General features: G+C 38.8%; 1 protein-coding gene across 1 annotated transcript; it reads left to right on the forward strand.

Annotated features, from left to right (window-relative positions):
- Positions 1 to 36,371: 36,371 nt before the first annotated feature.
- LOC145166015 (callose synthase 7-like) lies at positions 36,372 to 47,119 on the forward strand. The gene is made up of 41 exons (XM_079084941.1): positions 36,372 to 37,046; positions 37,910 to 38,010; positions 38,115 to 38,227; positions 38,322 to 38,409; positions 38,497 to 38,607; positions 38,711 to 38,833; positions 38,927 to 39,016; positions 39,109 to 39,200; positions 39,276 to 39,408; positions 39,504 to 39,638; positions 39,715 to 39,791; positions 39,872 to 39,959; positions 40,033 to 40,155; positions 40,248 to 40,365; positions 40,440 to 40,771; positions 40,856 to 40,908; positions 40,997 to 41,057; positions 41,132 to 41,213; positions 41,305 to 41,354; positions 41,440 to 41,526; positions 41,615 to 41,814; positions 41,883 to 41,964; positions 42,058 to 42,221; positions 42,318 to 42,441; positions 42,538 to 42,641; positions 42,710 to 42,812; positions 42,887 to 43,038; positions 43,126 to 43,235; positions 43,327 to 43,428; positions 43,513 to 43,581; positions 43,681 to 43,867; positions 43,941 to 44,052; positions 44,150 to 44,272; positions 44,347 to 44,465; positions 44,588 to 44,671; positions 44,742 to 44,854; positions 44,925 to 45,154; positions 45,231 to 46,028; positions 46,110 to 46,160; positions 46,260 to 46,445; positions 46,646 to 47,119. Exons 1-41 carry the CDS (start codon positions 36,845 to 36,847, stop codon positions 46,880 to 46,882), a joined length of 5,709 nt encoding a protein of 1,902 aa, XP_078941067.1. The 5' UTR covers positions 36,372 to 36,844; the 3' UTR covers positions 46,883 to 47,119.
- The last annotated feature ends 24,970 nt before the right edge of the window (positions 47,120 to 72,089 follow it).

Raw genomic sequence — 72,089 nt, forward strand, 5'->3', positions numbered from 1 at the left:
TTCGATCCTCGGAAGTGGGTAACGGTTCTTCACCGTTATCTTGTTCAGTTCTCGATAATCGATACACATCTTGTGCGACCCATTCTTCTTCTTCACAAAAAAACCGGTGCTCCCCAAGAGGAACTGCTCAGATGGATTAAACCCTTGTCTAGCACCTCCTACAGCTACGTAGACAGCTCCTGCATCTCAGGCGATGTTAGGCGATACGACGCCTTGGCTATCGGAGCCAAACCAGGCATCAAATCAATTTGAAACTCAACCTGCCTCTCGAGAGGCACTCCCGGTAACTCCTCGGGAAAAACATCGGGAAAATCCCGCATAATGGGTAACCTGCTCAGCTCTGTCACAGCCTCAACCCGTGTATCTGAAACATAAGCCAAAATCCCAGAACAACCCTGTTGTAGAAACCTCCTAGCCCTCGCAGCTGAACAGAGAAATGGTCAAGGCGAAGCTCTTTCACCAGGAATGACCAGTTCTCCCCCACTTGGGGTTCGAACACTCACCAAATGTTGCTCACAATCAATCACTACCCCATTGTACCCTAACCAGTCCATCCCGATGATCACCTTCAATCCCCTCAAGGGAATCGTACAAAATCAATAGGAAACCTCTCACTGAACATGTTCATAACACACCCTCGGAAAACCCTCGCAACACTCACAGTACAATCATCTGCGATCTACACCTCCATAGGGGAGTCCAAAGTCCCCAGAGCATCTCGAAACTTCTTATTGAGAGCAAGATATACAAAGGATCGGGTAGCCCCTGAATCAAACAAAACATGAGCAGACAACCCATTGACAAAAAAGGTCCCTATACAAGATCATTGCAAATATAAGAATAACAAGAAAGCATTAAAAGATAGAGTTAAGTCACATACCAGTAACTACATCCGAAACTGCATGGGCCTCATCGGTGGTCAACTGAAAAGCCATGCTCTTTACCGCAGGAGCCTCCGCCTTGCCTTGGCGGCCATCAGTAATCGTCAAGGTGGCGGGTGCAGACGCCACCACCGCTCCTGTAACGACCCAAAAATCAAGGGTAAAAATTTCATTTTTAATATAGTCAGAACATAGATATCATTTATTCCAAACATCCAAAACATAATTAATTTAAACATTTATCAGAGTTCATCCCAAAATCATTCAATGCGGAAAACATGGGTGTGTGCACTGCGATCAATCCGAGCCCTTTTATTCCAAATCGATGATACCTGAAACCAATAAACAAAACTGTAAGCACGAAGCTTAGTGAGTTCCCCAGAGCATACCCCACACAATCCAAATAACCACATAATCCATATAAGCTATAACAACTGCATAAACCGTAACAATCGCATAAGCAAGCATATACACATATAAAGATGTTGGATTAGATGTCTAAGCCCATAACTATTATTGGTATGTATTCGACCCGACTTGGCATGGTCCATTTGGGTTGCATGGCATCGTAACGATTTGGATAGAATTTTGTGAGAAAATGATATATATGGTTTATTAATATATTATAAGTTCTAATATATTAATATGAAATCATATTATTTAATTAGTATTGTTCAAGAATTAATTTGGAATTAATTCTGTGATCAAAAGACACTAATTAAATATATGGGGATTGATTGTGTAAATCATTCATTCTTATATATGTGGGCTTATGATCCATAGTTATTCATGTTGGGCTAAACCCATAGAGTAACCCATGGATACTCCATGGAGGTTTTAACCCATGGAGCTTGAAGAATATGGAAAGACATGAGTTACATAGTGTAACCCTAATAGCCACAATATATAAGGACCCCATGGCTCAAGAAATCGGCACTAAGGTTTCATATGAGAGGGCTAGCCGATTTGAGCATAAGGACTTTTCTCTCAAGTTATTCCAAGTTGTTGTTGGTGTTGTGTGAACCATTTGAGGTGTCACACTTGAGGCACTCGGCTCTTAAGCTCCATGGAATCAAGCTACAACACAAAAGGTATGTTACTCTAACTAGTCTCTTATTTGGTAATATGAAATTGCATGCTAGTTATAGGTTTAATGCCTTGGAAACCATTTGCATGTATAATTAGTGAAAACATAGATCCAAGGCATTTAGGGTTGTATGTGCACCGTAGGATGTTGTAGTATACTAAACCCCATCAGTGGTATCAGAGACATGGGTTGTTTTCAATTATACTTGATGCTATTTGCAAGAAAAATCGTTTTTTTTGGAATCTGCCAGTTCACCACGAGGTGGTAAAATTTACCACGAGGTGGTGACTATTCAGAGAAAAAAAATTAGTTTTTTGGCCTGTTTTGGATTAGAATCATTACCACAAAGTGTTTTTGTTCATAAAATTTGATTTTGATGTTATGGTAATGTTTATTCTCATCCAAATAAAGGATAATTGTCAAAGTTTCAAGACTTGTTTTAGTTTATGTGATTAGCTAAGTTCTTGAAAATTGTTGATATGAATTATCTTCACTTATGAGTTGGATCTTGTTCATAGAAAAATTACTTGATTATTGTGTTAATTGGTAATTTGATCTTAATGGTTTTTATGAACTCCATAACTTGTCCTCAAGTTATGGAAAATGAAGAGTTTTTTCTTTTAAAGTGTCATTAAAAGTCATAGGTTATGAAAATGGAAGAGTCTCTAACTTTAATGTCATCATAAAATGTTTTTTATGTCTTCCATAACTTGTCCTCAAGTTATGGAACTTGAAAAGTTTTTCATAAAAACCATATTAAACTCATAAGTTATGGAAACCAAGAGTTTTTGAATTGTTCAAAACTTGCTTTCAAGTTTTGGAATTTGCAAAGTTTCCCCATGAATACTTTAATTCCAAGTTAAGCCCTTAGAGTTTTAAAAGTTAAAATTCAACCCTTATACTATTATAATATTAATAGTTAATAGTTATATATATGTATAAGAACAAAGTCAGTCTTACCGTTAGTAGGCCCCATTCACGAAGCCGGTCTATAAGGGGGGTATAAGGTTACTGCCTATAAAATGGCAGTTTAATGGGTGTCTACTCTCACCCACCGCTTCCTTGACTGGTGGAGGGTCGTTAGCCGAACGGGTTTGACATGACTCTAATTCTCCCTTCATTAAAAGTATAATGATAAATACTAAGTAACTAAACACTTATAAATTCCCAATCTTAGTTACTTAGGAAAATGTGAATTTGGTGCTAACCCATGAAATTACACTTTGCACTTTGCTTAAGTCGTTAGTGGAGCGTGTGTGGTTAACCGGCACACTAACTTGGATTTAACAAGGTTGGCAAAGGGTGGCTTAAGGCTTATCATAGATCGGTGGAGCGCGTGTGGTTAACCGGCACATCGATTAGGTGATAAAAATTAAGAGTACCAAGTATATTTGCATGGTTATTCACACCTTGTTTTGTGATCCTCGGCATCCCAGTCACAAAACTTGAGAGGGCACACTCGAGATTTAAACATGCCATTGAATAGTTCAATGAATCTCAAAAGATCTAGGAGTTTCAAACCAATTAAAACCTAATACTTATTTTGTTTTTCATGGTGGAAATTGGTGAATCGTCATTCGCCTACCTTCAAATATTTTATAGCTTGGATTACGGCATCCCTCTTCCAAGTTATAAAAGTATTGTGTTGGGTCCTAGCCTTAATATTTCATATTGGGTGTTATATTAAGGACTTAAATCAACTAACTTGAATATCTCCCATTCTAGATGTCTGGTTCAGACAACTATGATCTTCCCAAATCCCTAGGAACAAGCTTTCCTAATGAAGATGATGTCCCGTGATTGGTTCATGGAAATCATACTTCTCTTCCTTCACCTCCTCCAATTATTCTCCCTAACCCACAAGTTCTTGAAAAGTTCAAGGTCACTCAAGCTCTATTGGCAAGCAAAGTCTATGTTTGCTCACATCTTGGAGATAAAGTCACATATTGACAAGCCGGGAGAGTTGGGTGTCAAGGTCTTGAGGAATTTGGTTGTTGACTAGGTTCTTCAATCACTTTCTAAGTCACACAGTGAGTTCCTTTAGGACTACTACATGACAGACCATCACTTGACCCTTAATGATCTTACCTATTTGCTTGGTGCTGCTGAATCAGCAATGATTTGGAGCACTGGTAAAGCAAATTTTATTGGAAGATCGACTTCCCAAACTTCCATGGACATTGACAATGGTAACATTGAAAATCCGAAAAAGCTTTCTCTTCCCAATGGAAAGGGATCGACCATAGTCAACTCGGTTGACCAAATGGTAAAGAGAAAGGCTAAGTCTGAGATAGTCTCGTGTACCATTCCTAAAGAGTCCATATGCTTATATTGCCAAAGGAAGGGGCATTGGTTGCGAAGCAGCCCTATTTACCTGAAAGATCATAAGGTTGGTCAAGTCAAAAAGTTTGACTCTACTTTAGGTAATTCCACTATCTAACTCTGTTAAGTTCCTATTTGGAGATTCTTATTACATGATGTGACTGGGTCACATGTTCAAGTTTTAAGAATCAAAGAAAAGAGAGGAAGCTTAGAGAAGAGTAAGTTGATTCTGACCGCGAAGATGGATTTCGATCGCATGGTTCGGTGATCAGAATTTTTGAGCTGCTGCTTAAGATTTGTGATAGATTGCTTAGGAATAGATAACAACATGTTTTTCATATGCATTTGCATTGTAAGGATAAGTTTTTCCACAAGTTTTAAATAAAAGAAAAGTTTCGTTTATTTATTTATTTATTTTAAATATCCTTACAGTGGCATTTGTGAAAAATTGTTGTTTTATGATTCCATTGATAGCAACATTGGAAAATGGATTTGATTCTTTCGTTTGTGGTAGTGCCATAATTTACCAAATAAGGAAAGATTCTCATCACCCAAGTTCCAGTTGGATAGAAACTTGGAATCATGCAAGTTGTATTGTATGATGAATGAGAATTTTCATCTTTGGAAAAATTAATACTAATTCCTTGTTCACATGTATATGTGAGTCAAGTGAAGGACTAAGGGATCGAGTACACATTCTTGTGCACTGGTCAAGTCCCCCACAAAGATCGATAAGATTATTCGTCATGATTTACTAAAGCTTAGTAAATATGGTTATACTTACAAGTTTAAGTATAATTCTGAAACATTGGAAAAGTTTCAATGTATGGCAGAACGAATGAGAAGAATCAAATTAGGCAGAAAGATAAAAGTTTCTCAAATCTGAAAAGATGCGAGAGTACTTTAGTATCGTGTTTTGTGATTATCTTAGTGATTAAGATACTATATCACAATTGATTCTCTAAGGACATCTTAGTGCATTTGTTTGATTAAGAAGAGGAACCGTGAATTGTTGAATTGGTTAAATCAAAAGATGAATCATACTTCGTTCCAAAATTGAGTCTTAGAGTAATACTCCAAGATTGTAACTTGAGTGACATAATCTTAAGAAGGTTTATAACACTTGTCAAATGTAAGAGTAAAATGTGTTCTACTCTTGTACCTTTGAAATTGGTAAGTTGTGATGTTTTGGATAAAACAGAGACCAACTAAGGCCAATTGTGTGAAGTGTTTATCTTGATAAGAATCTGCACTAACTCTTCAATATTTTCTTTGTTAAGGAATGGTTCTTGACAAGAGAATTTTATATGTCAAGAGGTCAGTGGGAGTCTTAAAGATCTTGAAAAAGTTTCAAGAACTAATCAAGAATAAAACCTGTAGTTTATCACTAGCGCACGACTTGAGGTTTTGTAACCTATCATGTTGACATACTCTTATTTCTGTGCCCATTCCAATTAAAGTTGACTATACATCTGAGTTCTACAAGTTCTCATTGTTGGGACAACTACTTGGAAGCAATGGCAGGCCCTTGTGCTGCCAGGTGGCAAAAAGTTAAGATTGCACAAGTTCGGTCCATATGAGTTTGGATTTGTCACTAACCTCCCCTTGTGGTTATGACAAATTCACATGGATAGGAATACATACACCATACAACCTAAGTGTCATAAGGTTTCTCTCCGATTCATGAAAATGATGGTGAGGAAACGCTTTCACTAAGTAGATTTTAAATAGATAGCAATTGTGATATTTGCATTCTCAAAGTCGTTAGTGGAGCATGTGTGGTTAACCGGCACACTAACATGGACTTGTGAGAAATGGCAAAGGTCTAAACAATTGAGACTATGATTACGACATTCCTTTTCATAGTTCTGGAAATTGTTTAGACATACATGTGAGCTATCTAAGGAAAGATGTATGATTTTGATAAAGTTTTATCAAAGCATCTCGTATCAGAAATCTGAACTTTGGTAAGAAAGTCAATAAAGTATTGATTTCTAGAAGTCCAGCTGATTTCTGAGTACATGTCAAAGCTAGTGGGAGCATAAGTGTTATGCTAATAATCATCATGATAGTGGGAGCATGACAATTATGATAAGTGTTGCAATATTGGCAATGTTAATTATAGAAAACAAAAGTTTCAATTGGGAAAAGTTGTTTTGCTATAATTAAGGGAGAGGAAATTATACTTCATTTCAATTCTAAAAGCTTAGATTGAGATTTTAATCATCTTTAGTCAAGGATATATATATATGAATTTTATGTTGGAATGGTTCAACATAAGGAAATTCTATATATATATTGCGTTCTCAAATTCGATTATGATTACGGCATCCCTCTTCATAGTCGAATTATGAAAACATGGCAAAAAAATATTGTAGCAAAAGACTGATCTAGGTTCATGTCTTTATGTGACACGTCATGAATCGTGTCCCATATGCTTCGGGTATAGGATCGATTTCATGTGCTATAATATTTATCCGTTCTAAATTTTCCAAATGCCTAGGGCATTAAGAGGGGAAAAGGGCTAGAATTAGATATGACTAAAATGATTAAGCAATTGTCGAGGACAATCTGAGGTTTACCAAAGATTGGTTGCTCATGGACAGTTGGAAGTATGCTGTCAATTTTTGGAAAGGACCATATTGACATATTCTGGAAAGAGGCAACTCTTGTTCAGAAGTGATAGTCAAAATGGGAATATGGAAATGTTTCCATAGGTGGAAGTTATTCTTTAAATCTGTGTAAGATTAGAAAACTTAATGTAAGAAGGATGTTCAAAGCAATGTACTTTGAATTTGAGACTTCGTTTCCATGGAATTGCTCTCCATTGGAATACTCTATAATGTCTGTTGGCAAGTGTTTGTGACTTTGTGCATAGTCATTACAAGAGGATCAATGCATATAAGTTTAGAATCTAATAGATTTCGGTAAATGGTAGGAATTTGGAATTCTTACATTTACGGTAAGGATTAGGGATTGTGAAATGAGAATCATTGGAATCATGTTCGATTGGTCTATTTCACAAAGTAAGGATCATACACAAACATAGTGTGCATACTTGGAGTATGACATAACTGTTGTTTGGACAAAACATAGTGTGCATGCTTGGAGCATGGCATGACTATTGTTTTGATTCAAGTATAAAGTTGATTATTTGAAACATTATACAATGAATAATGAGTAATCAATATGGTGTTTAAATAAAAGGTGTTTTATTTACTCTCAAAGGTGCTTGGGACCACAGAGGATTAGTATTATTCTTGTGTTTCACTTTGCATGTTTTGACTTCCAGAATAGCTAGGTTATTCTTTCCGAATGACTAAGTTATTTAAATTCTCCACAGTCGGTCATATGTTGGAAGTAGATATGAATCAAGACTGTCATGAAGTTGGCTTGTAGATGTCTAAGGTGTTGGACATAGCAAGAGTTGCTATAAGAATCATGAGTGCTCATAAGTTCTGAGTATTGGATTAAACCCACGCTCATTTGAATCACTTCATGGATTTTATCACGAGTGATCATGAGACGATAATATCTTATATTCTTCAAACCTAGAGATATGAGTTGTTGACTATGAGTTGGTTATACATTGATTGTACGAAAACGCATTGGTAACTCGATGTTATAAAACGTGCCTTTGTGTATGATTCAACGAGTAGTAGAACAAGCATATGAGTCGAAGTTTATCCATTACTTTTACCCTTGGAGGGATAAAAGCGATATCTGTGGGCCCCCTCGATGATTTAGTGATGACAAACATAAGTGCTTGGCCGGGCCTGGACTGATTTGATTTGTTCAATTAGTCAGTCGTCATAAATCGGAAATCAGGAAACAACAGATGGACAGAGAGAATGATTATAATCCATGTATCAGTCCATATGATATCTAGAATGGAGGAATATATGATCTCTTATCTAATGGACGCGTCATTGATTTGTTCAGAGTTCGACATCAGCTTTTAAGAGCTACGATTGCTAGTCGGGTTTTGGAGTCATATACAATAATAGTTTTAGACTTATCCAAGTGGGATACTGTTGGATTAGATGTCTAAGCCCATAACTATTATTGGTATGTATTCGACCCGACTTGGCATGGTCCATTTGGGTTGCATGGCATCGGAACGATTTGGATAGACTTTTGTGAGAAAAGGATATATATGGTTTATTAATATATTATAAGTTCTAATATATTAATATGAAATCATATTATTTAACTAGTATTGTTCAAGAATTAATTTGGAATTAATTATGTGATCAAAAGACACTAATTAAATATATGGGGATTGATTGTGTAAATCATTCATTCTTATATATGTGGGCTTATGATCCAAAGTTCTTCATGTTGGGCTAAACCCATAGAGTAACCCATGGATACTCCATGGAGGTTTTAACCCATGGAGCTTGAAGAATATGGAAAGACATGAGTTACATAGTGTAACCCTAATAGCCACAATATATAAGGACCCCATGGCTCAAGAAATCGGCATTAAGGTTTCATATGAGAGGGCTAGCCGATTTGAGCATAAGGACTTTTCTCTCAAGTTATTCCAAGTTGTTGTTGGTGTTGTGTGAACCATTTGAGGTGTCACACTTGAGGCACTCGACTCTTAAGCTCCATGGAATCAAGCTACAACACAAAAGGTATGTTACTCTAACTAGTCTCTTATTTGGTAATATGAAATTGCATGCTAGTTATAGGTTTAATGCCTTGGAAACCATTTGCATGTATAATTAGTGAAAACATAGATCCAAGGCATTTAGGGTTGTATGTGCACCGTAGGATGTTGTAGTATACTAAAACCCATCAAAAGATGCCATGGAAACCCTCCAAGGTCTTATTCACATACTCACGTAAATCATATCAACTACACCAGCTATGCATATAAACATATAGGGAAGCCCTGGAAACCCTCCAGGGTCTTACACCGGGTGCCATGGGAATCCCCACATGGTTTTAGCCCAATGCCTCGGGAACCCCCCGAGGTCTTTGCCCTAGGATGCCAAGGAAACCCTCCAAGGTCTTACACCTAAGTGCCACGGGAACCCCCGAGGTCTTCCATGCAAGTATCACAAAGACCACTAGCATATTACGTACCACAAAATCAATTAGCATACTACATAATCACTAGCATACTCCCTATCATATAGCCAGCTAACATGCAACATAATACAACTTCAACTAGTGTATCACATATCATAAAATGGGTCGGCATTGGTGCCTTAGACCCATTGGTATGGTGAGGAGACTCACCTGACACTGCTGAAGTCCCGCGAGTAAAACTCCAGCTGCTGGTTGACAGATTCCCGAACTGTCAATATCAAGCAATACCCAATTAATAATTGGGTACCAAGCCCAAGGTCCAAATCATACTCCAAAGGCCCAAAAGCCGAGTAATGGGCCAAATCCCAACATATGGCCCAATTTTCCAAATTGGGCCCAAACCTTTACATGGTCTTACCATAAGGCCCAACCATTTAGTCCAGTCCAATATTCAACATTCTAATGGGTCAATATCACATAATCACAAAGGCCCAAACTATGGCCCATCTATGGCCCAATTTTCCAAATTGGGCCCAAACCCTCATATGGGCCTTACCCTAAGCCCTATCAACGTATTCTAGTCCATATGATTATTCTTGGATAGCCTATTAATAATCCAATCATCAAGGCCCAATAGAAAAGCCCAACAATAAACCCAAGTGAAATTAGGGTTTCACATAAAATGACAATTAGGGTTAAGTGTTTCTCACTTAACCCATTAAGGACTTAATCCATTAAGTCCATCACTCTTCTAAATAAATCATATGGTGTGATTGGGCTCAATACACAATTCCATTCTAATGGCCCAAATGTGGGTCCCGATAAGTCCAAGCCCATAAATCCAATATTAGGGTTTTCTAAACCCTAATTAGGGTTTCCAACCCCATCTTAGCCCAATATGCCCAATAGCTAGGTCCTTAAGCCCATTAGGGTTTAGGTCAATTAGGGTCCATTAGACCCATTAGGGTTTCCACTAGGCCCATCAGTCTCATGTTTGGGCTTTTAGGTCCAATAGGGCTTCATTGGGCCCATTAGGGTTTCACTGGGCCCATTAGGGTTTCAAGCACCCCAAGCGATTCAAACTCAACAAGGCAAGCACACCGCCACCCGACACGACGGCCGGTGGCGGCAGCCACCACCCTACGGTGGTGGTTTGATTTTCCTTTCATTATTCCAATTTTTACAATTTACAATGAACTCACGAAATAAACACACACACTATACTAAATAAACACACACCCGCAACCACCCTTGTGGTGGCCAGCGGTGGCAGCCACCACCTCACGGTGGTGGCAGTGGCGGTCCTCGGCTTTCCGGCTTGACAAACACACGCAGCACACATTTTGAAGAGTAGTTCACACACCACCCACCCACCTGGTGGCTCACGGCGGCGGCAACAGCGAATCTGAGATGGCAGCCACCACCGTGAGGTGGTAGTGGCGGTGATTTCTGTTGGTTCCTAGACAAGCAGCAACAAAGGCGACGGTCGACGGCGGTATGCAAGGTAACCATGGAAGAGAGCGGTGAAGGCAACCAGGGTGCGTGAAACAGTTACTCGACGGCGGCAGGGGCATCGAGCAACGCCTCTTCATCCCCATCAGACCTGTCGTCCCTACACCAGTCACCCACAGCCATGGTGGCGTCTAACAGAAGAAGGGAAGAAGAATGGTGGCAGTGGGTTTCGACCACCGACAAGGGCTCCTGCAGTGGCGGCGACACCGGTTTGCGAAGTGGGTGGTTCTCGTTGTCGCCGGCAGCAAGAAAGAGAAGAGGGGTGGCGATCGGAGGTGAAGAAGCGGGAGTGGCGGCGTCCATCGGTTTCCGGCGAGGCTAGGGGCGGCGGCTGAAGAGTGGAGGGTGGTGATGGCTGGAGGCTCCATGATGGCTAGAGAGAAACGAATTAGGTTTAGGGTTCAGATGACATATATACCCGATGCCATACAACTTATAGCCATAATGGCATAAATGGTCCCTCCCCAGAAATATCCTTTCATATCAAGTCTATAATTTGCCCTTTTAACCCATTCATGTAAATCCTTTACAATTTAAGTCCAGATTTTACTAAAACAACCCCTCCTCTACAAATTCTTTTCAAATGAAGTCCCAATAATTTACCAAGTAATCCCTGCCCTCATAATTCTTTACGGAACCCATCCGAAACTTACACTTTTAACCCCCAACTTTTAAAATTTTGACAATTAGCTCTTTGAGACCATCCTTTTATATATAATTATTTATTTTAGGGCTACTATTCGTTCATTAATTTATTTATTTATCTAATAAATAAACAGGGTGTTACAACTCTCCCCCACTTAAATTAGATTTCGTCCTCGAAATCATTCCTTACCATTTCTCATGCACCAAACCACTCAAGTAACATGGTCACCATCATGGGCACACCCTAGCCTTCCCAGGGTAACCGTGACCAGTCTTCGCAAAGCCCTAACATCCGCAGGTGAACGAACTCCTCGCAACAAGATCACATCTACTTCGTTTGAATCTGCTGTCTTGAGATTGTTTGATTCCCCGACAGACCACTCATACATAATCATTATCGTTGAATTCAGTCCGTTTACCCCACAACTGACTTGAGATGTGGACTGGCAAAGTACCCAAACTAGACCACATTAAGATTTGGGGTTGCGAGGCTTTCGTGAGACGCGAGACTCATGATAAGCTCGAACCTCGAAGTGAGAGGTGTATTTTCATCGGCTACCCACAGAAATCCTTTAGTTACCTCTTCTACAAACCTAGTGAGAATGTGGTCTTTGTAGCTAGGAGGGCTTTCTTTCGAGAGAGAGAGTTCATAAGCCAAGGAGACAGTGGGAGGCAAGTTGACCTTGAAGAAATTCAAGAGTCAAGTGGTGAAGGAACTTCAAACCCTAGCACTCAACATGAGGAGGAAACTCCTGTTGAGCCAATTGACAAGTCTGTACCTTTGAGGCGTTCCACAAGGGTTAGGAATGCACCTGAGCATTACTATGGATTCCATATTACTGTGGAAGGTGATACACTTATCAGTGATGAGACATTGATAGGTCTGGATGAACCTAACAGTTACGCGGAAGCCAGGGCAGGCCCTGAGTCAGCCAAGTGGAAAGAGGCAATGGACAACGAGATACAGTCCATGTATGACAATCAAGTTTGGAACTTGGTTGAGAATGTACCAGGTCGTAAGACTATAGGGTGCAAATGGATCTTCAAGAAGAAGACCGACATGGATGGTAATGTACACACTTATAAGGCACGACTGGTTGCAAAGGGTTTCTCACAAACTCCGGGAGTTGATTATGATGAGACCTTTTCTCCAGTGGCCAAGATTAAGTCTATTAGGGTTCTGTTAGCCATAGCTGCATTTCATGACTATGAAATATGGCAAATGGATGTCAAAACCGCTTTCCTTAATGGAAAGTTGGCTGAGGATGTTTACATGAGTCAGCCAGAGGGTTTTGTCAATACAGAGTACCCTAATAAAGTGTGTAAGCTTGAGAAATCCATTTATGAGTTAAAGCAAGCACCTCGCAGATGGAATCTTTGCTTTGATGAGAAAGTCAAAGAATTTGGCTTTTCTAGGAGTGAAGATGAATCTTGTGTATATGTCAAGGCTAGTGGGAGAATAATTAGCTTTTTGGTATTGTATGTGGATGACATACTACTCATAGGAAATGACATCCCAACTCTGCAGGAAGTGAAGTCCTGGCTTGGGAAGTGTTTCTCTATGAAGGACCTAGGAGAAGCTGCCTATATTCTAGGGATAAGGATCTTGAGAGACCAGAGTAAAAGACTAATTGGACTTAGTCAGAGTACTTAATTGGATAAGGTGTTGAAGAGATTCGGCATGCAGGACTCCAAGAAAGGAGAGTTACCCATCCAGAGTAATGCCAGATTGAGTAAGACACAAAGCCCTAGTACTGAGGCTGAGATAGCAGAAATGAGTCGAATACCTTATGCTTCGGCTGTAGGATCGATCATGTATGCTATGACGTGTACTCGACCTGATGGTTAGCAGGTATCAGGGGAACCCTGGCAAGGCACACTGGACTGCGGTAAAGAATATCCTCAAGTACCTACAGAGGACTAAGGACTGGGTCCTTACCCTCGGTGGGAGTGAAGACTTGAGAGTTGTAGGGTATAGTGATGCTAGCTTTCAGACTGATAGGGATAATTTCCGCTCTCAGTCAGGCTGGGTCTTTACCTTAAATGGAGGAGCAATTTCTTGGAAGAGTTCCAAGCAAGAGACAGTGGATGATTCAACTTGCGAATCAGAGTATATAGCAGCTAGCGAGGCAGCAAAGGAGGCGATATGGCTGAAGAACTTCATTGGAGACCTTGGAGTTGTACCAGCTATTAAAGAGCCAATGGAAATTTTCTGTGATAGTGAAAGTGCAGTTGCCTTAGCCAAGGAACCAAGGGATCACGGGAGATCCAGACACATCGACAGAAAATACCATTTCATCAGACATCGAATAGAAGAAGGACTCCTCGTGGCAAAGAGGGTATCATCGGATGAGAATCCAACAGATCCCCTCACGAAGGGACTGACTCGGGTTAAGCATATCCAGCATGCTCGGAGCATAGGGCTGAAGGATGATATTAGATTTAGTAGTTAGATAACCTTGAAATTTGTGAAGTGTAATTGACATTAGATGATGAATAAAAGGTGTTTTATTTATGAGTAAAGTGTTGCTATCTCTTGTCGATCGTTTACTATATTTCTTTTGCATGTTTTGACTTCCAGAATAATTATGTTTGGTATATCATATTATTCGAACCTCCACAGTCGGTCATATGTCGGAAGTAGGTATGAATCAAGACTGTCATGATTGGTTGCAGAGGTCTAAGTTGTTGGACATGGCTACAACACTCATGAGTGCTCATAAGTTCTGAGCATTGGACTCAACCCACGCTCACTGGAATCACTTCATGGAATTTATCTCGAGGGATCGTGAGACGGTAATATCATATAAGTCTTCAAACCTAGAGATATGATTTGTTACTTATGAGTTGGTTATGCATTGATTGTACGTTAACGCATTGGTAACTCGATGTTATAAAACGTGCTTTTGTGTATAATTCAATGAGTGGTAGAACAAACATATGAGTCGAAGTTTATCTATTCCTTCTTGGATTAGAAGCTGATATCTGGGCCCCTCGATGATTTTGTTTTGACATATGTACCGGGCCCGGTCAGAACTAAGTTGATGTGTTCAATTAAGTTCTTTGTCAAACAAATCGGAAATCGGGAAACAAACTGCTGGACAATAAGTAAGACATTGTTCCATGTATTTGTCCGGCTGATATCTAGAACAGAGGATTATATGATCACTTATCTTAAATGGCGTATCATCATCTTCTCAGTTCCGAGAGACCTTGAAAGAGCTACGATTGCCGATCGGTTCCTGAAGTATTGCAGTTATAGTTATTAGACTTATCCAAGTGGGAGACTGTTGGATAAGGTGTCTAAGTCCATAACTATTTCTGGTATGTACTTGACCCGACCCGGCATGGTCCATTTGGGTTGCATGACACCATGCAATTGGATAAACTAAAATGAGAGAAATAACACTTATGGTTTATTAATATATTATAAGTTCTAATATATTAATAATATTATTTAATTAGTTTGATCAAGAATTAATTTAGAATTAATTAAGTGATCAAAAAATAACTAATTAAATATATGGGTAGATTATGTAAATCTTCCATATCTTATATAGTGGGCTAAGAGGCTCCATGGATTATCAAGTTGGGTTCCACCCATAGGATGCTCCATGGATGCTCCATGGGAGTTACAAACCCATGGGTCATGGAAATGAAGAGTCATGACACATTAGGGTTTACATGGTGTAACCCTAGATGTGTCAACACTATATAAGAAACCCATTCTCCACCAAAATAGGCTACACTAAGAAACAAGAGGGCTAGAGCCGATTTTGCAAGTGTAAGATTCTCTCAAAGTTTACTCCTTTGCATTTGGTGTTGTGTGAAGCATTTGAGGCATCACACTTGGGGTGCTAGGCTCACAAGGTTTCAAGGATCATAATCAACAACAAGGTAAGTTATTCTATCTTTCATTCAAGTTAAAAATGTTCCCCATGTATGCTAGATAGGAATATAACCTTGGAATTCAACTTTCCATGATTATTAGACAAACATAGATCCAAGGTTATTAGGGTTGCATGTACACTTAGGAAGTGTTAGAATGCTCAAAACCCTTCAGGACTCCCCACTTAGTCGCCTTACACGACTTCTGAACGGAATCCTTCTCTGGAACTAGTTGCCACTAGTTATCATGCCATTGTGACCCTAACAACTTTCTGATCTAACCGATCGGTTCCATGCGTCGAATCCTGACGTCATCAAGTTTGAGCGTACTGCACCCTGAGAAGCTCACTGGCCTTCTCAATCATATCATTCAGGGACTTGCACCCTGAAAAGCTCACGAACTCCCTGATATCATCCCTCAACATAACATGATATCTCGTCTTCCTCATCTCCTCATCCGTAGCGTACTGCGGAACCAACAATGCCCTCTCCCTGAATTTGGCGATGATCTCCACCACAGTCTCTGTAGTCTGGTGAAGGTCCTGGAATTCCCTCACGAGCTGCTGCACCTCAATGGCCGGTGAAAACTCCTGATAGAACCTCTGCACAAAATCCTCCCAAGTCATCACTATAATAACCGTCGTCCCAACCACTCGGGTGACCTCCTCCCACCAGTCCTGCGCCCCGTCCTTCAGCAAGCAGGACGTGAATCCCACTTTTGACGCCTCGGGGAAAAAGCTCGTGTGCTGAGCATTCTCCATGTCAGTGATCCAGCGGCGGCTAGCGATGGGTTCTTAACCCCAACGAACTCAGGCACTCTGCACGCCTTGAACTCCCAGAATGAGGGAGTTCGAGCCCCAATCTGACCTGCGACAATCTCGGCTCGAAATGATCGGAGCCGCTCCTCCATGATCTCCATAATCCCCTCCTAGACGGTACCAAAAATCATCGGGGTAGCGTCAAGGATTCCGCGAGTAACCTCGGCTGCGATAAGCTCACGTAACCTCTCATCAATCAGCTCAGCGCCTGAACCTGAACCCGAACCACAACTCGATCCTGAACCTGAACCTCCTCACGTAGTCATCATCATACTCAAATTGAAAATACAACATAGAAAACAATCGATAAAGAGGTTCAAGGGGGCTTCTCCTCACAGGTCTCCTTGTATTTTTCAGGTCTGTATTCGTCTCGGGTATAGGTCCTGTGCTTCTAGTAGTACGGGCCCAATACTACCTTTCACAACTACATGTATCTTTCTCAAGGTCAGACCTGATTCCTCCAATTCATCATACTATAACTCATACAACACATCACACATACCCTAGACTCTTCTAGGATTTCTCAACCCTCAACAGAACTAGAAACCTCTATCAACACCGCTGGTTTCCTTATGCATGCAAGTTATACACAAATAGAATCACATAGACCGTGAAATAAAGTTTCTACCCTAAGTCCACAATCAAACAAGGAACAGGAAATGAAGCAGAATCCATCATTCTAGGGCTATGCAATCCTAATCATATATAACTTTGAAATCATACACTTAGCAATTAACAGAGTCAACATCGATTCCAAGCAATACATAGAATCCAATTTTCCTAGGCTATAAGGCACCACACAAATTAGACAATTCTATCACATAATTCCTGAAGGTATCATGAGCCCTACTCTAGCATGCCATTCACATATAAATCACTAATCATAATACATAAGCATGGGTAATTTGGGGAACACTTACTTGAGCTCGGCCGATCGCACACATTTCACTCTCCCTTTTTACTTAAGAAAACCTTTTTCAGAAAAATTTAATTCTTTTTCTTTTGAAAAGATTATCATTTCCTCGGTTTGAGTTCTGACACACCCGAGAGTGTGTCCGAATCCCTCAAACCAAGGCTCTGGTACCAATTTGTAACAACCCAAAAACCCGAATAAAACTTTTCATTTTCATTTTTCTAAAATAAACAAGTACCATAGATATAAAGTTTATCCAAAACCATCACAATGTGAAATTGTTGTGTCATCAAAGTACAATATAAAAAATGCAGAAATAACGGGAGAGAATGTTGTGTCATCATGCCGAGCCCTTCCCCTTAGTATCGGAAGTACCTAATACCATAAACACAAACGGTAAGCAAATGCTTAGTGAGTTTTCCCAAAGTACTACATACCAACAAACAGTTAATGCTATAGGCCAAATCATAGTCTTACAATTATTACCGGGGGCCAAATCCCGGTCTTACATACAGGTGCCAGGGGCCGGATCCTGGTCTTTCATACTATTGCCAGGGGCCATATCCTGGTCTTCCATACAATTTCCAGGGGCCACATCCTGGTCTTTCATACACATATCACACGAATAATCTGTTGGATTTGGTGTCTAAGCCCATAACTATATCTGGTATGTACTTGACCCGATTGTAGCATGGTCCTTTTGGGGTTGCCTTCACCAGTGCAATTTGATAAGATGGACTTTTGAGAATAAGATTATTGGTGATTTATTAATATATTATAAGTATAATATATTAATTAAGAAATCATATTATTTAATTAGTGTTGGTCAAGAATTAATTTGGAATTAATTTTGTGATCAAAAGTGACTAATTAAATCTAGGGGGTTGATTATGTAAATCATCCATTCTTATAGTGTGGGCCAAAGATCCATTAGGGTGGGCTAATTGGTTCATGGATAGTCCATGGAGCTTTAACCCATGGAGCCTAAGGGATATGGAAGGTCATGGTGCATTATGGTTTCATGGATGAAACCCTAGCCTTGAGAAACACTATAAAAACCTCCCCTTAGTGACAAAATCCGCCAACCCTACATACAAGAGTGTGTGAACCGATTTTGCAAGCTAACTTATTCTCTAAAGAGCCTCCTTTGCATATTGGTGTTTGTGACACATTAGAGGCACAACATTTGAGGTTCTCAAGCTTCCAAGGTCAAGAACTACACAAGAGGTAAGATATCTAACTAGTTGTTACTTTTAATTGTATGCTAGTTAACTTATATGCTTTGGAAATTTGAAAATGCATGTATAATTAGAGAAAACATAGTTCCAAAGCATTTAGGGTTGCATGTGCACCATAGGAGTGTTATAGTGCTATAAACCTAACAGTGCTATCAGAGCCTAGGATTGCTTTCTATTATACTTGATGCTCACTTATTTTCAAAGCTGAAAAATCGACTTTTCTGCACTCTGACAGATGAACTCGCCGAGTCCCATGAACAGACTCGCCGAGTACTCGGCGAGTTGATGCTCCTGTGTGCAGAAAATTCGAGTTCTTGGCTAAAATGGATAAAGTCATTACCACAAACTGTTTTGTAATCATAAAAATTGTATTTTTTTGAATTGGTAATGATTGTATTCATCCATTTAAAAGGCAGTTGTCAAATGTTTAGATAATAAAGTAATTATATGTAGTATTTGATATGAATTGTCTTGTTATGAGTTTGTTTAGATCAATAGGAAAAATTATATGATTATTGTGTTTGATCTAAAATTTTGATCTAATTGTTCATGAAATGTGTTATTGTAACTTGTCCTCAAGTTATATGAAAAGTCACATTCATGGATATTAAAACTCATAATGATTCATAGGTTATGATTATGAAAGGTCTTGAAAAGTTTCAAAACTTGCCCTCAGGTTTTGGAATTTGTAAAGTTACGTTAATAAGACATTTAATTCCAAAACCCTAGAGTTTTAATAGATTAAAAACCCTTATACTATTATAATATTAAATGTTAATATTTATATATATATATATATATATATATATATATATATGTATAAGAAAAAAAAGGTCAGTCTTACCGTTAGTAGGCCTCATTCACGAAGCTGGTCTATAAGGAGGGTATAAGGTTATTACCTATAAAATGACAGTTTAATGGGTGTCCATTCTCACCCACCGCTTCCTTGACTGGTGGAGGGTCGTTAGCCGCACGGGTAGGACAAGACATTAATTCTTGTTAAAAGTATAATGAAATTATAAAGTAACTAAACCTATCATTAAATTCCCAATCTTAGTTACTTTAGAAAAATGTGAATAAGCACTAATCCATGAAATTACACTTTGCACTTGATTGAGTCGTTAGTGGAGCGTGTTTGGTTAACCGACACACTAATTTGGGACTAATAAAGAGTGGCAAAGGGTAGCTTAATGTTAATCATAGATCGATGGAGCGTGTGTGGTTAACCGACACATTGGTTAGGTGATTTGTAACATTAAGAGTACCAAGTATACTTGCATGGTTATTCACACCTTGTTTGTGATCCTCGACATCCTAGTCACAAACTTGAGAGGGCACAATCGAGATTTAAACATGTCATTGAAAGTTCAATGAATCTCAAAAGAATCTAGGAATTTCAAATCCAATTAAAACTTAATTAGTAATTTCGTTTTTCATGGTGGAAATTGGTAAATCGTCATTTACCTACCTTCAAATATTTTACAATTGGATTACGACATCCCTCTTCGCAATTGTAGAATATTGTGTTGGATCCTAGCCTTGATATTTCATTTGGGTGATTTATTAAGGATTTTCATCTAATCTAAACTTTGTTCCTTTTTCTTTTATAGATGTCTATCCCAAATAATGCTTCCAACCCAATCTCTTCAGGCTCTTTCTCCCTCATGAACTTGTGTGGGAGGATCATCTTCAATGGATTGAATTTCAATGACTGGATTCGGAACATAAGGATGGCTATTGGTTATGAGGACAAAGAATATGTCCTAGATAAATAGCTCAAAGATATTGATGTCACTACTGCTACTCCTGGACAAATTGTTGAACACACTACTCATGAAAGTGATGCGACAAAGGTGTTGTGTCTAATGATTGCAACCATGACTGCTGAGCTGCAGAAGTCGTATGAGGACTACTACCGCTATGAAATGTATCATGATTTGATGGAAATATACCATCAATCAGCTCGGTAGGAGAGGTATGAGATCATAGCCTCCATGATCACTACTAAAATGAAGGAAGGAGAGTCCATCACGGGCCACTTGCAGAAAATGCAAAGATATGTAGACCGTTTGCTAAAAATAAATGTCAACTTTGATGAAGAATTAGCTATTGATATTATTCTTCATTCCCTACCTCCTTGTTATGATCAGTTTCGTATGACATATCATATGAACAAGGAGGAGGTCACTCTTAGCAAGCTTCAGGGTCTCCTCAGAACTGCTGAAAGCAACATGGAAGGCAAATCTGTTGCTGCTACTCCTACTCCTACTGCTACCCCTATCCTGGAAATTGGACATGGTAAGGGTAAGAAGAGGAAGGCTCCTTCCAAGGGCAAGTCCCAGGATGGATCTTCTTCTAGCGGAGCCAAAGTTGGTTCTGTTGTGCCATCTACCAATCCGAAGGAAACAGAGTTCTTCCATTGCGCAAAGGGGCAGTGGAAGCGAAGCTGCCCAAAGTACTTGCAGTATATTAAGGATGGGAAAATCAAGCCCTCCTTTGCAGGGACTAAAAAGAAGTAGGGATGTGGAGCACGGGAAGATAAACTTAATCATGGGAAATAGGAAAGTGTCGCCTGTGACCAAGATTGGAGTTTATTCTTTATTGCTTAGTAACGGTTTAAATTTAGATTTGAATAATTGTTGTTTCTCGACCGATATGGCAAGAAATATTATTTCCTTTCACAGTTTGTATAAACAAGGTTTTACCTTTGCTTTTAATAATAATAATGGTGGTATTTATGCTTATTATAATGGTGTCTTTTATTTTGAAGCTTTACCTTGCAATGGTGTGTATGAAACTGTGAATGTTGTAGATAACCTAGGAAATAATGTGTTACATATTGATTCATCCAATGATTTGGATAAAGCATGCTTATGGCATTGTCGTCTTGGACATGTCAACAAGAAGCGCATAGGCCAACTCTAAAAGGCTGGAGTCTTGGAATCATTCGACTTGAAATCGGATGATACTTGCGAATATTGTTTACTTGGAAAGATGACTAAGTCACCCTTTACTGGTTCTTGTGAAAGGGGCGAGGGTTTGTTGGATCTCATACACACTGATGTGTGTGGGCCCTTCAGATCTGTCATAAGGGATGCTAGCCGCTTCTATGTGACTTTTATTGATGATTATAGTAGGTATGGCTATATCTACTTAATCAAGCATAAGTCAGAAACCTTTGAAAAGTTTAAAGAGTTTAAGTCAGAAGTAGAAAATCAATTGGGCAGGAAGATAAAGGTACTTCGATCCGATCGAGGAGGAGAGTATCTTAGTATCGAGTTCCACGACTATCTTAAGGAATGTGGAATTGTTTCAGAATTGACACCTCCTAGGACACCACATCTGAATGGTGTGGCTGAGAGGCGCAATCGAACCTTGTTGGACATGGTTCGTTCCATGATGAGTCGAGCTTCGTTACCGATCTCATTTTGGGGGTATGCCTTAGAGACTGCCGCCCATATTCTTAATCTTGTCCCTACCAAAAAGGTTACCAAAACACCTCACGAGATGTGGACTGGGAAGGATCCCACTTTAGACCACATCAAAGTTTGGGGTTGCGAGGCTTTTGTGAGGCGCGAGACTCACGACAAGCTCGAACCTCGGAGTGAGCAATGTATTTTCATCGGCTACCCACCGAAATCCTTTGGATATCTCTTCTATCGACCAAGTGGCAATGTTGTCTTCGTCGCGAGAAGAGGGGTCTTTCGTGAGAGAGAGATTATATGCCAAGCGGACAGTGGGAGGCAAATTGACCTTGAAGAACTTCAAGAGTCAAGCGGTGAAGAAACCTCAAACACTAGCAACCAACCCGCGGAGGAAACTCCTGTTGAACCTATTGACGAATCTGTACCTCTAAGGCGTTCCACCAGAGTTAGGACTGCACCTGAGTTTTATTATGGTTTCCATATTACTACAGAAGGTGATACATTTATCAGTAATAGTACATTGGTAAATTTGGATGAGCCTAGCAACCACAAGGAAGCCATGGCAGGCCCTGAGTCTGCTAAATGGAAAGAGGCTATGGATAGCGAGATTCAGTCCATGTATAACAATCAAGTTTGGAACTTGGTTGACAACGAACTGGGTCGAAAGCCAGTTGGGTGCAAATGGATCTTCAAGAAGAAGACCGACATGGATGGAAAAGTACACACATATAAGGCGCGACTGGTTGCAAAGGGCTTTACTCAAACTCAGGGAGTTGACTATGATGAGACTTTTTCACCAGTAGAGAAGATTAAATCTATAATGGTTATGTTGGCCATAGCTGCAATTCATGTTATGAAATATGGCAGATGGATGTCAAAACTGCTTTCCTGAATGGAAAGTTGGCTGAAGATGTTTACATGAGTCAGCCAGAGGGTTTTGTCAATGAAAGATACCCTAATAGAGTGTGTAAGCTTGAAAAATCCATATATGGATTGAAACAAGCATCTCGCAGTTGGAATCTTTGTTTCAATGAGAAAGTCAAAAAGTTTGGATTTTCGAGAAGCGAGAATGAGTCCTGTGTGTATGTCAAGGCTAGTGGGAGTATAGTTAGTTTTTTTGGTATTGTATGTGGATGACATACGACTCATAGGAAATGACATCCCGACCTTGCAGGAGGTTAAGTCCTGGCTTGGGAAGTATTTTGCTATGAAGGACCTTGGAGAAGCTACCTATATCCTAGGGATAAGGATTTTGAGAGACAAGAGTAAGAGACTAATAGGACTTAGTCAAAGTACCTACGTGGATAAGGTGCTGAAGCGTTTCAGCATGGAGAACTCCAAGAAAGGTGACTTGCCTATCCAGTGCAATACCAAACTGAGTAAGACTCAGAGTCCGAGTACAGAAGCTGAGATAGCAGAGATGAGCCGGATACCATATGCTTCTGCAGTTGGCTCAATCATGTATGCTATGACTTGTACTCGCCCTGATGTGGCATTTGCTTTGAGCATGGTCAGTAGATATCAAGGGAATCCTAGTAGAGCTCACTGGACCGCAGTTAAGAACATTTTTAAGTACTTGCAGAGGACTAAGGGTTGGATCCTTACCCTTGGTGGGAGTGATGACTTGAGAATATTAGGGTATTGTGACGCCGGGTTTCAGACTGACAGAGACAATGTGCGTTCTCAGTCAGGCTGGGTGTTTACTCTGAATGGAGGAGCAATACCATGGAAAGATTCCAAGTAGGAGACTGTGGTTGATTCAACGTGCGAATAAGAGTACATTGCAGCAAGCGAAGCATCAAAAGAGGCGATATGGTTGATTGTTAAAGAACTTCATCAGAGAACTTGGAGTTATGCCATCCATAAAGGAGCCCATAGAAGTTTTCTGCGATAATGAAGCGGCGGTTGCCTTAACCAAGGAACCGAGAGATCATGGTAGATCAAGGCATATCGACAGAAAGTACCACTTCATAAGACATCAGGTAGAAGAAGGACACCTCATGGTGAAGAGGATATCGTCACAAGACAACCCATCATATCCTCTTACAAAGGGACTGGATAGGGTTAAGCACTTGCAGCATGCAAGAGGCATTGAGCTAAAAGATGATATTAGTTTTAGTAATTAGATAAATTAGAAACTTGTAATAGCTAAATTGTAATTGACATTTTGATGATTGAATAAAAGGAGTTTTATTTATAGGTAAAGTTACTGTCTTGTGTCAATTATTTACTATTGTTTCATTTTGCATGTTTTGACTTCCTGAATGATATAATTATTCAAACTATCCACAGTCGATCATACATTGGAAGTAGGTAGGAGGCTAGACTATCATGAGTTGGATGTATATGTCTAAGGAGTTAGACATAGCAAGAGTCTGTTGCACCATTCATGAGTGCTTGTGAAATAAGAATTTAAGCATTGGATCAACCCGCACTCATCAGAATCACTTCATGGAATTTATCACGAGTGATTGTGAGATGATAATATCATATAATCTTCAAACCAAGATACATGAGTTGTTGACTACAAATTGGTTGTGCATTGATAATACGTAAACGCATCAGTAACTTGATGTTATAAAACGTATTGTTGTGCGTGATTTAACGAGTAGTTAGTACAAGCATATAGAGTCGAAGTTTATCTGTTCCTTTTATCCTAAGAAGGATCAAAAGCGATATCTGGGCCCCTCGATGATTTGTTTTGACCTATGTACCGGGCACGGTCAGAACGAAATTGATGTGCTCAATTATGTTCTATGTCAAACTAATCGGAAATCGGGAAACTAATTGCACGACAATAAGTATGACTATGTTCCATGTATTTGTCCGCTGATATCTTGTAGAACAGAGGAGTATGTGATCACTTATCTAAGGACAGTCACTGACTGGGTCAGGGTTCGACATGGGCTTTTGGAAGCTACGATTGCTAATCGGATCTTGAAGTTACATTTGCAGTTATAGTTATTAGACTTATCCAAGTGGGAGACTGTTGGATTTGGTGTCTAAGCCCATAACTATATCTATTATGTACTTGACCCGATTGTAGCATGGTCCTTTTGGGGTTGCCTTCACCAATGCAATTTGATAGGATGGACTTTTGAGAATAAGATTATTGGTGATTTATCAATATATTATAAGTATAATATATTAATTGAGAAATCATGTTATTTAATTAGTGTTGGTCATGAATTAATTTGGAATTTTGTGATCAAAAGTGACTAATTAAATCTAGGGGGTTGATTATGTAAATCATCCATTCTTATAGTGTGGGCCAAAGATCCATTAGGGTGGGCTAAGTGGTTCACGGATAGTCCATGGAGCTTTAACCCATGGAGCCTAAGGGATATGGAAGGTCATGGTGCATTAGGGTTTCATGGATGAAACCCTAGCCTTGAGAAAAACTATAAAAACCTCCTCTTAGTGACAAAATCGGCTAACCCTACATACAAGAGTGTGTGAAGCGATTTTGAAAGCTAACTTATTCTCTAAAGAGCCTCCTTTGCATATTGGTGTTTGTGACACATTAGAGGCACAACATTTGAGGTGCTCAAGCTTCCAATGTCAAGAACTACACAAGAGGTAAGATACCTAACTAGTTGTTACTTTGAATTGTATGCTAGTTAACTTATATGCTTTGGAAATTTGAAAATGCATGTATAATTAGAGAAAACATAGTTCCAAAGCATTTAGGGTTGCATGTGCACCATAGGAGTGTTATAGTACTTAAAACCCAACATAATCTGCATTCTATAACGCAAAAAATGGGCCGAATTTGGTGCCTTCGACCCATTGATATAGTGATAAACTCACCTCAGTCTGTTGGAAACAACAAGGTGCTCGGCTGCTAAACAGGAAGGTGCCTCACTAACACAAACAAATAGTCCAAATCAGAATTAGGTCACAATCCCAAATCATGGGCCTAAGCCCAAAGTCTAAACTCCTAAAATAAGGGCTCAATTGCTTTCCAATAATGGGCCTAACCATTCATGGCCAAAACACAATAACGGGCTCCAAGGCCCAAAACACCCAACTATGCCGCCTAAGGCCCATTATCAAAATTCAACGGCTCACCTACTCTAAACAGATCAAGGCCCAAAACCAACTAAGGCCCAAATGCTCAAAAAGTCCAACGATTGACCAAAGGGCCAATGGGCGTACGCACGACGTAATATCAGTATTCCTGACATACATCGACCACAAGCAGTACGCACTGCGTACACCTGGTACGCTCAACGTACTGGGCTGTTCAACACCTTGCTTAATCAATACAACCACTTAATCCAACTTCCACTTAATCCAACTTCCTATCATTTATCGAAATCTGTTTAGATTTTAAACTTATATGCACTGACCCTCCTGTAATGAATATGTACAAAGTCACAAAGACTTGTCAACAGTCATTATAAGGTATTCCAATGGAGATCAACTCCATGGAAACTAAGTCTCATATTCAAAGTGCATTGCTTTGGACATGCTTCTTGCATTAAGTTTTCTAATCTTACACATATAACTTCCACCTATGGAGACAACTCCATATTCTCATTTTGACTATCACTTCTGAATAAGAGATGCCTCTTTTCAGAATATGTCAATATGGTCCTTCCAAAATTAGCACTATACTTCCAACTGTACCTGAGCAACCAATCTTTGGTAAACCTCAGATTGTCCTCGACAATTGCTTAATCATTTTAGTCATATCCAATTCTAGACCTTTTCCCTTCTTAATACCTTTGGGCATTTGGAAAAATTTAGAAATGACAAATATTATAGCACATGCAATCGATCCTGTACCCAAAGCAAATGGTACACGATTCATGATGTCTCACATAAAGACATGATTCTAGACCAGTCTTTTGCTACAATATTTTTTATTTGCCATGTTTTCAAAATTTGACTATGAAGAGGGATGCCGTAATCATAATCGAATTTTGAGAACGCAATATATAGAATTTCCTTAAGTTGAACCAATCCAACATGAAATTCATATATATATATATATATATATATATTCTTGACTAAGGATGATTAAGGTCTCAATCTAAGCCTTTAGAACTGAAATGAAGTATATCCTCTCCCTTAATTATAGCAAAACAACTTTTTCAATCCCTGCAGCCTCACGAATTGAAACTTTTGTTTTCTATAATTAACATTGCTAACTTGCAACACTAACAATAATTATCATGCTCCAACTAACATGATGATTATTAGCATAACACTTATGCTCCCACTAGCTTTGACATATACTCAGAAATCAGCTGGACTTCTAGAAATCAATACTTTATTGACTTTCTTACCAAAGTTCAGATTTCTGATACGAGATGATTTGATATAACTTTATCAAAATCATACACCTTTCCTTAGATAGCATGCATGTGTGTCTAAACAATTTCAGAACTATGAAAAGGGATGCCGTAATCATAGTCTCAATTGTTTAGACCTTTTGCCATCTGCTTCAAATCTACTTGGTGGAAGTGTTTCCTCACCATCATTTTCATGAATCGGAGAGAAACATAATGACCCTTAGATTTTATGGTGTATGTGTTCTTATCCATGTGAATCGTCAAAACAATAGTCACAAGACAAGGATAATGACAAATCCAAACTCATATGGACTGAACTTATGCAATCTTAACTTCTTGTCACCTGGCAGTACAGGGCCTGCCATTGCTTCCAAGTTGTTATGCAACCAATGGAGAACTTTCAGAACTCCTATGCAAAGCCAACTTAAACTGGAATGGGCACAAAATATGTCAACATGATAGGCTATAAACCTCAAGTCGTGTGCTAGTGAAGAACCTCAGGTTTTATTCTTGATTAGTTCTTGAAATTCTTTTTAGGATCTTTAAGACTCCCACTATCCTCTTGACATATAAGACTATCTTGCCAAATATTCAAGAGATAGTGCGGATTTTTTATCAAGACAAACACTTCACACAATTGGCCTTAGTTGGTATTTGTTTTATCCAAAACATCACAACTTACCAATTTCAAATGTACAAGAGTAGGACACTCTTACTCTTACATTTGACAAGTGTTTTAAACCTTTCTTTAAGATATTTCACTCAAGTTACAATCTTGGAGTATGACTCTAAGAATTGTTTTGGAATGAAGTATGACTCATCTTCCTGATCTAACCATTTCAACAATTTATGAATCCTCTTCTTAGTCATAAGAATGCACTAAGATGACCTTTAGAGGACTAATTGTGATATGATTTCTAAATCATTAAGATGATCACAAACATGATACTAAAGTACTCTCCCATCTTTTCAGATTTGATAAACTTTTATCTTTCTGCCTAATTTGATTCTTCCCATTCGTTCTGCCATACATTGAGACTTTTCCAATGTTTCAGAATTATACTTAAACTTGTAAGTATAACCATATTTACTAAACTTTAGTAAATCAAATAGTCTTAACGAGCTTTGTGGTGGACATGACCAGTGCACAAGAATGTGTACTCGATCCCTTTAGTCCTTCACTTGACTCACACATCCATGTGAACAAGTTATTAGTCTTGATTTTCCAATGCTTGAAATTTCTCATTCATCATACTATTCAACTTGCATGATTCCAAGTTTCGGTCCAATTGAAACTTGGGCGATGAGGAACTTTCCTTATTTGGTAAATTTAGACACTACCACAAATGAAAGAATCAAATCCATTTTCCAATATTGTTGTCAGTGGAATCATATAAGCAACAATTTTCCACAAATGCCATTGTAAGGATACTTCAAATAAATAAAATTAAACAATTTTCTTTTATTTTAAAACTTTGCGGAAAAACTTATCCTTACAATCCACATGGAAAATTGTTGTTATCTATTCCTTAGCAATATATCATAACTTCTTAAGCAACTGCTCAAAATTCTGATGCGATCGAAATCCACCTTTGCGATCAGAATCAGCATATACTTCCTTTAAGATTTCTCTCTATTCTTTGATTCTTAAAACATCAACATGTGACCCAGTCACATCATGTAATGAGGATCTCAGAATAGAACTTAACAGAGTTAGATAATGGGCTCTACCTGATGTAGAGTCAAACTTATTGACTTTAACATCCTTAGGTAAATTTGGCAGCTTTGCAATCAACGCCCCTTCCTTTGGCAAAATAAACATATGGACCCTTTGGTAATGGGACTATCTCAGACTTAGCCTTTCTCTTTACCATTTGGTCAACCGGGTTGACTATGGCCAATCCCTTTCCATTGGGAAGAGAATGCTTTTTCTGGATTTCCAGTGTCACCATTGTCACTGTCCATAAAGTTTTTGGGAAGTTGATCTTCTAATCAAATTTGCTTTACTATCGTTCCAAATCATTGCTGATTCAGCAGCACCAAGCAAATAGATATGATCATTAAGGTTCATGTCATAGTCTGTTTCATAGTAGTCCCAAAGGAACTCACTATGTGACTTAGAAAGTGATTGAACATTCAACTTTCTCAAGACTTTGACACCCAACTCTCCCGGCTTGTCAATATGTGACTTCATCTCTAAGATGTGATCACACATAGACCTTGCTTGCCATTAGGGCTTGAGTGACCTTGAACTTGTGGGTTAGGGAGAATAATTGGAGGAGGTGGAGGAAGAGAAGTATGACTTCCATGAGCCAAACTCGGGAAGTCATATTCATTAGGAAAGCTTGGTTTGGGAAGATCATTGTTGTCTAAACCAGACATCAACAATGGGAGAAATTCACGTAAAGTTGATTTAAGTCCTTAATATAACACCCAATATGATATATTAAGGCTAGGACCCAACAAACTATTTTATAACTTGGAAGAGGGATGCCGTAATCCAAGCTATAAAATATTTGAAGGTAGGTGAATGACGATTCACCAATTTCCACCAAGATAAACGAAATGTATTATTAGGTTTTAGTTGGTTTTGAAACTCCTAGATTCTTTTGAGATTCATTGAACTTTTCAATGGCATGTTTCAATCTCGAGTGTGCCCTTTAGGTTTTGTGACTGGGATGCCGAGGATCACAAAACAAGGTGTGAAGTAACCATGCAAATATACTTGGTACCCTTAATATTTACCCCTCAATCGATGTGCCGGTTAACCACACACGCTCCAACGATACTATGATAAACATTAAGTTACCCTTTGCCTACCTTGTTAAGTCCAGGTTAGTGTTCCGGTTAACCACACACGCTCCACTAACAGCTTAAACAAAGTGCAAAGTGTAATTTCATGGATTAGCACCTTATTCACATTTTCCTAAGTAACTAAGATTGAGAATTTATAAGTGTTTAGTTACTTAGTATTTATCATTATACTTATAATGAAGGGAGAATTATAGTCCTTGTCCTACCTGTTCGGCTAACGACCCTCCACCGGTCAAGGAAGCGGTGAGTGAGAGTGGACACCCATTAAACTGCCATTTTATAAGCAGTAACCTTATACCCCCTTATAGACCGACTTCGTGAATGAGGCCTACTAATTGTAAGACTTATACATATAATATATAATTAAAATTATAATAATAGTATAAGGGTTGAATTTTAAACTTTTAAAATTCTAAGGTCTAGTTTGGAATTAAAGTATACATGGGGGGTAACTTTACAAATTCCAAAACTTGAGGACAAGTTTTGAAACCTTTCAAAACTCTTGGATTTTTCATAACTTATGAGTTTAATTAAGGTTTAATGAAAAAAAAAATTCAAGTTCCATGACTTGAGGACAAGTTATGGAAGACATTAAATCATTTAATGATGACATTAAAAATAGTGACTCTTCTATTTTCATAACCTATGAGACTTAATGACACTTTAAAAAGAAAAACTCTTCACTTTCCATAACTCGAGGACAAGTTATGGAGTTCATAAAAACCATTAAGATCAAATATTCCAATTAACACAATAATCAAATAATTTTTCTATGATCTAGATTAAACTCATAAGTAAAGATAATTCACATCAACAATTTTCAAGAAATTAGATAATCATATAAGCTAATACAAATCTTGAAACTTTGACAATTATCCTTTGAAGACTCTTGGAATTCATAACCTAAAGAGTTAATAAATGAGACATTTCACATCCATAACTTATGGAAGTTCCAAAACCCTTAAGATCATAACTTAAAAAAAAAACTTTTGAGTTCCAAAATTTTATGACAAAATTTGTAACCCCTTAAAACCATTTAGATCAAACTTTTAAAACAAATAAAATAATCATATCATTCTATCTTTTAATAAATTGACCTAATTCAACTCTTGTAGTAAAGTGACTCAAATTTTATAAATAATTAGTTTTTCATAAAATCAAGTAATTATCATAAAATTTGACAAACTTCATGTTTTTTTTTCTTTTTTTTTTCCTTCAACTTGAAAAAAAAATACATTTGCATCAAATATAATAGAAAACAACCCATGGCTTTGATACCACTGTTAGGTTTTCAGCATTCTAACACTCCTATGGTGTACATGCAACCCTATAAACCTTGGATCTATGTTTTCTCTATTATACATGCAAATATTAAATATTCCAAGGTTTCATCCTAACTAGCATATTATGAAGCACCTATACTACAAAGTTCTAGTTAGATGACATACCTTTTGATGTAGCTTGATGTCTTCAAGCTTTAAGAGCTTAGCCCCAATAGTGTGGAAGCCTCAAGTGGAATCACAAATCACCAAAACACCTTGGAAAGCCTTTAGAGAATATGGATACTTGGCTCACACTATGAAATCGGTTATTGCCCTCTTTAGTGTATCCACACTAGCCACTAGCATAATTTCATGAACCATAAGACCCTTTATATAGTGTGGAGGATTAGGGTTAAACCCTAATACCCATGACCTTTCATTTCCTAGGATCCATGGGTTAAAGCTCCATGGACTATCCATGAAGACTTAGCCCAACCTAAATGAACTTGGCCCACTACACACACACACACATATATATATATATATATATATATATATATATATATATATATATATATATCTAGTGTCCATATTTAATTAGTTCCTTTTGATCACTTAATTAATTATAAATTAATTCTTGATCAATACTAATTAAATAATATGATTATATATTAATATATTAGAACTTATAATATATTAATATAAATCATAAATATATACTATTCTCAAAAGACTATTCATATAAATTGTGTCGGTGAAGTGCAACCCAAATGGACCATGCCGGGTCGGGTCAAGTACATACCAAATATAGTTATGGACTTAGACATTAATCCAACACTAAGATCTAGCATTTCTAGCTTCTGGAGTTGCCCAAACTCACAAAAGAGAGCCCATAGACCCAAAAGAGCTCATAAACAAACCCTAACTCTAACTATCAAAAGGATCAACAAGGTATGAGCTTTTTACCTCCAAAAGCTTCCTAAGATGATGTAGATTCAGGATCTTGAAGCTCAACCACGTCCAAAGCTTTTTTCACCAACTTCTTCTTCTTGCAAACACACCAAAAAGCCACCAAAGTTTCTTTTAAGCTCAATGATCACTCTCAGTGGTAAACTAGGGTTTTTGGGACGTTAAAAAGCAGTGGAGGCTGATAAGGGTGAGGGTCTAAGAGTCATAAGTGAGTTTAAATAGGGCTCATGTCCTAAAATTAGGGTTTTAGATTTGGCCACATACGCCCCGCGTACGCCTCGTACGCCCCACGTACGTGGCTCAGTCTCCCGATTCGCCAAGCCCATGTACGCTTAGCGTACATAGACGTAAGCCCAATGTACGAAGGGGCCTCTTTCGCAATGTAATTTTATTTCAAGGACTTAAAAGGAAAAATACCTGGATTCAAGTGTTACACTATGCAATCCTAATCATATATAACTTTGAAAGCATACACTTAGCAATTAACATAGTCAACATCGATTCCAAGCAATACATAGAATCTAATTTTCCTAGGCTATAAGACACCATACAAATCAGACAATTCTGTCACATAATTCCTGAAGGTATCCTGATCCCTACTCTAGCATGCAATTCACATATCAAGCATACTAATTGTAATACATAAACATGGGTAATTGGGAAACACTTACTTGAGCTCGACCGATCGCACACATTGCACTCTCCCTTTTTACTTAAGAAAACCTTTTTCAGAAAAATTCAATTCTTTTTCTTTTGAAAAGATTATCATTTCCTCAGTTTGAGTTCTGACACACCTGAGAGTGTGTCCGAATCCCTCAAACCAAGGCTCTGATACCATTTTGTAACAACCCAAAAACCCCGAATAAAACTTTTCATTTTCATTTTTCTAAAACAAACAAGTACCATAGATATAAAGTTTATCCAAAACCATCACAATGTAAAATTGTTGTGTCATCAAAGTACAATATAAAAAATGCAGAAATAAACGGGAGAGAATGTTGTGCCATCATGTCGCGCCCTTCCCCTTAGTACCGGAAGTACCTAAAACCATAAACACAAATTGTAAGCAAATGCTTAGTGAGTTTTCCCAAAGTACTACATACCAACAAACAATTAATGCTATGGGCCAAATCATAGTCTTACAATTATTACCGGGGGCCAAATCCCGGTCTTACATACAGGTGCCAGGGGCCGGATCCTCGTCTTTCATACCATTGCCAGGGGCCACATCTTGGTCTCTCGTACATATATCACACAAATAATCTGCATACTATAACACAAAGAATGGGTTGACTTTGGTGCCTTCGACCCATTGATACAGTGAGAAACTCACCTCAGTCTGCTGGAAACAAGAAGATGCTCGGCTGCTAAACAGGAAGGTCCCATACTAACACAAACAAATAGCCCTAATCAGAATTAGGTCACAATCCCAAATCATGGGCCTAAGCCCTAAGTCCAAACTCCTAAAATAAGGGCTCAATTGCTTTTTTCCATAATGGGCCTAACAATTCATGGCCCAAACGCAATAACGGGCTCCAAGGCCCAAAAGGCCCAACTACACCACTTAAGGCCCATTAGCAAAATTCAAAGGCCCATCTACTCTAAACAGGTCACGGCCCAAAACCAACTAAGGCCCAATGATCCAAAAGTCCAAAAAAAGTCTAAAAGCCCATTGGGGGCGTACGCACGACGTAATTCTCAATACGCTCGACGTACTCGATCGCCATGCAGTACGCGCTGCGTACATCCTGGTACACTCAACGTATTGAGCTGTTTTACACCTTTAGCTATTTGGTGCTTAATCCATGCAGCCACTTACTCCAACTTCCAGATCTCGTTCATTAAGGGGGTCCTAGGGCATAAAGTTGGCAACTTTATGCCTTAACATGTCTTATTAGATTCCAACATCCATTTTTGTTCATCAAAACTCACATTAAGGACCTAGATCCATGCATGGTTCCTTATCAACCAACAATATAACATTTTTATGCCTCTAACACATCATATGGACTAATATCTAGCTTTTGGAGTTACCCAAACTCACAAAAGAGAAACCATAGACCCAAATGAGCTCATAAACAACCCTAACTCTGACTATCAAAAGGATCAACAAGGTATGAGCTTTTTAACTTCAAAAGCTTCCTAAGATGATGTAGATTCAGGATCTTGAAGCTCAACCACGTCCAAAGCTTGCTCACCAAGTTCTTCTTCTTGCAAACATACCAAAAAGGCCACCGACGTTACTTCTAAGCTCAAATATCACAATAAAAGGCAAACTAGGGTTGTAGGGACGTTAAGAGCTGTGGAGGTTGATAAGGGTGAGGGTCCAAAGGTCATAAATGTGCTTAAATAGGGCTCATGCCCTAAAATTAGGGTTTTAGCTTTTGGCTACGTACGCCCCGCGTACGTGGCTCAGGTCCCCGATCCAACACGCCCATGTACGCTAAGCGTACATATACGTACGCCCATCGTATGGAAGGACCTCATTTGCAATTATATTTTTATTTTAAGGACTTAAAAGGAAATACCTGGATTCGAGTGTTACATTTATGGACATGCATGTCCAATGCATGTCTCTTCCAATCTAGGTAAAAAACATGGAAAAAATGAGCTCAAACTTGAGCATGAGACCAAAAACACCATAGAACTCTAGATCTGGAACATATAACTCCAAAGGGACCCTAAGGATCCATAAAGTTTCCAACTTTATGGAATCTAACCATTCAAACTCTCACAATCATGGAGAAAAGGGACAAAAAACATAGATCCAGAAGTGCTAAACATAAAACTTGGAACTTGAGGTCTTACAAAAGTCCAGAATATGAGCAAGGATGAGGTGAGGAGGTTAGCTTGCTAGATCCATGCACCAAGAGCTCTTTCTTCTTCCTTAAAACACTAAAACCCCCTCCAAAAGCTCTCAAATGAAAAAAAAAATGGAGGCTAGGGTTTATGTTGAGGGTGAAAGGGAGGCTAAGGGTATGCAAACCCTAGCCCTCACTTCCCTTAAATATGGCTTAAGACCCGAAAAATTAGGGTTTTACAAACAGGAGCCTGTCACGTCGTGACCAATATATAGTCACGTCGTAACACTCAAAGGAGATGCGCGTTACCAAACTCTTTAACAACCTACTTATCTTAATTCTTGTAGGACAACCTAATGACAAGGCGTTCTCCTCGTTGTTTAGTGAATGTGAGGAAAACAATTCACACTCGAACAAAAGGAAGTTGTGAAATTCATGAGATTTGGTAGTCTTCTTGACCTCAAATATAGAACTTTACACACAACTTTATGTCTTTGGTTATTAGAAAGTCTTAACACCATTAGACGAATCTTAGAGATTTGTGGTAAACGAATTCCTATGTCTCCCGTTGATGTGGAAATTGTAATGAGATTGTCAACAAGTGGGAAAGATGCGATGAGTTCACACTTTGGTGACGTGGTAGCAGATTTACGCCTAAAGTACAATGCTTCAAATAAGGGTATCTCGGTCCATTTATTGAAGGAAAAATTAGGGGAACAAGAAGCATTGTATTCCATTTTTTAAGAGGAATTCAAAAGGGCATTTCTTTTATATGTTTTTGGACACTTTATTCCGCCCTATGTTAATTAGACCATGCATTGTAGTCACATGATCCATTTCTAGAGATTTATGTTGCTATTATTAGTGTTTAGTTGTATTAGTCTTCTTCAAGCGTACTGGCATTGTAATATGTACATGTACTTTTAAAAAATTCATTAATGTAATTTTGAGTAATGGAAGATCTTAGGATTCTACATAATGAAACATCTTAGCAAAATTGTCCATTTACTATGTTTTATGTAGGTTGGAGTTTTTACATAAATGATCCCTTATGTTTTTTTTGGTGATTTGGTGCGAGGGCAAAGTTGTCTTTTCACATGAATTTAACAGCATAAAACAATGGGGGTTAAGTCCCAGGGACTAAAGCTAATACCAAATAGTGAAATAAGGACCATACATAATTAAATCCCGACCAAAACTCATGATTTATGCAAACCACAACGACCAAAAGTATATTTTACTCTAAGTGTTATGTTTAATCTATCTGTTCCACTTTAATCATGTCCATCGACCAAACGTTATTTTAACGACACATTTAAACAATATGAAAGGAATAGAGAAACTAATGTAATTTTTCGTTAAATATATAAGTAAAGAGAAATTAAATATATGAAATTATCATATCGTGAATCGAGTGTTCTGTTACTTCTGTTTTTCTGGTTAAAGGGGCGGGAATAGGCAGAAAGCAGTCCACACAGGAATCTCGTATCTCCCTTTTGCCGTAGCACGAGTCAAAAGAGGACCAGTAAACCCTGCTATTCATGGGAACTGGTGCAATGGCATCTTGGTTACAATGGATAATCAATCAAAATCAAAAGCAAAAAGCAAAACCCTCGCTGTTTCCCTTCCTTGGTCCCTTTTCAATTCCTTCCCTAGGGATGCAGTCATTCTATTCTCTTCATCCTCTTCCCCCATAAAGTTGAAAAATGCTCCCATTCTTTACTTGCTATCAGAGAAAGCCCTAAAAGCTAAGTAATTGCCCCGCATCAACAAGCAAAGGATCTTTACACACTCTATCTATATCAAAATTCAGAATACAAATATGGTTTTCGTGTGCGCATTCTTCAGCAGCTTTCAGGGTAGAGGGAGAGAGAGTTCCAACAAGTTTCAGGTGGAAATCAGGGGTGCTGACGGAGTTGGACGGCAGGAATGGCGAGTACGAGTGGGACCAAAGATGAGGTGGGCCCACCGAGGTCGTTGTCAAGGAGGATGACGAGGTCTTCCACTATGGTTGATCCTAATGCCGATGGTGTTGACAGCGAGCTTGTTCCTTCTTCCCTTGCTTCTATTGCTCCCATCCTTCGGGTTGCCAATGAGATCGAGAAGGATAATGACAGAGTTGCTTACTTGTGTATGTTTCCCCTTACTATATTTGCCTCTTCCTTTCCTAAGTTGCCAAATTGCTTATAATTTGTTGTGTTTGGAGGTGAGTTTTGAAATCGATTGATTGGAAAATCTATTGATTAAAACTAGATAGGTGTGTAACTTTGCTTCTATAAATAGGATGAACCAGAATAGTAATTAATTACTTTTAAATACAATAGCACATCACACAGATCCAAGTATTGCTCATAAAATCAGGGTATCTGGCACTATGTAGTCCTTCTGGTGATTGTGCATGGCTTATATGAAGTGGATAGCTACCTAATAGGATTCAAACCATGCTGCATGAGACACCAAGTCATAGGATAGGTCCAACCTCTTGGGGTCTTCTGGTGACTCTTGATATTATGAGATGAAAAAAGAGAAACTTTTTGGAGTTACTTAAGTTTGTTTCTGGTTGAAATATGTTTGATTAGTTTAGAAAATAAGTTTTGTTTCAGGTTTACAGTGTATAAGATGATTTTAGTTACTGAAAAAATCGATTGCTCTATTCTTTTTGGCAAAAGGGACATGCATAAAGATTAATTTTGATTACTACATAAAGAATTTTGGACTTTTCTTTTGAGGTATTCAGAGCAATTTTTTTTTAAAAAAAAAAAGGTAAAAAAGCAGATAAGTTGGTATGAACAGAAATGCTGCAACTGTAAAAGTACAAGAAAAAGAAAGCGAAAATAGAGATAAAAAGTAGCACCATATATCATTTCCTCAAAAGTACATCAGCATATACAACCTTGAAACAACCTAGAAAATTAAGACAACATGGTGGTTGTGCTTGCTGGCTGCTGTAATAAATTTCTCATAACCTTTTATGCCTTTAATTTGTTGCATTAGGCCGGTTTCATGCATTTGAGAAGGCCCACAGGATGGATCCTATATCTAGTGGACGTGGTGTTCGCCAGTTCAAGACCTACCTGCTACATAGACTTCAGAAGGTGCACATTACTATTTTCACCATTTTAAGTTACATTCATCGTATTTTAGTGATATTAGATTTTCAGAAATTCTAATGAAAATTTCAAATATTGTATTGGTTTAGGAAGAAGAAACGACAAAACCTAAGCTAGCAAAAAGTGATCCTAGAGAAATCCAGAAGTTCTACCAGAACTTCTATGAGAAAAACATCAGAGAAGGCCAATACACAAAGAAACCGTGAGGCTTGTTTTTTAATTAATGTCTAGAGATGTTACATTACATCATCTGATTACTTATTCATTTTGTTAATTTTTCTTCTATCATCTCTAAGTGAGGAGATGGCCAAGATTTATCAGATTGCAACGGTTCTATATGATGTACTAAGGACTGTGGTACCTGCTTCAAAAATCGAGCAAGAGGTATGATTGTTCTATCATACTTTGATATCTAGTTGCCATGTAAGTTTAAATACCCCATTGCTCATGTATGCTTCTGTGGCATTGTAGACTCAACAATACGCAAGAGATGTAGATGCAAACAGAGAACAACATGAACACTATAACATCCTTCCTTTGTATGCTGTTGGAAATAAACCAGCAATTACAAGGCTTCCCGAGGTTGTATTCAGAGACATAAATCTCATTTTCTATTATATACACACACACACACACAAAGATGTATACATCCTTCTTATTTATTTCACTCTTCACATGTCATTAGATCCAAGCAGCTCTTCGAGCAATTCGCACTGTGGATAACCTTCCATCTGTTAGAAGGATAGGAGACGCAGACAAACCTATTAATGATATTCTGGAGTGGTTATCATTAATTTTTGGTTTTCAGGTAACTTGTATTCATATAAACCGCTTTATTTAACTATGCACAAATTGTTTACAAATGTGACTATATTGAAAATTTTGTGATTCTGAAATGAAGAAAGGAAATGTTGCAAATCAACGGGAGCACTTGGTATTGTTACTTGCAAATATTGATAGAAGGTCGAAGGGTGTTGATGATTATGATCAGGTAAAGCCCCCACTTTTTTACTGTAATATTTGAAAACTGTGTGTGACTGTGCTTTAGAGATGAACTAAACACTGATGAGGAGCTTTTTGCAGTTGGATAGCCATACTGTAAAGCATTTGCTGGATAAAACTTTCAAGAACTATGTCTCATGGTGTCATTATCTGCACCGAACATCAATCATTGAGTAAGTTATTAGCAAGATGACATAGCATGTTTCTTGTTCTTTGAAGTGAGGATTTAATCTTTTTGTTTGTTCAAGTTCAAATAAGGTTCCACCTAGTGCTGATAGGCAGCAGTTGCATCTTCTCTACATTGGACTCTATCTACTCATCTGGGGTGAAGCTTCAAACATACGGTTCATGCCTGAATGCCTTTGCTATATTTTTCATAATGTATGTTATTATTTTGTTTATATCTACAAGAATACAGTTATCATTTTGTTTATCTTTATGATGCGATGTTTTTTTTTTTTCGTTGAACAAAACAGATGGCAAATGAAATGCATGGAACTTTATTTGGAAATGTCCAACCTGTAAGTGGAGGGACATATCAAGCAGCAGCAGTTGGTGAGGAAGCATTTCTGCGTGATGTCATCTCACCTATTTATGATGTTCTTCGTAAGGTAATAACATCATAAGTTCTATTCCAGTTTGATAAAATCTACTTTTCTAATGGACTTATTTTTTTAATGGTGGCAGGAAGCCAGGAGAAATCAAGGTGGCAAAGCAAGCCATGCTTCATGGAGAAATTATGATGATCTTAATGAATATTTTTGGTAAGTATTCTCTTTATATTATAAAACTGGCATTCATGCTGTGAAACTGTTGTCCAACCTTTGATTCTGTTTTCTTGCAGGTCTGACAAATGCCTTAAGTTAGGCTGGCCAATGGATCGCAAGTCTGACTTTTTTGTTCACTCCGATGAGTCATCGCGCCATCATGCAGTATGTGTGGATTTATTTATGCTAGTAATTAGTTTTCACCAAATAAAAATGCTCAAATTTAAGTAATCTGCAGGGGCGCAATCAAGTAGTATCTGGAAAGAAGAAGCCTAAAACAAATTTTGTTGAAGTGCGTACATTTTTGCACCTTTACAGGAGTTTTGATCGGATGTGGATATTCCTCATATTGGTCTTGCAGGTAGGTATATAACAGAATCATGCAGTTAGTATTAGTTGATGATTTCTTATTAGGGCTGGTAGCATTTGAATCATTTCTTTTTGATCTTGTAGGCTATGATCATTGTTGCATGGCATGGAGATGGATCAATCTTTGGAATTTTGGATGAAGGTGTCATCAAAAGTATCTTCAGCATATTCATTACTCATGCCATACTTAATTTTATCCAAGGTACGTACTTACTTCCTGCACATTCTTTCGTTACTTCTGTTGCCCTTTTTGTAATTTATGGTTTCTTTTTGCAGCTAGTCTAGACATAATCCTTAGTTTCAATGCCTGGGGGAGCTTAAAACCTACACAGATTCTTCGCTATATACTCAAATTCATTGTAGCTGCATTTTGGGTGGTAATCTTGCCAGTTTGTTACTCAAGATCAGTTCCAAATCCAACAGGACTTGTGAAGTTTGTCAGTACTTTGGGGGGAAATTGGAGAGAGCAATCACTTTATAACTACCTTATAGCAATTTACTTGATACCCAACATACTGGCTGCCTTTCTATTTCTGCTTCCACCTATAAGGAGACACATGGAACGTTCCAATTGGCGCATAGTTACTCTTCTAATGTGGTGGGCACAGGCAAGTTCATTTACATGTTGGTTGGTAGTTTGTATTGATGTTACATGCTTCTTGTTTTATTTTGAATTTTGCGGATTTTTACAGCCAAAACTCTATGTTGGAAGAGGCATGCATGAAGACATTTTTTCTCTTTTCAAGTAAGGATATAAAGTTTCTTTATGAATCATGATTTGATATGTGTGTTTTTAAATTTCTTTTTTCTTACTTTGTTACTCTTGATCTTAGGTATACTCTATTTTGGATAGTGCTGCTAATAAGCAAGTTCGCATTCAGCTACTATGTGGAGGTAATCATGGAAATGCTTGTTAGCATATGATTTGTATAGACAGTTTATGCTTAAATTTGCAATTTTCATTGTAGATACTGCCACTGGTCACACCCACAAAGTTAATCATGAAAATGCATGTTAGCAGCTATGAGTGGCATGAGTTCTTTCCCAACAGTAAAATCCTAAATTTTTCATACAAACTTTGTTTAATTGTGATTCCTATTAGACTAAGATCTGATTACTTACTTATTTGAGCATTTTGTAGTGACCCACAATATCGGCGTTGTTATTTCTATTTGGGCTCCAATTGTCATGGTGAGTGTTCTTGAAAATAATTGCTTTTGTTTTGCATTTATGAGGCCGATTAAACATATATTGTAATGTAATATTTTCATTTTAGGTCTATTTCATGGACACACAAATTTGGTATGCGATATATGCTACTATTATTGGTGGAATCTATGGGGCCTTCAGCCACTTGGGTGAGGTTAGTACGCATATATCTATACTAAATCTTGAATTTGAAAATTGAAATAGAAAGATGACATCATCATTCTGTGCTATTTGATCCTTAGATACGGACACTTGGCATGCTAAGGTCACGATTTGAATCGGTTCCTTTAGCTTTTGTTGAACGCCTTGTGCCTATGCAAAAAGATCCTAAAAGAGATCATGTGGAAGATGATCTATCCATGAGAAAGAACATAGCAAAATTTTCACAGGTGTGGAATGAATTCATATTTTCAATGCGGATGGAAGACTTGATCAGCAACAGGTTTGTTATTAATCTAAGGAATCAAACTGAAGCAGAATATTCTGTTGACATTTGTTTTATTTTTCAAGTGAGACAGATCTGCTTCTTGTACCTTATACTACAAGTGATGTTCCAGTTGTCCAGTGGCCACCATTCTTGCTTGCTAGTAAGGTACATATCCTCCATGCCTTGGCTTGATATCTTTTTGTTATTGTTTATCTGAAGTTAAAATGTAATCACGGTTTTGACTTTTTGCCACTTAAGATCCCCATTGCATTAGACATGGCCAAAGATTTCAAAGGAAAGGAAGATGCAGACCTGTTCAGGAAGATCGCTAATGATGATTATATGCGGTCAGCAGTGATGGAATGCTACCAAACACTTACGGCAATATTATTTGAACTCATTGATGATGACCGAGATAAAATGTAACGCGTACATCTTGATCCTACTGCAAATTTATACTTACAAGTAGTTAGAAAATCTATTTCATTTTCTTTTTCTTTTTCTTTTTCTTTTTACAGGATCTTACAGCATATATGCCATGAAATAGAAACTAGCATTCAACAGCGAACGTTTTTGAGTAAATTTCGTATGAGCGAATTGCCTTCACTCAATGATAAGCTGGAGAAATTCTTGGATCATCTGGTAAGAGGCATTTCTTTATTATTCATCATCATTGGCAATCTATTCCTTAAATTGTTTTTTGTTATTTTTCTGATTTCTCCATTGGGTGTCTGCCAGCTAGCAGACAATGTTGATGATGAGAAATACACATCCCAAATCATCAATGTTTTTCAGGATATCATGGAGATTATCACACAAGATGTTATGAATAACGGGCACGAGTAAGTCTTTTATTTTGGATTGACCATTAAACATTCTGTTGTAAAATTCATTTTGTGTCCTTTTGTAGGATACTTGAAAGAGCTCACGCTCATCATCATGATAATGACAAAAAGGAAAGATTTGAGCGAATCAATGTCCAATTAACTCAAATCAGATCATGGAAGGAAAAGGTATCATCTGTCATATTGCACTCACGATTTTGTTCTTATTATTCCTTTTGCTAATTTTACATTTGTGCCCCTAGGTGGTGAGGCTTCGTTTGCTTTTGACTGTCAAGGAATCGGCAATTAATGTGCCTACAAATTTGGAAGCTCGTAGGCGTATCACTTTCTTTGCAAACTCCTTATATATGAAAATGCCAAATGCTCCAATTGTCCGTAACATGCTCTCATTTAGGTCAGTAATTTTCCAACCATTCACTTATTTCACTCATGGATGCCCTACATCATTGTCCTTACTCCTTAATATTACATTTTGTTTCAGTGTTTTGACTCCATACTACAAAGAAGATGTTCTCTATTCAGATGATGAGCTTAAGAAGGAAAATGAAGATGGAATTACAATTTTATTTTATCTCCAGAAGATATATCCAGGTGACTCTTGATATCAGTTTCGACTGTTGTCCTCTTTATCTAGAATCAAACAACATTAATTTTTTTTTGTTTGTTGTATATGCAAAACCAGATGAATGGAAGAATTTTGAAGAGCGGATTGCAGGTAGTAAGGATAAAACAGAAGCCACACGTCAATGGGTTTCTTACAGGGGGCAGACTCTTTCCAGAACAGGTATTTCTGTTTGCATGCTAGTTTAATTGAAACTTAAAAGTTATGTTTTATATATTTAGAGGCTCATTTACAAAAGTTTCTCAGTGAGAGGGATGATGTACTACAAGGAAGCTCTTCAGCTTCAATGCTTCCTAGACTATGCAAAAGACAATGGTTAGTGTGATTCGTTAAATGTTTTTCAGTGTCAGTATCTTCTTTTTTTTTAAAACTACTTTATGTTTTTTTTTTTTTTTTTTTTTTTTTTTTCCACAGAGATTTTTACTGGATTCCGGACAGCTAACGTGAACAAACATCACATGGATCTCAAAGAACGTGCAAGTGCAATGGCTGATTTGAAGTTCACCTATGTTGTCTCTTGCCAGATTTATGGTGCTCAAAAGAAATCCAGTGAGGAGAGAGATCAAAGTTGTTATACCAACATCTTGAATCTCATGCTGACGTAAGTGTTGTTATGATCGTATATTAATCAGAAATTTAAAGGTATATTTTCTAATTATATTTGAACGCTTCAGATATCCTTCTTTACGAGTTGCTTATATAGATGAGAGAGAGGCTACCATCAATGGTAGATCTCAGAAGGTTTACTACTCTGTTCTAGTCAAGGGTGGGGATTCTTTAGATGAGGTAACTATGACATTTTGTATAAAATAACAAACCGATGATGGATTACATTTACAGTTTACCTTTGTGTATTTTTTGTTGTTAACTATTGGCATGATAGGAAATATACCGTATCAAGCTTCCAGGCCCCCCTACAGAAATTGGTGAAGGAAAACCTGAAAACCAAAATCATGCCATCATTTTTACCCGTGGAGAAGCACTACAGACAATCGACATGAATCAGGTAATTTACTAATTTACAAAAAAAATTTGTAATCTTTCAGAAGCATTGACAAATATCTTAAATTATATATACAGGACAATTACTTTGAGGAAGCATTCAAAATGAGAAATGTATTGGAGGAATTTCACAAGGATCATCATGGCCAACGTAGACCAACAATATTGGGGTTGAGAGAAAATATCTTCACTGGAAGGTCAGTATAGTTTCATATTTAATTTACTTATTATAAATCCTTAATTTCCAACTTGTGTAGCCAAAACTTTTAACAGATGAAAGTTTACATTAAATAATTTCACTCATTTCATTATTTTACAGTGTATCATCACTAGCTTGGTTCATGTCCAATCAGGAGACAAGTTTTGTGACAATTGGGCAAAGGGTTTTAGCAGACCCTCTGAGGTATGGATATATGAAATATGAAGTATCCTCTATGAATTCATTAACATTTAAAATCTTTATGCTTCCACAGGGTGCGATTCCATTACGGTCACCCTGACATATTTGACAGACTCTTTCACATCACAAGGGGTGGTGTAAGTAAAGCTTCTAGAACCATCAACCTGAGTGAGGATATATTTTCAGGTAAAATTTCTTCTCATCTACAAAACTATATACTATGAAATATGAATGTAACCTTGTATCATCTTTCCAGGTTATAACTCCACTCTGCGTGGAGGTTATGTGACACATCATGAATATATCCAAGTAGGAAAAGGTCGTGATGTTGGTATGAATCAAATATCCCTTTTCGAAGCTAAAGTTGCAAATGGAAACGGTGAACAGACACTCAGCCGTGATGTTTACCGACTTGGTCGCCGTTTTGATTTTTACAGAATGTTCTCATTCTACTTCACCACAGTTGGTTTCTACTTTAGCAGCATGGTATAACAACAAACCATCATCTCAATTCTATTTACTTACAACTTTTATATAATCACTTCCTTTACTTTCTATCCAGGTCACTGTGCTGATTGTTTATGCCTTTCTATACGGACGTATGTACATGGTTTTGAGTGGGTTGGAAGGGCGGATATTAGAAGATGCAAGTCTTAGTAGCAACAAAGCCCTGGAAGAAGCTTTAGCCACCCAATCTGTCTTTCAGCTCGGTTTACTTCTCGTGCTTCCTATGGTTATGGAAATCGGTCTAGAAAGAGGATTTCGCACTGCATTAGGCGATTTTATCATAATGCAACTCCAACTCGCCTCTGTGTTTTTCACTTTCCAGCTTGGAACAAAAGCACATTACTATGGAAGAACAATTCTACATGGAGGTTCAAAATATCGCGCCACGGGTCGTGGTTTTGTTGTCTTCCATGCAAAATTTGCTGAAAATTACAGGTTATATTCACGTAGTCACTTTGTGAAAGGGTTGGAATTGGGGATTCTGCTTGTTATCTATCAGGTGTATGGGAATTCGTACCGGAGTTCAAATCTATACTTGTTTATAACGTTCTCAATATGGTTCTTGGTGGCTTCATGGCTGTTTGCACCTTTTGTGTTCAATCCTTCGGGATTTGATTGGCAGAAAACAGTGGAGGATTGGACTGATTGGAAAAGATGGATGGGGAATCGTGGTGGGATTGGAATTGCACAGGATAAAAGTTGGGAATCATGGTGGGATGCAGAACAGCAGCATCTTAAGTACACAAACATAAGGGGAAGAATTCTTGAAATTATACTTGCATGTCGGTTCTTCATCTATCAGTATGGACTTGTGTATCATCTTAATATTTCACGTGGAAGCACGAGTATACTGGTTTGTTCTTTTCTTCCTTCCCCTATTCATTTGTTTCATGTTAAAACAATCTGTTGTCATCAATTCATTTTTTTTTTCCAGGTTTATGCGCTTTCGTGGTTGGTCATGATATCTGCTCTTTTAGCATTGAAGGTAAAAAAAAAAAAAACCAAATTGATCATCTATGATTGTGTGGTAGAGCTAGAAAGACAATGCAATTCTTGAAACCCTAATTGTATGGTATGTTGTCAGTTGGTGTCAATGGGGAGAAGAAGATTTGGCACAGACTTACAGCTGATGTTCAGGATCTTAAAGGCGCTTCTCTTCCTTGGCTTCCTTTCAATCATGACAGTCTTATTTGTTGTATGTGGCCTGACCATCAGTGACATATTTGCTGCCTTCCTTGCCTTTTTGCCAACAGGCTGGGCATTCATGTTGGTAAGTGCTGTTTCTTTTTTCCACTTACTCTTGACTTAATGTATTAAGATTTAAGACACCAACCTTTTTACCTTCTTAACTCCTCTCATGTTCATGTTACTTAAAATTGATGAATTTGTTTTTTGGGGAAAAGAAACATACCTTATTTTATTTGTCTCATTTGCTTACTGATGATGGTGGTTGTGGAACTGTGAATTCAGATTGGTCAAGCGTGCAGGCCTTGTGTAAAAGGCATAGGATTTTGGGACTCGATAATGGAGTTAGGGCGTGCATACGAATGCTTGATGGGATTGGTGATATTTATGCCAATTGTCATACTTTCATGGTTCCCTTTCGTATCAGAGTTCCAAACAAGGCTGCTTTTCAATCAAGCATTCAGCAGAGGTCTCCAGATTTCAATGATTCTTGCTGGGAAGAAGGACAAGGACAAGACCTAACCTACTTGTTAACACCCTTGTTCAAAGGAAGTTTTGAATTTACAACTCTATATATATATATATATATATATATATATATATATTTATCTGTATATATTCTTCAGATTCATAATTCTTTTTAAACTTAATTGCTATTGTCAAATCAAATCTTGATTAACAACAGTCTGAAATTACAGTCATACTTGTTGAAATAAAAATATACCGATGACATTGAAGGTAACTTCAGTGGTTTATACAGATTTGTTCTAAAGAATCTAGGGCTGTTTAAATGTTTTAAACCTAATTCTTGCATAAAGTTGCAATAATCACTTCCGCAATGCTCTGCTTTTGAGTGTAATTATTTTAGGGATAATGACTTAGAAGGGTAATATATTTTCCGATTTGTACACATTTGGTCACTGAATTTTTTATTTTCGTCCACATTTACCCCTTCAACTTGTTAAATTATGCACATTCAGTCTTTATGACCCCGGCTACTCCAGGCTAGCCGGTAAAAATGACTTAATAGGGTAATATATTTCTCACTTTGTACACATTTAGTCCTTAATATTTTTGTACACATTTAGTACTTAATATTTTTTTTGTTGCAAAATAAGTCAATTTTGGTTTTGCACTCATTCAGTACTTTTGAATGATTTCTTTAGGTTTTTTTCACATCTTATGTGAGACATTCATTAATGAGTGTTTGGGGCTTTTGATGTTTATGTCCATCGCGATCTCGACTACTTGGTTGCTTAAGTCACATGTTCTGAACGTCATATCTTTTTCATACGATCTTGGAATTTAACGATCTTTATATCCATGCGTTCGTACTTTAGTCTACTACTACTACTACTTTCATTTAGATTTCTCCCGTTAAAAAGTAATATATTTTTACTTACGATCGTTATATCCATACATTTTTTATGAATGCATGTATGGACGTTTTTTTTTATAAAATCGTAAGTAAAATATATTACATTTTAACGGGAGTGATCTTAACGAAAGTTGTGGTAGACTCAAAAAAAGAACTTGAGGATATAAAGATCGTTCAAATCTGATATCGTATGAAGAAGTTATGACGTTCAGAATACAAGACCTAAGCCAAACCACAAGACCTACGCAACCAAGCAATCATTTTTGTTTTTGTATTTATGAATGATTTCTTTATGTTTTTCTCACGACATCTTACGTGGGACATTTATTAATAAGGTGTTTGGGGCTTTTGATGCTTATGTCCATCGCAATCTCGACTACTTGGTTGCTTAGGTCATGTGTTCTGAACGTCATAACTTCTTTATACGATCTCAAATTTAACGATCTTTATATCCATGCGTTCGTATTTCAGTCTACTACTGCTTTCATTTAGATTACTCCCGTTAAAAAGTAATATATTTTTACTTATGATCTTTATATCCATACATTTTTTTTATGAATGCATGTCCAGACGTTTTTTTTAATAAAATCGTAAGTAAAAATATATTATATTTTAACGGGAGTAATCTTAACGAAAGTTGTAGTAGACTCAAAAAACGAACTTGTGGATGGATATAAAGATCGTTAAAATCTGATATCGTATGAAGAAGTTACGACGTTCACATTACAAGATCTAAGCCAAACCACAATACCTATGCAACCAAACAGTCGAGATCGCGATGGGCATAAGCATAACAACCCCAAACACCTCATCAATGATTGTTACACGTAAGATGTCATGAGAAAAACCTATATAAATCATTCATAAGTACTGAATGAGTACAAAAACAAAAAGGACTTATTTTGAAACAAAAAATATTAAGGACTAAATATGTACAAAATGAGAAATATATTACCCTATTAAGTCATTTTTCCCGGCTAACCTGAAGTAACCGATCATAAGGACTGAATGTATACATTTTAACAAGTTGAAGGGGTAAATGTGGACGGAAAAAAACTCGTGAACAAATGTGTACAAATCGAAAAATATATTACCCTTTTAAGTCATTATCCAATTATTTTATGTATTAATAGAAAAGTTCTTATTGTTCACCTAGGTACCTCAATTTTTTCTTTTCGAAAAAGTTTTGCTATTCAAATTTTATCTTTCTTTCATTTACATAAAAATAAGTAAAATATAACTTGTTTGACATGATTGACAATCGACATAACAATGATGTGATATTGATATTAGACTACACGAAAATAAAATGATTGACATGTTTAATCACTAATAATTTTAATTTTAATAAACTTAATATATATTTTGTATAAAATTCATTTTTACATTTTGTAAAACAATTATCTTAAATCATATTATTACTTATTAGTTATTTATTTTTATTTTTTGATTTAAAATTCATTTTTTTTGACGTTTTATTCGAATATATATATATATATATATATATATATATATATATATATATATATATATATATATATATATATATATATATATATACACACACAAACACACAAACACACACACACACACACACACTAGTTGACGTTTTGTTCGTTTATTTTTTTAACGATTTGTTCGTTTACATTATTTAATCATAATTTTTTTTAACATTTTGTTCGTTTATCCGAAACAGGCTTTTAAAACAACAGGTCAACTGAAACCGTAACATTTTTTACAACTTAGGATTTTTTTATTTTTTATTTATTTATTTTTTTGTAAATTTTTTTACAACTTATGAATGTTTAACTTTTTTTGACGTTTTGTTCATTTATAAAATTTTTGTTTGTTTATCCGAAATTTAAAAGAACAGATTATAAGAATCCGTAATTATTTTTTACAAACTATGATTTTTTTTTTTGTAAAACCTTTTTACGAATTAGGAATATTTTTAAATTTTAACGTTTTGCTCATTTTGTAAAAAGGTTAAAAAAATGTTAAATATGAAAAATATAAATTAAAAGCTTGAAACATAAAAAAATAACTTGAAAAAAATAAGTAAAAAAAAATATAAACACTATTTATAAAATGATATAAACACTATGTTACATATCACATTAGATTTATATATTCAAATGAATATAAAATGAAAACTATTAATATAACAACAAAAATAATCCTTCATTTATAGACTCATCGATGAGATGTTCGTGCATTTAAGCTTTCATATATGAATTACTTGTGATTTATATGTGAATCACTTGTGATTTATATGTGAATCACATGTAATTCACATATGAATTACATGTGATTCATGTGTGAATTACATGTGATTTACATGTAATATTTAGAAAAGTAAAGCTGAACGACCATTTTTGATACGCCTCTCTCTTTCTTTGGACAAAGTATGAAAAACTTTATTGTAAATATACGCTTCCATAAAGCTTTGTCCTGTTCTATGTATGCTGTCTTTGGATTCCAAAATGATTTTTGGATATTCTAGCCATTGCTGAATTATGTAATTTTTGTTTTTTTACAAAGAAACAACCAAAACTATAAAAATGCATCACCCACCGATTGTACAATACAAGTGTCTAATGCATTTTAATAATGAATTAGATTTGCTTCAAAATCAGCACCTAAGGGAGTAAATATGATAATCAAAGAGAAAATTAATGCATTAAACCAATATAGGTGTTGAAATAGAAGCAATCTGATTGATTGTCATACACATAAAGCAATATTTCCAACCAAACACTTGCTTTAAGCATCATTGTAAGGATTTTATTTATTTGAGGAAGCAAGCATCGAAAAAGCTCTAGATCTAATCAATAAATGGATGTATTATCAACTAACCTTTATATTTTGCCAATACGCTGAGTTCGCATGAGAAATGTTCAACTATTGCCATCATCATAATATTACCATTCAAGCTTCTATAATGTTGTACCAGATCAGTTGTCAAGACTACATATAATCAAATATTTTCCATATGAATTAGGTGGTTAATTTTTTTACTAGTGGAATTTGAATCCAATAGACACTTACGAAAATATTTTGATGATCTAACAATCGCTTTTTGGGGGAACCGTTTGAGAGTTTGTGGAGAGAGACAAAGAGAGCGACAATGAGAAATTGAAGCCGTACTCTTCCTCATCTAAATTGGAGCCAGAATCCAAGCGACTGATACAAAGCATAAAGTGATTTTTTTGTGGAAATCGACGGTGTCGCCTCTTTTGATTTGATACAAAGCATTTGATCTTTGACGAAATCTAGTGTTTGAACGGTTGTTTAAGAGCTCTAGTACGTCGGTACCGATTGATGATAACAACATTGAAAGGTGGATCGACTTTTGGATCCAATTCTAGAGGCAAAATGGAGAAGTCGACGAAGAACGTGAGCGAGGATGCGACACCGTTTGGAGGCAATGTGACGACGGGGAGGAAAGAAGGAGATATCTCTGGTGACTCGTGTGTGGATGACCGGAGGTATCCAAGGAATTCCGATGGTGGCGTTTTTTTGGGAAACCGATCGAGGGTTTGTGGAGAGAGAGAGAGAGAGATTAGGTTTGAGATCCATGTATTCATTTTGATTAAAGTGACTAAATTATGTTATCCCCAAAGTGCCCTCAGATTCATTTTAATAAGGTACCCCTGGATTTTTTTGTAAGTATTTACAAAAATGTCACAAATCATCTTAACCTTTTATTGTTTTGATCTAATGGTCTTTGTTTGGTTCTCGTGTTCTGATGAAACTATGAGTTCTCAAATGATATTTTCTCTCTCTCTCTCTCTCTCTCTCTCTCTCTCTCTCTATATATATATATATATATATATATATATATATATATATATATATATATATATATATATATATATATATATATATATATATATATATGTAACATCCGTGATTTGAGGTAAGGCTAATTATTTATTTTTGTAATTTATTGTTGGACTATGAGAGTGATGATGGACTAATTGAGTGGGCGTTTTGAATTGGGCCTTTAGTGAGTGGGTCGACTGAAGACGTACGCTGGGCGTAAGCTTGGCGTACGTGGGGGGCAGTAGCAACATTAGATGCGGGGGGCGGAGGTGCGTACACGCAGCGTACCAAGGAGTACGCGTAGCGTACACGGGCAGACTTAAAACCCTAATTTTTAGGGTTTAAGCCATATAAATACCTCATTATGTCCCAAACCCTAGCCTCCTTACCAGCCACTTAAACTCAGAAACCCTAGAAAGCTTAACATTCCTCATCCTTGTGTGATTTGATCTTGTGAAGCCCATTTTGGTGGTTTGGAGCTTGGAAGGAGTAAAAAGAAGTTGGTGAAGAAGAACTTGTATAGCTTGAGCTCAAGGATCTGAGATATCATCATCATCTAGTACTCTTTTGAGGTAAAAAGCTTACAACTTGCCTCATGTATGCTTAGATCTATGGTAATGGTGTTTTGGACCTTTTTGGTCCTAAGAATGGATTTTTATGATCCAAATTCGTTTCTAGGCTTAGGGTTGCCACCCTTAGTGCTATATGAGTCCCAAGAACAGAAAAGTTCCCATCTTGAAGGTCTTATTGTGGCCATGCATGACTTTTAGTCATTTCCATGGAAGTTAGTTGCTATATTTCAAGTTTGGGTACATTTGGTAGTTTGCAAACCACCAAGTAATCAACTTTATGGGTTAAGACATTGTAGTAGACTCAGATCTGTGTTTGGAGCTTAAGGTCTTAAGGGATTAAGCCTTTTTGGAGTTTATGGCTTAACAGGTTAGTACGCTGCGTGTACAAGCCCGTACGCTCAGCGCACAAGCCATGCAAGTTGTACGCTTAGCGTACAGAGGAGTACGCCCCGCTTACTCACTGGATATGGGTTTTTGTCATTTGGGCCTCGGTTTGGGCTGATCTTTGGACTTCTTAGCTATTGGGCCTTAGTGGGCCATCAGAAGTCAGTTATTGGGCCACGAATATGTTTGGGCTTAAGAGAAGGCCCATTTGAGGAGTTGGGCCCAAATTAGAAAATTAGGCCATAAGTGGGCTTGGAAAGGCTTTATAGAATTGGACCAATGATGTTATATTTTTGGGCCAAGGTCATGGTCCAAATTAGATCAGGGGTAAAATGGTCATTTTACCCTAAGAAGGATTATTAAGTTTTGACTAAGTGTTATTTTTACATTGATAGCTCGGGGAGCTGTTGGAGCAGCCTTTAGGGATTTCATACCATAAGATTCTACATTAAGCTTTGTGAGGTGAGTTTTCCTCTTGTATGAACGGGTCGAAGGCACCAATACCGACCCGTATATGTATGCTAGTATGTCGGGCAATGCCCGATGTAGGTTTATATGTTTCCGGATTTTGATCCGATGTCGGCTGGTGCCCGAGGAATGTTTGTATGTGTGATGTCTTCGTGATTCTTGCATGTGTCTGTTTTGTATGTTTCCGGATTATGGTCCGATATCGGGCAATGCACGAGGAATGTTTGTATGCTTCCAGATTTCGGTCTGATGTCGGGCGGGGCCCGAGGAATGTTTATATGTTTATGTTATGTGATTATTTATGTGTATTTGTTGATATGTTTATATGTATACCGAGCTTTGCTTGATGCCGGGCGGGGTTCGATGCCGGGGGAGGTCCGATGCCGGGCGGGGCTCGATGAAGCGGTCGGGGCACATGATATGTTATTATGTGATTATGTGTTTATGTGTATGTTATGTGGTAGTTTGGGGAGACTCACCAAGCTTCGTGCTTACAGTTTTCAGTTTTGGTTTCAGGTACTTCCGGTAGTAAGGGGAAGACCCCTGATGACTGCAGTACACATACCATGATGATAGCCTGGGATTATTACTCTGATATATTTGACATGTGTTTGATATGTATATACTGTTTTTGATGTTCTGAGATATTATGGTTCCTGATTTGATAAATGATTTTTAGTAACTATGGTTTATTTAATGATTTAAAAATGAAATTTTTGGTCATGAATTCTGGGATGTTTCAAGTTGGTATCAGAGCCTTGGTTTGAGGGATTCGGATACACTCTTGGGTGTGTCTGAACTCAAACTAAGGACTTGGTATGAAAGTTTTCAAAAAGAAAATCATTTTTGTAAAAAGGACTTTTAAAAGAGAAAAGGGTGTGGTGCATGCAATCAGCCGAGCTGAAGTAAGTTCTCCGAAATTACCCATACACGTTTATGTTATGATATGAATTGTGAATACATGAACTGCATGCTAGGTTAGGGCTAAGGATCTAGGAAGGATGCCTTGTATGCATATTGTATGAGCTTATTTGAACTGCATGCTAGTACTGATTAGTCAGTAATATGATTGCCTAATTAGTATATGCTTGATTATGGCTACTCAATGCTAGAATGCTGCTTGCTTTGTGCTTTTAGGAGTTCTAGTTATCTTTAACTAACTAGTAAACGAATATGTTAAGTTACATATTACGAGGACTAAATAATTTTAGAAGGTTAGGTTTAGCCTTATTTCGCAGCTCTCGTTTGAGTCTAACCATTGTAGGGAGAGACCTCTCATTCGAAGAATTATCTAGTCTTAGTAATATGTAATGGTATTCGCGAGCTAGTTAGGGAAAGATAGCAGGGACTTCTTATGCAGCTGATGGCAGAGAGTGGGTCGGAGATTACCCTAGGGCAAGCCTAGGATGAGATTAACGCATAGAACAGTAGTAGTGAAAGGGACTTGGTGGAGTCAAGGCAATTCTTGAGGAAAGTACGAATAGATGTGGAAGGTAGTATGGGCCCGTACTACTGAAAGCATGGGATCCGTACTCGAATCAAGGAAGGCTGAGATGAACCCATGGAACTTGTAGTGTGTGAGATTCCTCGAGTTATGATGAATATTCTGATGATTTTTATGGTGTATTTTCAGTATGGTGATGCTACACACTAGACCATTTGGCAGTTCTGGCGCAGGCGAGGGATCAGGCTCGAGCTCTGGAGTCGGGTAACTCGATGATCAGATGAGAGAGTTCATTTCATCTGAGATCACGCGCAATATCATTGACCAGACTCCTGTGATCTTCGGTACGGTCAAGGAGGGCATTTTGGAGATTCTTGACGAGAGGTTGGGTGCATTCCGTACCGAGATGGCGACCATGTTAGGGGCGCGCACAATGACATTCAGGGAGTTCCGACCATGCGGAGCTCTAGACTACCATGGGGCTAGGGACCCCATTGCTAGAAGCAGGTGGTTGGTGGATGTCGCCAACGCCTTTCGCACTAGCCGCTGTCCCGAGGGGGACAAGGTCCGACTTACTTCCTGCCTCCTGAAGGACATGACGCGTGATTAGTGGGAGGAGGTTGGATGAGCTATTGGAGATGATGTCGCTATCGATGCGATGACCTGGAGTGATTTCTCAACCCGGTTCAGGGCCAAGTTCGCACCTATGATAGAGGTGTAACATCTTGCGAGGGAGTTCCAGGATCTCCAGTAGACGACTGAGATGGTGGCCGAGATCACCGCCATGTTCAGGGAGAGGGCCCTTCTCATTCTGCAATATGTGGCGGATGAGGAGATGAAAAAGGCCCGATACCATGAGATGTTGAGGAGTGATATTCGACAGTTTGTGAGACGATCCAGCTGCAAGACGCTGGAAGATATGATAGCGAGAGCTCGTGAGAGGGAGCTGTATTTGGAGATAGAGAGGAAGAGAAAACCAGATGGGGTTCAGATAGGGAGTTCGGGAAAAAAAGCCCAAGGTATCAGATCACAGATCGAGGAGCCAACACGGCCGAAACCGTTGTGGCAAGTGCGGCAAGATGCACGAGGGGACGTGCAGGACGGGTAGTTCAGGCTGCTTTAAGTGCAGCCGAACTGGTCATGTCAGCAGGGATTGTACTGCTACCACCACCACCACCACCACAGTATTAGATCTGATTTGCTTCCAGTGCAATCAGAGGGGACACAAGCGGTCCCAGTGCCCAAGTTTAGCAGCAGTAGGACAGGTGGCAGCACCCGCTCCTACTACACTGAGGATTACCGATGGCCGATAGGGCCGGATAGAGGCGCTTGTGGCGAAGAGCAGGGCCTTTCAGCTGACAGTAGAGGAGGCACGTGCAGCTCCCGATGTTGTGACGGGATCGTTCTTAGTGAACGGTATATATACTCCGGTATTGTTCGATTCGGAGGCTACCCGATCCTTTATATTGCTCGCGCTTAGCAAGCGATTTGTTGGAGCTCCGAGGGAGCTGGACTGTCCTCTTGATGTAGAGATCACAGATGATAGGACTGTACGAGTTGCACGGGTTCATCAGGGATGTACACTGCAGTTGTTCGATGAGCAGTTTTCTGTGGATTTAGTCCCTATTCCCCTGCGAGGGAATAAGGTTATCGTGGGTATGTACTGGTTGAGCCCCAATGGGGCAGTGATCGACTACGAGCACCAGCTGCGAGTTCGGACCCCAAGTGGGGGAGGTGCGGTGATTCAAGGCGAGAGGCCGCAGTGTGGACCGACTTTGTGCTCAACAGCAAGGGCGAGACGCTACCTATAGTAGGGTTGCACATGCTATGTCGCCTATGTCATGGATACCCGGGATAAGGGTAAGGCGACAGTGGATGATGTACCAATCGTACGGGAGTACCTGGACGTATTCCCGGAGGATTTGCCTGGGATACCTCCGGAGAGACAGGTAGAGTTCATGATTGACCTAGTTCCTGGTGCGGCTCCGATAGCCAAGGCACCATATTGGTTGGCTCCTCCTGAGATGCAGGAGTTGTCTACACAACTGCAGGAGCTGTTAGACAAGGGATTTATCTGGCCGAGTAGTTCGCCGTGGGGAGCCCGATCCTGTTTGTGAAGAAGAAGGACGGGTCACATCGGATGTGTATAGATTACCGTGAGATGAATAAGGTGTTGGATAAGGTGTCTAATTCCATATTTGGTATATACTTGAGTCGGTTTAGCATGGTCCATTTGGGTTGCACTTCACCAGAACAATTTGGACTTTTGAGAAGAGGATAATTATGATTTATTAATATATTATAAGTTCTAATATATTAATATGAAATCATATTATTTAATTAGTATTCATCAAGAATTAATTTGGAATTAATTTTGTGATCAAAAGAGACTAATGAAATATATAGGGATTGATTGTCTAAATTATTCATTCTTATAATGTGGGCAAATGATCCATTTTTCCTTATGATGGGCTTAACCCATGTGGTGACCCATGGATGCTCCATGGAGGTTAAAACCCATGTATCATGAGGAATGTGGAAAGTCATGAGTTACATGGTGTAACCCTAATATGCATACTATATAAGGAGCCCTTTGGTTCAAGAAAATGGTACCTATGATATATACTAGAGTGTGGCCGATTTCAAGAGCTAGAGAGAGTCCTCTTTCAAGTTTCCAAGTGTTAGTGGTGATTTGTGATTCCACTTGAGGCATTCACATTATTGGTGCTAGGCTCTTAAAGCTCCAAGGTTTTTCAAGCTTCAACAAAGGTATGTTATCTAACTAGTTATATTACTCTAGTATCAAAGTTTTGTATGCTAGTTAGTGTAATACCTTGGAAAATCAAGTTTGCATGTATATTAGAGAAAACATAGATCCAAGGTATTTAGGGTTGCATGAACACCTTAGGAGTGTTAGAATGCTCAAAACCCAACAGTGGTATCAGAGCCTAGGATTGCTTTCTTATATACTTGATGCTACTTGTTGTTTGAAGTTGGAAAAATTGAGTTTTGTGCACTCTGACTGATGAACTCGCCGAGTCCACTGATGGACTCGACGAGTCCATGTACAAAATGAGCTACTCGACGAGTCCAGTTCATGGACTCGCTGAGTTGGCTGGGCTGAGTGCAGAAAAACGATTTTTTGGTCACAAATGGAGAGGATCATTACCCCAGACTGTTTTGAATCATAAAAATATGTTTTTTTTTAAGATATGGTAATGATCATGCTCATCCATTTGAAAGGTAATTGCCAAAATTTCATATTTTGTATTAGTTTATATGATTAATCTAATTACATAAAATATGTTTGATGTGAATTGCCTTGTTCATATGAGTTTGATTGAATCGTGCATGATTATTTGCTTATTGTGTTTGTTGAATTATGCTTTAAATGCTTTTAATGGACTCCATAACTTGTCCTCAAGTTATGGATGTTATGGAACATGAAAGGTTTATCTCATAATTAGATTATTAAACTCATATGTTACAAACTTGAAGAGTTTTGACAAGTTTCAAAACTTGCCCTCAAGTTTTGGAATTTGTAATGTCTCACCAAATGAAACTTTAATTCCAAACCCTAGAATTTTAAAAGTTAAAATTCAACCCTTATACTATTATAATATTATAGGTTTAATATTTATATATATGTATAAGATAAAGTCAGTTTTACCGTTAGTAGGCCTCATTCACGAAGCCGATCTATAAGGGGGGTATAAGGTTACTGCCTATAAAATGGTGGTTTAATGGGTGTCCACTCTCACCCACCGCTTCCTTGACTGGTGGAGGGTCGTTAGCCGAACGAGTAGGACAAAGACTATAATTCTCATTAAAAGTATAATGATAGTAATAAAGTAACTAAACCTTTTATAAATTCCCATTCTTAGTTACTTTAGGAAAATGTGAAATTGATGCTAATCCATGAAATTACACTTTGCACCTTACCAAGTCGTTGATGGAGCGTGTGTGGTTAACCGACACATTAACTTGGACTAGTAAAGGTGGCAAAGGGTAGCTTAATGTTTATTAAAAGGTCAATGGAGCGTGTGTGGTTTACCGGCACATTGATTAAGGTGATAATTGACATTAAGAGTACCAAGTACATTTGCATGGTTATTCACACCTTATTTGTGATCCTCGGTATCCCGGTCACAAACTTGAAGGGCATAATTGAGATTTAAACATGCCATTGAATTGTTCAATGAATCTCAAAAGATCTAGGATTTTCAAATCCAATTAAAACTTAATTAACATTTCGTTTTCATGGTGGAAATTGGTAAATCGTCATTTACTTACCTTCAAATATTTTGCAAGATGGATTACGGCATCCCTTTTTCAAATTGTAAAATATTGTGTTGGGTCCTATCCTTAATATTTCATTTTGGGTGTTATATTAAGGAATCTATATCTAATCTAAACTTTGTCTTTCTTCCTTTTCAGATGTCTTCCAACAATGCTGCTTCTGGCTCAAATCCTACCGGCTCCTTCTCTCTCATGAACCTTTGTGGGAGAGTCATCTTTGATGGTTCCAACTTCAATAATTGGATCAGGATCATCAAGATGGTCACTTGCTACGAGGACAAGGAATATGTCCTCGACAAGGAGCTTAAGGATATCGATGAGTCTGTTGCTACTCCTCAGGAGATTGCTGATTTTAGGGCACATGAGAAAGATGCCACAAAGGTAGCTTGTATCATGCTTGCCACCATTTCTCCTGAACTCCAAAAGTCCTATGAGGATTTATACCCTTTTGAGATGCACCAGGACCTGATGGAAGATACCATCAGAGTACTCGTCAAGAGCGGTATGAAATCATCTTCTCCATGATTACAACAAAGATGAAGGATGGTGAAACCATCACGGGCCACTTGCAGAAAATACAAAGGTTTGTGGACCATCTGCTCAAGCTGAATGTGAACATTGATGAGGAGCTGGCGATAGATATTATTCTACACTCCTTACCTCCATGTTATGATCGATTCCGCATGACATATCATATGAACAAGGAGGAAGTCACTCTGAGCAAGCTTCAGGGCCTTTTGAGGACTGCCGAAAGTGGTCTTAAAGGTAAACATGTTGTAACCACTCCTACTGCTAATGCCCCTGTTCTGGCAATTGGGCAAGGTAAGGGGAAGAAGAGGAAGGCTCCTTCCAAGAGCCGCATGGGAAAGTCTCTTGATAGATCCTCTTCAAGTGGAACCAAAGGAGATTCTGCTACTCCCTCGACCATCCTAAAAGAAGCAGAGTGTTTCTATTGCCATGAAAAGGGGCACTGGAAGCGAAGCTGCCCCAAGTACTTGCAGGATGTTAAGGATGGGAAGGTTAAACCCACCCATACAGGTATTTATAGTATTCTATCTAAAAACTCATCACATACTAACTCTTGGGTGCTTGACACAGGTTGTGGATTTCACATTTGTTCTGATGTGCATGGCCTAAAAAGAAGTAAGGATGTGGAGCACGGGAAGATAAACTTGATCATGGGTAATAGGAAGGTTTCACCTGTCACCAAGATTGGAGTTTACTCTTTATTCCTTAGTAGTGGGTTAGAAATAGATTTGAATAACTGTTGTTACTCGTCTGATATGGAGAGAAATATTATTTCCTTTCATGGTTTGTACAAACAAGGTTTCACATTTTCGTTTGATAATAAAATTGGTGCAATAAATGCTTATTATAATGGTGTTTTTTTATTTTAGAGCATCACCTTGTAAACTGTGAAGGTTGTAGACAACTTAAGAAATAGTGTATTGCATATTGATTCTTCTAATGATTTGGATAAGGCATCCTTGTGGCATTGTCGTCTTGGACATGTCAAAAAGAAGCGCATAGGCCAACTCCAGAAGGCTGGAGTTTTGGAGTCATTCGACTTAAGGTCGGATGACACTTACGAGTCTTGTTTACTTGGAAAAATGACTAAGTCTCCCTTCACTGGTACTTGTGAGAGGGGTGAGGGTTTGTTGGATCTCATACACACCAATGTGTGTGGGCCCTTCAGAACCACCACAAGGGATGCTAACCGCTTCTATGTGACTTTTACTGATGATTACAGTAGATATGGCTATGTCTACTTAATCAATAATAAGTCAGAAACCATTGAGAAATTGAAAGAGTTTAAACAAGAAGTGGAGAATCAGCTGGGTAGGACGATAAAGATTCTTCGATCCGATCGAGGTGGTGAGTATCTTAGTATCGAGTTCCTAGACTATCTTAAGGAGTGTGGAATTGTTTCACAGTTAATGCCACCTAGGACACCACAACTTAATGGTGTGGCTGAGAGGTGCAATCGAACCTTGTTGGACATGGTTCGCTCCATGATGAGCCGAGCTTCGTTACCAATCTCCTTTTGGGGGTATGCCTTAGAGACAACCGCCCATATCCTTAATCGAGTCCTACCAAAAAGGTTGCCAAAACACCTCATGAGATGTGGACAGGGAAGGTTCCCTCGTTAGCACACATCAAGTTCTGGGGTTGCGAGGCTTTCGTGAGGCTTGAGACTCATGACAAGCTCGAACCTCAGAGTGAGAGGTGTATTTTCATCGGCTACCCACAAAAATCCTTTGGTTATCTCTTCTACAGACCGATTGACAATGTTGTCTTCGTTGCGAGGAGAGTGGTCTTTCGTGAGAGAGAGCTCGTATTCCAAAGGGACAGTGGGAGGCAAATTGACCTTGAAGAACTTCAAGAGTTAACCGATGAAGGAACCTCAAATACTAGCGATCAACCTGCGGAGGAAACTCCTATTGAACCAATTGACGAGTCTGTACCTCTGAGGCGCTCCGGTAGAGTTAGAGATTCACCCGAGTTTTATGGTTTCCATATTACTGCAGAAGGTGATACATTTATCAGTGATAGCACATTGGTAAATCTGGATGAACCTAACAACTACAAGGAAGCCATGACAGGCCCTAAGGCTGCTAAATGGAAAGAGGCTATGGACAGCGAGATTCAGTCAATGTATGACAATCAAGTTAGGAACTTGGTTGACAATGTACCGGGTCGTAAGACAGTCGGGTGCAAATGGATCTTCAAGAAGAAGACCGACATGGATGGGAAAGTACACACATATAAGGCACGACTGGTCGCGAAGGGTTTTACTCAAACTCTGCAAGTTGATTATGAAGAGACCTTCTCGCCAGTAGCAAAGATTAAATCTATTAGGGTTATGCTAGCCATTGTTGCAATTCATGATTATGAAATATGGCAAATGGATGTCAAAATCGCTTTCCTTAATGGAAAGTTGACTGGGGATGTTTACATGAATCAGCTAGAGGATTTTGTCAATGCAGAGTTCCCTAATAGAGTGTGTAAGCTTAAGAAATCCATTTATGGATTGAAACAAGCATCTCGCAGATGAAATCTTTGTTTCGATGAGAAAGTCAAAGAGTTTGGCTTCTCGAGAAGTGAGGATGAGTCCTGTGTATATGTCAGAGCCAGTGGGATTATAGTTAGCTTTTTGGTGTTGTATGTGGATGGCATACTACTCATAGGAAATGACATCCCAACCTTGCAGGATGTGAAGTCCTGGCTTGGGAAGTGTTTCGCTATGAAGGACCTTGGTGAAGCTGCCTATATCCTAGGGATAAAGATATTGAGAGACAGGAGTAAGAGACTAATTTGACTTAGTCAAAGAACCTATGTGGACAAAGTGTTGAAAAGGTTCAACATGCATAATTCCAAGAAAGGTGACTTACCGATCCAGCATAATGCCAGACTGAGAAAGGCTCAGTGTCCGAGTACAGAGGCTGAGATAGCTGAGATGAGTCGATTACCATATGCTTCCACTGTTGGCTCGATCATGTATGCTATGACTTGTACTCGCCCTAATGTGGCCTTTGCCTTGAGCATGGTCAGCAGATATCAAGGGAATCCTAGCAAGGCTCACTGGACAGCGGTAAAGAAAATTCTCAAGTACCTGCGGAGGACTAAGGACTGGGTCCTTACACTCGGTGGGAGTGATGAATTGAGAGTCATGGGGTATAGCGACGCTAGCTTTCAGACTGACAGGGATAATTTCCGTTCTTAGTCATGCTAGGTCTTTACCCTGAACGGAGGAGCAATTACTTGGAAAAGTTCCAAGCAGGAGACTGTAGCTGATTCAAATTGCGAATCAGAGTACATAGCAGCAAGCGAAGCGACGAAGGAGGCGATATGGCTGAAGAACTTCATCAGGGACCTTGGCGTTGTACCAACTATAAGGGAGCATGTGGAGATTTCCAGTGACAGTGATAGTGCGGTTTCCTTAGCCAAGGAACCGAGGGATCATGGAAGGTCCAGACACATCGACAGGAAATATCACTTCATAAGACACAAGATAGAAGAAGGACTCCTCGTGGCAAAGAGGGTATCATCAGATGAGAACCCGATAGATCCCCTCACGAAGGGACTGAGTAGGGTTAAGCATTTACAGCATGCGAGGCGCATTGGGCTGAGGGATGATATTAGTTTTAAATATTAGATAGCTATTTCGAAACTTGTAATAGATAATCTGTAATTGACATTTGATGCTTAAATAAAAGGTGTTTTTTTATTTACTAGTATAGTACTGTCTTATATCAATTGTTTACTATTGTTTCATTTTTCATGTTTTGACTTCCAGAATAATTATATTATTCAAACCATCCACAGTCAATCATACTTTGGAAGTAGGTATTGAATTAAGACTGTCATGAATCGGGATTGTAGATTTGTCTGAATTGTATTAGACATAACAATGGTTGCTGCAACATTCATGAGTGCTCATAAGGTCTGAGTATTGGTTTTAACCCACGCTCACTTGTATCACTTCATAGAATTTATCTCGAGTGATCGTGAGACGATAAAATCATATAATATTCAAACCTAGATATATGAGTTGTTGACTATGAGTTGGTCATACATTGATAGTACGAAACCGCACTGGTAACTCGATGTTATAAAACGTACTGTTGTGTATGATTCAATGAACAATTAGTACAATCATATACTGTCGAAGTTTATCTGTTCCTTTTAGTCCTTGGAGGATTAAAAGCGATATCTTGGGCCCCTCGATGATTTTGTTTTGATCTATGTGCCGGGCCCGGTCAGAACTAAATTGATGTGTTCAATTAAGTTCTATGTCAAACAAATCAGAAATTGAGAAACAAACTGCTGGACAATAAGATTGACTGTGTTCCATGTATTTGTCCGGCTGATATCTTGAGAACAGAGGATTCTATGGTCACTTATCTAAAATGGTACGTCTGAGTTCGACAAAGGCATTAAGAGCCACGATTTCTGGTCGGATCCTGAAGTCATACTTGCAACTATATTTATTAGACTTATCCAAGTGGGCGACTGTTGGATAAGGTGTCTAAGTCCATAACTATATTTTGGTATATACTTGACCTGATTTAGCATGGTCCATTTGGTTTGCACTTCACCAGAACAATTTGGACTTTTGAGAAGAGGATAATTATGATTTATTAATATATTATAAGTTCTAATATATTAATATGAAATCATATTATTTAATTAGTATTGATCAAGAATTAATTTGGAATTAAGTTTTTGATCAAAAGAGACTAATTAAATATATATGGATTGATTGTGTAAATCATTCATTCTTATAATATGGGCTAGTGATCCATTTTTCCTTATGATGGGCTTAACCCATGTGGTGACCCATGGATGCTCCATGGAGGTTAAAACCCATGGATCATGAGGAATGTGGAAAGTCATGAGTTACATGGTGTAACCCTAATTTGCACACTATATAAGCAACCCTTTGGTTCAAGAAAATGGTACCTATGATATATACTAGAGTGTGGTCGATTTCAAGAGCTAGAGAGAGTCATCTTTCAAGTTTCCAAGTGTTAGTGGTGATTTGTGATTCCACTTGAGGCATTCACATTATTGGTGCTAGGCTCTTAAAGCTCCAAGGTTTTTCAAGATTCAATAAAGGTATGTTATCTAACTAGTTATATTACTCTAGTATCAAAGTTTTGTATGCTAGTTAGGGTAATACCTTGGAAAATCAAGTTTGCATGTATATTAGAGAAAACATAGATCTAAGGTATTTAGGGTTGCATGAACACCTTAGGAGTGTTAGAATGCTCAAAACCCATCATAAGGTAACGGTGAAGAACCGTTATCCCCTCCCAAGGATTGATGACTTATTTGACCAAATTCAGGGTGCATCCTGGTTCTCCAAGATTGATCTGCGATCGGGTTATCACCAGATGCGAGTCAAGGACGACGATGTGCAGAAGACAACCTTTTAGACTCGCTATGGTCACTATGAGTTTGTGGTGATGCCGTTTGGGCTTACCAATGCTCCTGCCGCGTTCATGGACCTCATGAACCGCATGTGCAGACCGATGCTGGATCGATATGTGATAGTTTTAACGATGACATCTTGGTTTATTCCAAGACTCAGGAGCACCATGAGGAGCACCTAAGGGAGGTGCTGGAGACATTGAGGAGGGAGAGACTTTTCGCAAAGTTCTCCAAGTGTGAGTTCTGGTTGCGCGAGGTGTAGTTTTTAGGGCACCTTGTCAACCAGAAGGGTATTCTGGTCGATCTGGCCAAGATATAGGCCGTGATGCAGTGGGAGGTTCCGAGGTCTCCATTTGAGATTCGGAGTTTTCTTGGTCTGGCGGGTTATTATCGGAGATTCATCCAGGATTTCTTCAAGATTGCTGTTCCCTTGACCCGACTGACCAAGAAGTTGGTGACATTCCGCTGGGGGCCTGAGCAGCAGGAAGCTTTCGAGACTCTCAGACAGTGGTTGTGCGAGGCACCGATTTTGACTTTGTAGGAGGGCGTCGACGATTTTGTGGTTTACTGTGATGCTTCGATTACGAGAATGGGTGCAGTGCTGATGCAGCGGGGTCACATGATAGCATACGCTTCGAGGCAGTTGAAGCCTCATGAGGCGAATTATCCAACACACGATTTGGAGCTGGGGGCTGTGGTTTTCACACTCAAGATTTTGCGACACTACCACTATGGGGTTCGTTGTACCATTTACACAGACCACAAGAGCTTGAGGTACCTGATGGATCGGCCGAATCTGAACATGAGGCAGCGCCGTTGGTTGGACGTGGTAAATGATTATGACTGTGAGATCCTTTATCACTCGGGGAAGGCGAATGTGGTGGCTGATGCTCTTAGCCGCAAGGCAGTGGCGGCTTCAATTCGAGACATATGTATGAGGATGACAATGATTACTCCGTTACTGGAACGGATCCGGGAGACGCAGGTCTAGGTTATGAAGGAGGAGCACCGAAAGTGTGAGCGGATCATAGGCCAAGTGGCCTCATTCGATTATGACAGCTGTGGGTTGTTGACCCTGCATCGGAGGGCCTGGGTTCCTTACTGGGGTGGAATGCGCCAGGTTCTTATGGAGGAGGCGCACAAGTCGAGATTCTCCATTCACCCCGGGGAAACGAAAATGTGCCGGGATCTTCGCATTTGATTATTGGTGGCCCTGCATGAAACAGGACATAACATGGTATGTGGAGCGGTGCTTGACTTGCAGGAAAGTCAAGGCCGAATACCAGCGACCTCACAACAAGATGCAGCCGTTGGATACTCCCGTGTGGAAATGGGAAGATATCACTATGGATTTCATCACGAAGCTTCCCAGGACTGCACATGAAGTGGATTTGATTTGGGTCATCGTGTATCGGTTGAACAAGAGTGCTTATTTCATCCTGATCCAGAGAGTATATCGACTGAGAAGCTAGCCGAGATCTATGTACGCGAGGTGGTGGCACGTCATGGAGTGCCAGTGTCGGTTGTGTCAGACTGAGATGTCCGTTTCACTTCCAGGTTTTGGAAGTGGTTCCATGACGAGATGGGCAGAGTGAGAGGATGATTCAAACTCTAGAGGACATGTTGCGTGCATGCGTATTAGACTTTGGTGGGAGTTGGGATACGTATCTTCCGTTAGCGGAATTTTCGTATAATAATAATTATCACGCTAGCATAGATTGACCTCCCTTCGAGATACTCTACGGGAGGAAGTGTAGGAACCCAATCTGTTGGGGCGAGGTCGGTCAGAGAGTCATGGGGAGTACTGAGGTGGTACTCAAGACCACAGAGAAGATCCAGCATGTCTGGAGCAAGCTTCAGACTTCTCAGAGTCGGCAGAAAAGCTATGCCGACAAGCACCGTTCAGACCTAGAGTTTCAGGTAGGGGATATGGTCCTCCTGAAGGTGTCACCTTGGAAAGGTGTCATATGGTTCAGGAAGCGGGGCGAGCTGGGCCCCAGGTACATCGGTCCGTTTCGACTGGATCTGCCAGCCGAGCTTAATCAGATCCACATCACCTTCCATGTCTCCCAGCTGCGGAAGTGCCTAGTGGATGACTCCGTAGTTGTGCCTTTAGAGGATATTAAGGTGGATGACAATTGAACTACATCGAGAGACTAGTATCCATTCTTGACAGGAAGACGAAGGAGATGAGGAACAAGAGGGTAGAGCTGGTAAAGGTGTAGTGGCTGCACCGCAAGGGGTCTGAGTGGGCTTGGGAGCCCGAGTAGGAGATGATGGAGCACTACCCAGAGCTATTTCCAGATGCAGCGGACTTCGAGGACGACGTCTGATTCAAGCGGGGGAGAATTGTAACATCCGTGATTTGAGGTAAGGTTAATTATTTATTTTTGTAATTGGTTGTTAGACTATGAGAGTGATGATGGACTAATTGAGTGGGCCTTTAGTGAATGGGCCGAATGAAGACGTACGTTGGGCGTAAGCTTGGCGTATGCGGGGCGTAGTAGCAACATTGGATGCGGGGGGCGGAGGTGCATACGTGCAGCGTAAGCGGGTAGACTCAAAACCCTAATTTTTAGGGTTTAAGCCATATAAATACCTCATTATGTACCAAACCCTAGCCTCCTTACCAGCCACTCAAACTCAGAAACCCTAAAAAGCTTAACATTCCTCATCCTCGTGTGATTTGATCATGTGAAGCCTATTTTGGTGGTTTGGAGGTTGGAAGGAGAAAGAAGAAGTTGGTGAAGAAGAACTTGTATAGCTTGAGCTCAAGGCTCTGAGATATCATCATCATCTAGTACTCTTTTGAGGTAAAAAGCTTACAACTTGCCTCATGTATGCTTAGACCTATGGTAATGGTGTTTTGGACCTTTTTGGTCCCAAGAATGGATTTTTATGATCCAAATTCGTTTCTAGGCTTAGGGTTGCCACCCTTAGTGCTATATGAGTCCCAAGAACAGAAAAGTTCCCATCTTGAAGGTCTTATTGTGGCCATGCATGAATTTTAGTCATTTCCATGGAAGTTAGTTGCTATATTTCAAGTTTGGGTACATTTGGTAGTTTGCAAACCACCAAGTAATCGACTTTATGGGTTAAGACACTATAGTGGACTCTGATCTGTGTTTGGAGCTTAAGGTCTTAAGGGATTAAGCGTTTTTGGAGTTTATGGCTTAACAGGTTAGTACGTTGGGTGTACAAGCCCGTATGCGCAACATACAAGCCATGCAAGCTGTACGCTTAGCGTACAGAGGAGTATGCCCCGCGTACTCACTGGATATGGGTTTTCGTCATTTGGGCTTCGGTTTGGGCCGATCTTTGGACTTCTTAGATATTGGGCCTTATTGGGCCATCAGAAGTTAGTTATTGGGCCAAGGACATGTTTGGGTTTAAGGGAAGGCCCATTTGAGGAGTTGGGCCCAATTTAGAAAATTGGGCCATTAGTGGGCTTGGAAAGGCTTTCTATAATTGGACAATTGATGTTATAGATTTGGGCCTATGTCATGGTCCGAATTAGATCAGGGGTAAAATGGTTATTTTACCTTAAGAGGATTATTGAGCTTTGACTAAGTTTTATTTCTACACTGATAGCTCGGGGAGCCGTTGGAGCAGCCGTTAGGGATTTCGTACCGTGAGATTCTACATTCAGCTTTGCGAGGTGAGTTTTCCTCTTGTATGAACTGGTTGAAGGCACCAATGCCGGCCTGTATATGTATGCTAGTATGTTCCGGGCTAAGGTCTGATGTCGGGCAATGCCTGATGTAGGTTTATATGTTTCCGAATTTCGATCTGATGTCGAGCGGTGCCTGAGGAATGTTTGTATGATTGATGTCTTCGTGATTCTTCCATGTGTCTGTTTTCTATGTTTCCGGATTACGGTCTGATGTTGGGCAATGGCCGAGGAATGTTTGTATGCTTCCTGATTTCGGGCCGATGCCGTGCGGGGCCTGAGGAATGTTTATATGTTTATGTTATGTGATTATTTATGTGTATTTATTGATATGTTTATATGTATACCGATCTTTGCTCGATACCGGGCAGGGCCCGATGCCGGACTTGTCCGATGCCGGGCGGGGCCCGATGCCGGACACTGTCCGATGCCGTGCGGGGCCCATGATATGTTATTATGTGATTATGTGTTTATGTGTATGGTATGTGGTAGTTTGGGCATAATCACTAAGCTTAGTGCTTACAGTTTTTAGTTTTGGTTTCAGGTACTTCCAGTAGCAAGGGGAAGAGCTCGGGATGACTGCAGTGCACACACCATGATGATAGCATGTGATTATTACTCTGATATATTTGACATGTGTTTGATATGGATATACTGTTTTTGATGTTCTGAGATATTATGGTTCCTGTTTTGATAAATGATTTTTAGTAACTATGGTTTATTTAATGATTTAAAAATGAAATTTTTGGTCATGATTTCTAGGAAGTTTCAATATATATATATATATATATATATATATATATATATATATATATATATATATATATATATATATATAATCGAGAACATTTCTTATTTCGAGAACATTTGAGAACAAATTTGAGGCACACAATTTTTTTTAATTACAATTATAAAATGATATTTGCAGAAATCAACAAATAGTTAAAAACAATTAAAAAAACCCACGATCCACCCACTAACCACCACCAATCACCACCACCCACCATCATTACCAACCACCCATCACTATTACCTACAACACACCACCACCACCACCACCCACCTCCAACACTCACTACCGCCACCACCACTCACCACCATCACCACCATCTATTCACCCAACACCACCACCACCCACCTCCACCAACCACCACCACCACCCATCACCACCACCTACCTCCACCATCCACCTCCAATATCCACCGCCGCTACTACTCACAACCACCATCACCCACCCACCCACCCAACGCCACCACCAACCTCCACCACCCACCCACCCAACATCACCACCACTATTACCACCACCAGCCACCACCACCACCCACCACCAACCACAACCCACAACCCACACCCACCCAGCTACCCACCCATCATCGCCATCCGCATCTACCACCCCCATAACCAACTACTACCCACCACCATCATACACCATCCTACCACCACCACCTACCACCATCACCACCACTCGCTACCACCATGCCCAACACCAACCACCACCCATCATCGCCACCAACCTCCACCGCCCACCGCCCACCGCCCACCACCACTACCCACCTCCACCACCCACCATCACCATCACCACTACCCACCACCACCACCCCCACAACCAACCACTACACACCCACCCACAAACACCCGATACCCGCCACCACCACCCCCACAACCAACCACTACCCACCACCACCACACACCCACCCACCACCACATACCACCCACCATCATCCCACCACCAACCACCATCAACCTCTACCACCATTACCACTATCCACCTCCACCACCCATCACCACTACCCCCACCACCACTACCACCATACACCTACCACCACCACCACCACCTATCACCACCATCCCACCCATTACCCATTACCACCGACCACCCACAACTATGACCGCTCATCTCCATCATTCATCACCACCACCCTAAATACCACTCACAACCGTCACCGCTACCCACCACCACTATCCTTACCACCCACCATCACCACCCACCAATATCGTCACCACCTACGACTATCACCACCCACCACCTACCACCACCATCGACCACCACCAAACATCACCATATGTCACCACCCACCACCTATCACTAACCATAACCACCACAAACCAACTATCACCTACAACCCCTTCACCCACCACCACCACCACTAGTCACTACCACCCACCAAGCCTACCACCCTCCACCACTACTACTACCCACCACCCATCTTCACCACACCACTACCACCCACTACCTACAACCACCAAAACTATATGTGATTATATGTATTTAGTCACATAAATCACTTGTGATTAGATACATATACCATATGTGATTATATGTATCTAACCACATATGATTTATATAAACAATATTTGTTTTCATGTTTTTCATTCAATAGTGTTTATCTTGTATTTAATCATATCTGATTATATGTATTTAATAACATATAATTAGTGTGAACAAAGATTTTTTCCGTGTTTTTGATTCAATGGTTGTTCTCTTGTATATAATCACATATGATTATATGTATCTAACCACATATGATTTATATGTTGGGTTTTATACAAACAATCATATGTGTGCATGCAACCCTAATTGGATCTATGTTTTCACTATTAGACATACAACTTTATGAACACAAAAGGAAACCTGAAATGCTCCTATAATTTTCGAAATCTACATAGGAGAATAGAATACATACCTTTTGTTGTTATATAGCAATAACAACTAGTTCCTTGAATTTCCTTAGCTCTTGAAAGCAAGTACCACAAGTGTAGTACCTCTAATGGCTCACAAACACACTTTGGGTGAGATGATGAATATGAGAGAGAGGAGGAAAGGTACTAAGCTCCAAAATTCGGCCCTAGTAGGGTTTTCCCAAGGAGTGGTCGAATTCTAGTGCCTTAGGGTGCTATTTATACTTGAGGCTAGCTTGGGTTTCAAGGTGGAAACCCTAATCCCTTAGCTTAGGGCCTAAGCAAGTCCATGGACTCCTTTCCTTAAGCCCTTGGACGAAAACTCCTAGATCCTTGTAGGATTTTCGTTCAAGCCTTAATAAAGGTGATCCAATAGCCCAAAGTCTCAACTATCAAATAATTACAAAACAGCCCCTGTACTTTTAATTAATTCCTTTAATCCCAAAATTAATTCCTAATTAATTTCTAATTAAATACTAATTAATAATATGATTCCAAATTAATATATTATTCATATAATATATTAACAAATCATATTTATACCCTAATTTATTATTCTTAACAATAAACCAGCCTCTCTCCTCAACAGTCATCCTGTCTAGTCACCAGTGTGAAGGTAACCCAAAAGGACCATGCTCACAATCAGGTCAAGTACATACCAAAACAGTTATGGACTTAGACACTAATCCAACAGTCTCCCACTTGGATAAGTCTAATAACTATTCTGCGTATTACTTCAAAACCTGATCAGCAATCGTAGCTTTCAAAAGCCGTTGTCAACTCTGATCAGTAACTTGTCCTTTAGATAAGGGATCATATATTCCTCCATTCTCAAGATATCGTATAGACACAAGACATGGATTTAAATCATTCTCTATGTCTATGTATTGTTTCCCGACTTCTGATTCATGACGACTGACAACAGACTACAATTGAACACATCAACTTAGTCCCGGCTTGGCCAAGCGCTTAGGTGTCATCACTAAATCATCGAGGGCCCACATATATCACTTTTATCCCGCTTTGGGTAAAAGGAATGGATAAACTTCGACTCAAATGCTTGCTTGCACCTACTA

This window comes from Lactuca virosa, chromosome 3 (assembly GCF_052849685.1).
Source record: "Lactuca virosa cultivar CGN04683 chromosome 3, Lactuca_virosa_CGN04683_v6, whole genome shotgun sequence".
NCBI classification, from domain to species: Eukaryota; Viridiplantae; Streptophyta; class Magnoliopsida; order Asterales; family Asteraceae; genus Lactuca; species Lactuca virosa.

Bases quoted from the DNA above. Each gene is read 5' to 3' on its own strand.
- LOC145166015 (XM_079084941.1), top strand. From the start codon at position 36,845: ATGGCGAGTACGAGTGGGACCAAAGATGAGGTGGGCCCACCGAGGTCG. The intron at 39,639-39,714 runs GTAATAACATCA...TAATGGTGGCAG, and splicing joins TTTATGATGTTCTTCGTAAG to GAAGCCAGGAGAAATCAAGG. The intron at 39,960-40,032 runs GTATGTGTGGAT...AGTAATCTGCAG, and splicing joins AGTCATCGCGCCATCATGCA to GGGCGCAATCAAGTAGTATC.